Raw genomic sequence first — 72,089 nt, forward strand, 5'->3', positions numbered from 1 at the left:
TACTTGATCTCACAGGATTGTTATGTGAACCAAATGAGATAATGAATATAAGGCATATGGTAAAACATAAAACTCTATATAAATGCCAGCTATTATCAATGTAACACACAGGCTCTAGGCATATTCTCCCAACCCAGATTGGGTTGGGATTAGATTGGTAAATCAAAAATAAATTGCTGAGGCATATTTGGACAAGGTGAGGACAGAGGGATATCATCTGCTTTGGGAAATTCTTATTCTATGAAAAATATACTTCAAGATGGGAAGAGAAGGTATAGAAAAATATAGGTTATATCCTCAATTCCATTACAAACTTATTGCATGACTTTGGATCAATTATAATAACTGTGCTTCTAGTTTCCAGAAGGATTTGAACAGAATATCCTTTTTTGGTTGAGGGTACATGGCAGAGAAATAAATTCATCTTAGCTTTCAAGGGCAAAACCTGGTTGAGTAAGAGAGATTACAATTTTTGGAAGTTGAGTTATAAAAATCTGATTTAAATAGTAAAAATGGATATCACAATCCAGAATACCTATCTTATAGAGATATCTCAAAAATGGATTATGATGGGGGAAAGAAGAAGAAAAATTTTTTAGAAATGGAAGTTTGGTATTAAAATAACATGCCTCATTTTAGGTCAATATCCTTATTTTTCATATGGGAAAACAGGCTCACCAGATCATTTTGATATAGTATGTTCACACACATGAATATATACACATGTCCACATTCATATAAGTATATATACATAAACATTTATAGCTATACACATATACATACCCATGTAATAGATATAGTATGATAGTATATTGTGTATATAGCAATATATACCATATATACATATAATATATAATATAATGGTACATATTGAAAAATAATATAGTACATGTTATATATAATAGTACAGTTGCCTTTTCTATTACTGGCTTCACTTTCAACATATTGCTCCCAATTCACTAGCCAAGATATTCCTTTCTCCTCACTGACACTTCCAAATTCTCTCCCTAGCATTACCACTTAGTAAACTGTCCTACTTTGAGCCTCATTCAATCCATATGTATTAGTTAATCAAAATTTTTGTAGTCATTACCTAAGAAAATCCAGGATATTCACCTTCTTTCTGCAAGAAATTCAAAACTTTGCTCCCTTTGGCAACATATATACTAAAACTGGAACAATACAGAGATTAGTATACCCCTTGTGAAAAGATAATGTGAAAACTCAGGGAACGTTCCACATTTTTAGTCTTTGTAGCAAATTTCTCTAAAAAAGGTCTCATTTCATATATCTAAGATATATGAAGAACTGATTCAAATTTATAAGAATAAGAACCCTATCCTAATTGATAAATGGATAATGAATGGACAGTTTTCAGAGGAAGAAATCCAAGTTATTAATAGCCTTATGAAAAATTGTCATGTCATTAACAATTAAAGAAATGCAAATTGAAACATTTCTGAGGTGCTACTTCACATCCATCATATTGGCAAAGTTGACAAAAAAAAAAGGAGAATGAAAAACACTGGAAGGGCAATAGGAAAACAAGCATATTAATATACTCTTGGTGGTAAACTTGCTCAGGCATTCTGGAAAATAATTTGAAACTATGCTCCCAAAGCCATTAAATTGTCTAACCCAATGATATTACTACTAAGCCTATATTTTAAAGAGTTTTTTTTAAAGGAGGACCTATATGTATAAAAATATTTATAGCTGCTCCTTTTTGTAGTTTCAAAGAATTTGAAAATGAGGAAGCACTCAATTGAGAAATAGTCAAAGAAATTATATTTGTGATGGAATACTGTTGTACTATAGGAAATTATAAAGAGGATGGTGTGAGAAAAACTTGAGAAGACTTATGAATTGATGCAAAGTGAATTGAGCAGATGTAGAGGAACAATGTAAGAATAATAATGTAAAGACAAACAACACTGAAAGACTTGCGAACTGTGATTAACACAATGAAACCAACCATAGTTTCAGAAAAGTCATGATGAAATGTGTCATATGCCTTTAGATAGAGAAGGAATTGCAAATTGAATCATACTTTTTTTTTCCTGGCCATGGCTAGTTCAAATACTATATGTATTTGAAATGACTTTTGTTTTCCTTGCTTTCTCAAAGGCAGAAGTAGGAGGGAAAAAATTCAAGAGTTCAATGCCTTGTTCACAATTTTTCTCTCCTCCCCAACTTTTGCCCTCATTATAAGGTACTTCAACATATTTTGATCCTCTATCAAACACCTTAAAGTCCCAGTTCATCAATTTGCTCATTTCCCATGAATTATTCCTTTACCCCACTTAAAAAATACAAGATGGTCATGTCCTTCATCTCACCATAACATACAAATATCCCATCTCCATGTTCATGAACTCTGAAACTCCCTAATCTGATCACAATCTATGTTTTTTAAAAATTCAAAAATTGTATTTTTCCAATTAAATTTATATTTTAAATATTCATTTTAAAAAAATGTTGACTTTCAAATTATCTTCATCCTTCCTGCCTCTCCCCCTTATTAAGAAGGCAAGCAATTTGATATAGGTTATTCATGTGCAGTGATGCAAATCATAATATATTAGTCATGCTGTGAAAGAAAACAGATAAAAAACCCCCAAGAAACAAAGAAAGTTAAAAAAAAAAAGTATGCTTCATTCTGCAGTCAGATGTTCAGATCTTGTGTTACTGAAAATAACTGTCATTCACATTTGATCACTGTACAATATTATAGTCATGTGTATGTTATTCCCTCATTTTGCTCACTTCACTTTCCCTCAATTCATGTAAATCTTTCCAGGTTTTTCTGAAAGTATCCTGCTTTGTCATTTTTTATGGCACAACAGTATTCCATTGTAATCACATACCATAATTTATTCATTCACTCTCCAATTGATGGACATCCCTTTAATTTCTAATTCATCGCCCTTACCCAATATAAATACTTTTTGAACATATAGGTCCTTTTCCTTTTTTCTTTTTTTAAATTTCTTGAAGATACAGACCTAATAGTGATATTGCTGGATCAAAGAATATGCATAGTTTTACAGATAGCCCCCTTGGGCATAGTTCCAAATTGCTTTCTAAAATGATTGGATCAGTTCACAACTCCACCAACAATGTTTTAATGCCCTCCCCCTCCCCCCCCCCCCCCCCCCCCCCCCCCCCCCGTTTCCTATATCACTTCTAACATATCATTTTTTTTTTCTTTTTTGTCATAAAAGCCAACCTGATAGGTGTGAGGTAATACCTTAGAGTTCTTTTAATTTGAATTTCTTTAGTCAATAGTGATTTAGAGCATTTTTTCATGTGAATTTGATTTCTTCATCTGAAAACTACCTGTTCATATCTTTTGACCATTTATTAATTGGGAAATGACTTAGTTATTTAGTTGTTTAGTCCTGTTTGACTTTCTATGACCCCACATGGGATTTTCTTGGCAAAAATACTTAAGTTGTTTTATCATTTCCTTCTCAGTGGATTAAGGCAAACAAAGTTCCAGGATATCATAGCTAGTGAATGTCTTGAGGCTGGATGTAAACGCTGGTATTCCTGACTCTAAGCCCAGTGCTCTATTCATAGCCACTCAGCTGCCTTTAATTAACTTGTATTCTTATGAATTTACCTCAGTTTTCTATTTATTTGAGAAATGAAGCGTTTATTGAGAAACTTGCTGTAAACTTTTTTCACAGTTACGATTAATTTATCTCCTTCCATTTTGTTCTTCCTCATCTCCCCACCCCACCCACCCCCTGCCAATTATCCTTCTCTCTCCTTTCACCCTGACTCTCTTCAACAGACTCTCTGTTAAACGCTTCTCCCAATCCACCTTCACTTCTCTCAGCCCCTTCCTCTTTTTCTTATCCTTCCATGTAGAATAAGATAGGTTTCTATATCCAATTGGGTGATTATGTTATTCCTTTTTTGGACTAATTCTTATAATAGTAAGGTTCAAGAATTTTCTGCCACCCTCCCTATCCTCCTTTTCACTGCAAAAATTCTTTTGTGTCTTTTCTATGTGAGATAATTTATCCCATTCTACCTCTCCCTTGCCTTTCTCTCACCTTTCTTCTCTCTTCACTCTTTAACTTTATCTTTTTTTAACTATCATCTTATCAAAATCATTCATGAATTTTTGCATATTATTCCATCATAGTCAACTCATTTCTATGCCCTCTATGCAGACTCCTACTAACAGCTGTAATACTGATAAAGTTCTTAGATTACAAGTAATATCTTTTCATGTAGGAATGTAAGTACTATTACCTTATTAAGTCTCTTATGATTTTTCTTTCCTATTTATCTTTTTATGCTTCTCTTCAGTCTCATATTTGATTTTCTATTTAGTGCTGGTCATTTTTATCAGGAATGCTTGAAAGGCCTCAATTTTATTATATATCTATTTTTTCCCCTGAAGGATCATACTCAATCTTGCTGGGTAAATGATTTTTGATTGATCCTTTGCCCTCTGGAATATCATATTCCAAGTCCTCCAATCCTTTAATATAGAAGCTGCTAAATCTTAGGTTATTCTGATTGTGGCTCCACTATACTTGAATTGTTTCTTTCTGGCTGCTTGCAATATTTTCTCCTTCACCTGTAAGCTCTGGAATTTAACTGTAAAATTCCTGGGAATTTTCATTTGGGATCTCTTTCAGGAGTTGATTGTTGGATTCTTTAAATTTCTATTTTATCTTTGGTTCTAGAAAAATAAAATTTCTTTATAATTTATTTTTAAAAATTTTTATTAAAGCTTTTTATTTTCGCAACATATGAATGGATAATTTTTCAACATTGATCCTAGCAAAATTTTGTGTTCCAAATTTCCCCTGGATGGCAATGTTAAACATGTTAAACATGTTAAAAATATCTGTTAAATCCAATATATGTATACATATTTATACAATTATCTTGCTGAACAAGAAAAATTAGATCAAAAAGGAAAAAAATCAAAATGCAAACAAACAATAAAAAGAGTGAAAATGTTATGATTCACATTCAGTTCCCACGGTCTTCTTTCTGTGCAAGATTGTTAGAACTGGCCTGAATCATCTCATTGTTGAAAAGAGCCAAGTCTATCAGTTTTGATCATTATATAATCTTCTTGTTGCCATGTACAATGATCTCCTGGTTCTGCTCTTTTCACTTAGCATCAGTATGTGTACATCTCTCCAGGCCTCTCTGAAATCATCCTCCTAATCATTTCTTACAGAACAATAAAATTCTATAACATTCATATATCATAACTTATTCAGCCATTCTCCAACTGATGGGCATCCATTCAGCTCTAAGTTTCTTGCCACTACAAAAAGGGCTGCCACAAACATTTTTGCACATGTGGGTCACTTTCCTTCCTTTATGATCTCTTGGATCAAAGGGTATAGCCCTTTAGGCTATCAAAATGGTTGGATCAGTTCCACCAACAATGTATTAGTGTTCCCTCTAATATTCATCTTTATCTTTTCTGTCTTCTTAGCCAATTTGAGAGGTGTGTAAGTTGTCTTAATTTGCATTTCTTTGATCAATAGTGATTTAGAGCACCTTTTCATATGACTAGAAATAGTTTCAATTTCTTCATCTGAAAATTGCCTGTTTGTATCCTTTGATCATTTATCAATTGGAGAATGGTTTGAATCCTTATAAATTTGAGTCAATTCTCCATATATTTTAGAAATGAAGCCTTTAATATAAATATTTTTTCCCAGTTTATTGCTTCCCTTCTAATCTTGTCTGCATTGGATTTGTTTGTACAAAAACTTTTTAACGTAATATCATCAAAATTATCTATTTTGGGCTCAATAACGAACTCCAGTTCTTCTTTGGCCATAGATTTCTTCCTTCTCCACAGAACTGAGAGGTAAAATATCCTTTGTTTTTCCAATTTGCTTATAATATCACTCTTTATGTCTAAATCATGAACCCATTTCAACCTTATCTTGGTATAGGGTGTAAAGCTAGTTTCTGTCATACTAATTTCCATTTTCCCAGTAGTTTTTGTCAAATAGTGAGTTCTTATCCCCAAAGCTGGGGTCTTTGGGTTTGTCAAACACTAGATTACTATAGTCATTGACTTTTGTCCTGTGAACCTAATTTATTCCACTAATTGAATACTCTATTTCTTAGCTAGTACCAAATGATTTTGATAACCACTGCTTTATAATATAGTTTTAGATCTGGTACAGCTAGGTCACCTTCATTTTTATTTTTTTATTAATTCCCTTGAAATTCTTGACTTTTTGTTCTTCTAGATGAACTTTGTTATTATCTTTTCTAAATCTATAAAATAATTTCTTGGAAGTTTGATTGGTATAACACTGAATAAGTAGATTAATTTAGGGAGTATTGTCATTTTTATTGTATCTGCTCAGCCTATCCATGAGCACTTGACATTTTTCAATTAATTAGATCTGACTTTATTTGTGTAGAAAGTGTTTTTTAGTTGTGTTCATATAGTTCCTGACTTGGCCTTGGCAGGTAGATTCCCAAATATCATAATTTCGTGAAACATGATGTCTAGGCTCTTTTTTGGATCATGGCTTTCAGATATTCCAATAGTTTTTAAATTATTTATCCTGGATCTATTTTTCCAGGTCAGTTGCTTTCCCAGTAGTATATTTCATATTTTCTTCTATTTTTTTTTTCAATCTTCTAACTTTATTTTATTGTTTCTTGATATGTCCTGGAGTGATAAGCCTCCACTTGCAAGCAATCAAAAAGAAACAACTCTAATTTTTAAAGAATAATTTTATTCAGTGAGCTTTTGTATCTTTTCTAGTTGGCCAATCCTGCTTTTTAAGTTCTCTTCAATGGATTTTTGTGTCTTTTTTTTTTTTTTTTTTTGCCATTTGCATATTTTCTGTTTTTTGAAGGTTATTTTTTTCAGTTATTTTTTTTTTGGGGGGGGGGTCTCCTTTACCAAGTGTTTTGACTCTTTTTTCTTTTTTTTTTTCTTTTTTTCTTTTTAATAGCGTTTTATTTACAAGTTATATGCATGGGTAATTTTACAGGATTGAAAATTGCCAAACCTTTTGTTTCAATTTTTCCCCTCCTTTCCTTACCCCCTCCTCTAGATGGCAGGATGACCAATACATATTAAATATATTAGAGTATAAATTAAATACAAAATAAGTATACATGTCTAAACCATTATTTTGCTGTACAAAAAGAATTGGACTCTGAAATATTGTACAGTTAGTCTGTGAAGGAAATCAAAAATGCAGGCGGGCAAAAATATAGGAATTGGGAATTCGATGTAATGGTTTTTATTGACTCTTTTTTTCATAACTTTCTTATATTGTTCTCATTTCTTTCCCTAATTTTCCCTCAACTTCTCTTATTTGACTTTTTAAATCTTTTTTGACTTCTTTCAGGAATTCTTTGGGTTTTGAGATCAATTCATGTTTTTCTTTGCGGTTTTGGATATAGTAGTTTTGACTTTGTTGTTTTCTTCTGGGTTCGTGTTTTGATTTTCTCTGTCATCATAGTAACTTTCTATGATCAGATTCTTTGTTGTTATTTGCTCATTTCCCCAATCTTCTAGTTTTTTGTGTTGCTGCTTTCAGAGCTAGTTCTGTGGGTCTGTTACTTTTCTGTTCTTCTGGTGTAGTAGGATCTCAGGAGAGGTGTGGTTGTTTGTCTCTTGGCCTGTACTCTGTTCTATGATCAACCACAAGCATTCTTTTTTGCCCTGGAAGTATGACCAGGGACCCTGCTTTCCTACAGTGACATACTCTAATATACTAGTGCTCTTCCTCACCCTGGAATTTTGTCCCAACTTAATATAGGCAATAAAACAGAGTCAGTTTTAAATAAAACCCAGTGCCAGCAAAAGGCTCCTTGTCAACTCCTTCTGATCCTTTTACAATCTACGGGTTGAGAGCCCTCAAGTTGTTGCTGCTGCCACTGACATACTCCCTCTAAAATCTGCAGCTAATACCCTTGTATGCATAATTTTTGCTGTACTCAACCAGCACCCTGATGACTTCAAATTCTCCTAGGCTGCAAAATTGTTTCACCTCATCCTTTTTTAAGTCCTATTGCTCCAGAATTTGTTTTGAGTCATTATTTTGAAGTTGTTTGGAGTCCTTATCTTTACTCCACCATCTTGGCTTTGCTCCTCACAATCAGTTGTTATTCCACCTCTTGTTTCGCCTTCCAAAACTAAACCCTATTCTTAGTCTAGACTAGGACTTCCAATCCCTCAAACCTTCAGTTATCTCTCAGGCCATTACTCCTATATCAGCTACTCTTATCATTCGTTCCTCATCTTGGCCCTTTGGTAGATTAATTCAACTTCACACCCTCCTCTTCTCTAGAATACTTTCTTTCCCTATTATATTACCAATCTTGGAAAAGCCTTGGATTAGTTCTACTACCTACTGCTACTCCCCTAAATATGTTGCTAAATACAGTGGTATTTCGGTACTCATCATTATTTCCAGAAGACATGATGAGTGGCAAAAATGATTAGTACTGAATAAATTTTTCCCATAAGGAAGACCTCTCCAATCTGCTGCCTAAATCCCATCCAATTTTTCACAGAGGTTAAGTGGAGCTTCTAGCTGTGGAGAAACAAGCCAGGCCAGAACAATTCAGCCAAGTTTCTCCCTTCTTGATCCAAGAAAAATCAAGAAACTAATGATTGAATCTATTAGAAATTTATGTTACATTATCTCAACTGGCCCCTCACTGGGTCTAGGAAACTCCCTAATTAATTAGTTACCTAATTAATTACATAGGTAACTCTCACATAGTTCAGATGCCTTCTGCCATTACCTCCTCATGCAATTCCATCTGGAACGAAGAGGTGGCCCTGCTATTTGCCAAAGTTAACATGCATAAGGGATTCCATTCCATTTCATCTCCAGACGCCTGCTTCCTGTATCACCCTCCCCCCATTAAACTCAATTTTTTCTTGTCTACTGACTGCTTCTCTACTTCCCACAAAAGTGCCTCTATCTTTCCCACCCTCAAAAAAACCTTCGTTTGATCTATCCATCTTGAGTATTACCCCCTCCCTTTCTCTTGACTTTTGGGACAAACTTGAGAAGGCCAATTATAATAATCACTTCTATTTCCTTAACTCTCAATCCCTTCTTAATTTTCCATTATCTGTCTTATGACCTCAGCTTTTAGAACTGTCTTCCTTAAATTTACTAATGATTTCTTAATTATTAATTTCAGTCTTCATTCTTCTTGACTTCACCACAGCTGTTGATACTGCCTAATCATTGTCTTAATACTCTCCTCCAAATTTTTATAACACAACTCTTTTTTGGTTCTCTTCCAACTGTTCTTTCCAAGTTTCCTTTTTTCTACATCTACATCCAGGTCACAATGTGTGCTTTGTCATAGATCGTCTTTTCTCTATTTTACTTGGTGATCCCATTAACTCTCATGGATTCAATGATCAATGACTCCTATTGTCCCATTTCTAGCTGTTGTTCTATAGATATTTTAAACTCACTATTTTTAATGCTAAATTCATGTTTCTCAATCGTCTATATTTCGACCTCTAAGTTTATATATCTATATGAAAAAGTTAGGATCATAAACTAGTTCTCAAATATTATTTGCAATGTTTTCAAATGTCTTCTCCCTAAAAAGAAAGCCCACGTCAGAAAAATCTTTGCATTTGTACTTTAAATCCTTCCCGTATGCAGGGTAACGAGACTGGATTACAGGGCAGGGGAGCGTTGCCGTACAACATGGCGCCTCCCACACGCACGGAAGATGCGCCATAAGGACCGCCTGCGTAGTTGCACTTATCTCCCGAAGTCGGCCAGCGGAAGTGGTTCCAGCCAAAGCGGATGTCGGGGGAGACACGCGGAGACAGAGGTTCCAGCTGTTCCGCCACAAGTCTGTCTGAAGTCCCAGTGAGCTCCCTACCGGTAAGTGATTTAGTTCTGGATCCCGCGCTGCCAGAAGCCCGCTATGTGGGAGGAGACAGAAGATGGGAGGACTACGGGCTGCTCGCCTAGAAGGAGGCCCGGTCCGCCCTTTGAGAGGGCTGACCTCCGCTAGGGGCGGAACCGCCCCACCCTCAACTCCCTCCGCGGCTTCCTAAACCTCCCCTCTATGCGTGCCGCCCCACCCCCTTACATCAGCTCCTCTGGGAGACTTCGCCTACCTCGGACGTTCTTAGGACCTCTGCGCCCTGCCCCACTCACCGGGACGGAGGCGGGCTCCACGAACACCTGGAGTTATCCCTACCCGCCTGGCACTCTGGGAGTCCTTTTCCAGAGGTGTGTCCCCTCTATTTCCTTGCATTCCTCACTCATATATTGACCAAGAAACGTCTTCCGAATCTCTTGGTTCCCCCTTTTCTTTCTGTTCTAATCCTACCTTCCCCCGTCTTCCCTAATCCCCCTTCCCCTCCCGCTTGGGGAGAGACGCTGGGTACTCGGACATCTGGAGGCGTCTAGACCTGCCTGAGATCAGGTCTTCTCCCCCTGGGAGGATCTCGGGGAGTCTTGTTCCAGAGATGTGCCCTTCTCTATCTCACTGCACCCTCCTCCCCCCCCCCCCACATGTGCTACTTATTATTTCCATCTATTTCTTCTGAAGCTCGGGTTTTTATTTTTGCTTTTTTACCCCCCTCCCCTTCCCTCCCCTTCAATCCGGGGAGGGAAGCTGAGTGTTCAAATACCTATCCACACTTCAGATGCTCTCAAAAATCCGTGTTCCAGACCTCTCCATTCCTTTATGCCCCTCATTCACACACCATCTATATTTCCTGATTCTCCTGGATCTTAATGACTTCCTCCAGTTCTTGACCTGATTAATGAGTTCTATCTCGGCAGCATTCCAATTTGCCATACTAGCCCAGATTCGATGTTGTTGTTTATTTTAAATCTTCCTCTCTTCTTTGTCCCTGGGAAGGAGAACTGGCTACGTACCCATTTCTCCACGTTGGCATCCCGTACATATTTATGCTATGTTTTCATGGGGTGGAAAAGTGGACATTTTATCCATGATTTCTATTTATTTTTCAAATAGTTTGGAAAATGACAGAAAATTCCAATAGACTGTTAACTCCTTTATGGACTGGGACTTAGTAGATGTTTAATATATTGGGATTTGAACACAGTGAAAAGACAAAGATTTAGGATTAAGGAGTTCAAATCCCAATTCTAGTATTCCAAAGATTATGTGATCTTGGGTTCATCATTCTTTAAGTCTCATTTTCTTCAGCTGTAAAATGACAATTCCATGTCTCTTCTAGTCCTAAATCTGTGATCCTGTTGAGGAGGTTTAGGTTTTGGGGTTCCAAGAACCAAAATATGAAGCCTAGATTTAGGGTTGTCAGGGAACCAAATGATGAGATTAGGGTGTCTGGTGGTCAAGGAGTTAAATAACGTCTAGTGGCAGGTTCGGGATTCAGGGAACCAAATGGAGAAGTTAAGCTTCCCTATATCCCCTTGGGATTCAGTACATGAGTAGGGAGTTTTTGGAACCCCCTTCTGGCGGCATAGAAATTCTTTTTTTTTTTTTTTTTTAATAGCTTTTTATTTACAAGATATATGCATGGGTAATTTTTCAGCATTGACAATTGCAAAACCTTTTGTTCCAACTTTTCCCCTCTCCCCACCCCTTCTCCCAGATGGCAGGTTGACCAATACATGTTAAATGTTAAAATAAAAGTTAAATACAACATATGTATACATGTCCAAACAGTTATTTTGCTGTACAAAAAGAATCGGACTTTGAAATAATGTACGATTAGCCTGTGAAGGAAATAAAAAATGCAGATGGACAAAAATAGAGGGATTGGCAATTCTATGTAGTTGTTCATAGTCTTCTCCTAGAGTTCTTTCACTGGTGTAGCTGGTTCAGTTCATTACTGTTCTATTGGAACTGATTTGGTTCATCTCATTGTTGGAGAGAGCCACCTCCACCAGAATTGATCATCATATAGTATTGTTGTTGAAGTCTATAATGATCTTCTGGTCTGCAGAGATTCTTCATAAAGGAATTTACAAACCCTAAAAAGCTAGATTGATAAAAGAGGTTTATCATTGGCATTGGGAAGTCAGCCTTTGCTAACAGCTGAAATCCTTAGTGGCAAAATCTGACAGAGAAGTAAAGTTTAGAGAAATCTCGACAGAGAGGCATAGAGAAATCCTGACAGAGAGGCATAAAATCTAGTTAGGGAAGTAGGTGAAGGAGATAAAGAGAGGATAGCGCTGAAAGAGAATATTATCCCATTGGGCAGAGGTTTCCTTGGCATAGCGTGGCATGGTATGTTAGGACCTCTGCAAAGAGAGGGTTTTACATTGTCTCTATTATAAGCTTTGGCTACAAGCTGGGGGTTGCTCTTGATGGGGCTGGGTCCAGCTTGAGCTGAATTTGAATAGAATTGAATGAGTCTCTTTAGTTCAATAGGAAGCTCAATCAGTAATGAGAGTTATCAATGGGGGTGGTATCCACCTCTCAGGATCTTTTACAAAGGCCAGGATTCAAGGAGAATCTGTCCTTCAAGGAATTTTAGAGAGTTTTGTAATCCCTTCTTCACAGTGACTAAATTTTCCCAATTTTTTCAGTTAACAAGCATTTATTTTCTGTCTCCCATCCATCCTTATTATAAAGAAAAAAAGGAGAAAAAACCCAACCATTTAAAAAAATAATCAGAGTCAAGCAAAACAAATTCCCACATTGTCCAATTTGGGATGTTTCCCACACATTTCCTTCTTAGGCTTGAACATATAACCTCAAGAGGTGGATAGTCATCCTATGATTTTTCACCAATATTTTGTGACTCTGTTTTCCTCATTCTTTATCATTGCATGCAGGTGTTTATATAAATTTTTTGAAAAAAATATTTATCGATGTCCCCTTCTGATGTTACTGCCCTTTCCCAGAGCCCTTTCGTCTTCCCCACCTCCCTTTGAAAATTTCTTTAGAACAAAGATGTTAGTGATCTTAATCAATAGATACTGATTTTAAAATACCAACCAAATTCGAGGCACAGGGTAAAATAAATATATGCAAATAATAAAAACAAAGTCTGAAAACAACTTCTGCTTGAAATGAGCAGGAGGGGGAAAATGTCAATCTAGCAAAAATTTATTGAATGCCCTCTATCTTAACAGGCATAGTGCTAGAGATAAAGACAAAAATGAAACATTTTTCTTCGAGGAATTTACCATTTAGCCACGAGAAACAACATGTGCATATATAGATCTAGAAAGACCTGCTGAGGTTGTTGTTCTAGTTGAGCCTTAAAGGTAACCAGAGATTCTTAGAGGCAGAAATGAGGAAGGAATGTATTCCAACCTGTTTAAAGGCATAAGAGATGGAAAGATGAAACATCTTGTGTGAAAAATATTAAGAAGGCTAGTGTGGTTGGATTGTAGGTTGTATAAAGAGGATGTGTAAGGGTGATAGGTAGTAAAACGAGAAGGGTAGTTTTGGGCCAGATTATGAAGGACTTTAAGGGGTAAACAGTGGAATTGATACTAAATCCTGTGGGTTATATAGAGCCACAAGGAGTTTGTTGAATTCAGAACTGTATTTTAAGAAAATCAATAACAAAAATTGTGAGGGAAATAGATGAGAGGAGAGACTTAAGATGGAGAGGCAAACTGAGAGGCTGTTACTTTCCAGTGAGAGAGGTGGTAAATGAGCAGCTAGGCTGAGAAATGACCACAAGAATAGTATAAAATACGTTTGTGAACACCTTGCTGAAATCTAGGTGTACTCTATTTGTCACTTCCCTTATTCTAGTAATCCTGTCAGAAAAGGAAATGAAGTGAGTTGGAAGAAGGGACCCTGAAACTTAAAAAAATCCTTGAAGAAGAAAATCTCCTTCAACTCTTCCTCAGTGAGGGACCCTGCCAGGGAAAGCAAACAAGACAGTTTCATTCTGTTATCTAGCAAAAGGAATTCCAATCCTATTGAACTGAAGAAACTCAATGAATTCTATTCAAATTCCAAAAGCTGAAATCCATCCAGTAGATGAACCAACTTGGGACTCCACCCATGAGCCCTCTTTAGCTTGTAGGCAAAGCTTCTATTATAAAAGAGCCAATCTTAAATCCTATCTTTGCAGAGGTTCCAAATATACCATGCTATGCCATGCAAGGCTATGCCATGCTATGCCAAGGAGCCTCTGCCCACTTGATAATACTCTTTTCCAGTGTTATCTTCTCTTTATCCTTAACTGTTTCCCTAACCAGACTTTATGCCTCTCTGTCAGGATTTCTAACCTTCCCAATTCCTGTAATAAATCTCTGTTATCAATCTAAGTTTTTGGGTTGTAATGCCAGAGAAACTGAGCAAGATAGAGATTAGAGAACAATTTAATATTTTATTTAAATGGGAGAGATTTACTGGGACCAAATAGATCCATGGTTTGGTCCCAGAGCTGAATGAGACTATCGTCTGAAAGAATCCAGCAGTAAATGTCAGATACAAGATTCTTTTATAGGGTAACAAAAACAATGACATAATGGAGGGAGGCACCTAGGATGACATAATGGGAAGTAATGGAGAGGCTCCTGATATTCTAATGATGTCTAAGATGGATAAAGACCTTTATACCATCAAACATTAAGAGAGAATCATTATAGCCTAAGGGTCTAGGGCTCTTCAAACTACGGCCCGAGGGCCAGATGCAGCAGCTGAGGACATTTATCCCCCTCACCCAGGGCTATGAAGTTTCTTTATTTAAAGGCCCACAAAACAAAGTTTTTGTTTTTACTATAGTCTGGCCCTCCAACAGTCCGAGGGACAGTGAATTGGCCCCTTATTTAAAAAGTTTGAGGACCCCTGCTAGGCTAGAATATCTATTTCTCTTCTCTGATGGATATAATATTTTTTAAAGCTGTAGTATCTCTGATTCAAAGTGACTTTGTTGATGATGAAAGAGAAGATAGAGAAATTCTCTCCTCTTGTGAGAGGCTTTTTCCACAAGCAGGTACCAGTTTTCAAAGCTTCCAATGAATGTCTTCAAATCTTGAATGAAATTTCTTTTTTTGTAAACTTTTTATTTTCAAAACAAACACATATGGTTTTTGCAAAACTTGCAAAATCCTGTGTTCCAAATTTTTTTCTCCTTCCCTTCTACCAACCTCCTCCTTTAGATGGCAAGTAATTCAATATATGTACATTTCCAGGCCTGGGGCCTTACTTTCATTCTGACTTTGGCTCAGCAATTATGTTCTCCACTTCTTTTAGTGGTTTTAGTATTATTATTATTGTTGTTATTATTAGTGTTTTTTGGCATGTGAATCTAGTTACTTGAGCTCTTTGAAGTCAGATCTAGATTTTCTAGCATTTAGTACAGTGCCTAACACAGGATAGGTACTTAATAAATACTGGTTGATTTATATTATTCAGATCATCTCTCTTATTTTGAGTTTCATCCTTCAGGCATTCATAATTCAAATTTATCCCAGATTGTAGCCCTCCTGACATTTTCCTAATAAATCCATGCTACTTTTTTGTATTCTTCATCCATTCACTATCTGCTTATCTTTCTATCTTCTATATGGGTTTTTTAAATTTAAGTTGATTAATGAGTTCCTTGCTCCTTAAATTTTACTGTTGGCTTTTATTTTTATGCAATCAACATTTGCCATTATACTTTCCATTGAATCTTCCCTCATAACAAAGAATAATTAAACAAACCAGTTGCTGCAGCAAACATAAGATATGCAACATTTCTGTATATGTAGTTAGTTATTCCCATATTTACTGAAAGATGGGAAATGTGTTTATTATTTAGTCTTCTAGATATTTGGTTTGGCCTTTATAGTTATTCACTGTTTTCCTTTATGTGTTGTTGTTAATGTTATATGATGTTCTTAAAGTTTTGCTCATTTCTCTTTTCATTAATCTGTACCAGTTTTCCCTTTTGAGAATTGCTCATGGTTTTTTTCTCTTATGGTTTAGCATATTCATTCACATATTACACTTTGTTCAACCATATCCTAGTTGAAGGGCCCTTACTTCATTTCCATATAATCATTTGTTTTATGGTATTAGAATTTTGTTTTCAAGAGTTTTCCATTACTCTTGGTTCTTAGTTACATAAAAGTGTGGCCCAGCCTTATTTTTAATCTCTAGTTTGGCTTGTTCACTTCAACCTGGTTTCTTTTCTTTTTTTTTTTTAATTTTTATTTAATAATTACTTTATATTAACAGAATCCATGCCAGGGTAATTTTTTTTTTTTTTACAACATTATCCTTTGCACTCGTTTCTGTTCCAATTTTTTTCCCCTCCCTCCCTCCACCCTCTCCCCTAGATGGCAAGCAGTCCTTTATATGTTGGATATGTTGCAGTATATCCTAGATACAATATATGTTTGCAGAACCGAACAGTTCCCTTGTTGCATAGGGAGAATTGGATTCAGAAGGTATAAATAACCCGGGAAGAAAAACAAAAATGCAGATAGTTCACATTCGTTTCACAGTGTTCTTTCTTTGGGTGTAGCTGCTTTTGTCCGTCATTTATCAATTGAAACTCAGTTAGGTCTCTTTGTCAAAGAAATCCACTTCCATCAAAATATGTCCTCATACGATATCATTGTCGAAGTGTATAATGATCTCCTGGTTCTGCTCATTTCACTTAGCATCAGTTCATGTAAATCTCGCCAGTCCTCTCTGTATTCATCCTGCTGGTCATTTCTTACAGAACAATAATATTCCATAACATTCATATACCACAATTTACCCAGCCATTCTCCAATTGATGGGCATCCATTCATTTTCCAGTTTCTAGCCACTACAAATAGGGCTGCTACAAACATTTTGGCACATACAGGTCCCTTTCCCTTCTTTAGTATTTCTTTGGGATATAAGCCCAATAGAAACACTGCTGGATCAAAGGGTATGCACAATTTGATAATTTTTTGGGCATAATTCCAGGTTGCTCTCCAGAATGGTTGGATTCACTTCAACCTAGTTTCATGCTGAAAGATCTGAATTTGTTAAAGTGGGCTACCAATCATACTGTGCTAGAGGTAACTGTTGAGAAGTCAAGGGGAAGGAAAGCCTTACTCTTACTGCCTTTGTTATTTTGAGCCCTAACTGGTATGCTTACGATTTATTAAAAAAAAAAAAAAAATTAGTCACCATAATGCTGTTAACACATAACATTTCCTAAACAATAATAATCATAACATTTACTAATAGAAGGCAAGTGCAGAATGATTATAGCCATTTGTGCATAAACCTGGATTACTTTTCCACCCTTTCTATGGAGTGAACGTACATGATATCATATTGTTAGTTATTGGCAATTCTGTTTTTTTTCTTAAATTATAGCTTTTTATTTTCAAGATATATATACATGGATAATTTTCAACATTCACCCCTACAAAACCCTGTGTTCTAATTTTTTCCCTCTTTTTCTTGCCTTCCCCCCAGTTGGCAAGTGATCCAATATATGTTAAACATGTGCATTTCCTCTATACAAATTTCCACAAATATCCACAAGAAAAATCAGATCCAAAAGGAAAAAAAAATGAGAAAGAAAACAGAATGCAAGCAAACAACAATAGAAAAAGTGAAAATACTATGTTGTAGTCCACATTCATTTCCCACTGTCCTCTCTCTGGGTATAGATGGCTCTCTTCATCACAAGACCATTGGAATTGGTCTGAATCACCCATTGTTGAAAAGAGCTGTGTCCTTTTTGATTTTCTTTTCAGGTTATTTTTACCTTATTTCTAAGTCTGATTTTTCTTGTGCAGCAAAATAACTGTATGGATATGTATACATATATTGTATTTAACATATACTTTAACATGTCTATCTGCCATCTAGGGAAGGGACTGGAAGGAAGGAGGGGAAAAGTTGGAACAGAAGGTTTTGCAAGGATCAATGCTGAAAAATTACCCATGCATATATCTTGTAAATAAAAAGCTATAATAAAATATTAAATTATGAGTCATGACCCAATATGGGGGTTGCAAAATATTTATATATTAATCAACTCTGAAAAATATTGAAGATTTTCTGTGTCCTGTAGCATCAAACATTCTGCCAAGATTTAAATTTTTCATGTAATAAATAAATGCTAAAAATGAATAAATAAATAAGCACATCTATCTCAGTTTGCAAATGTTCTTTATCTTTAATAAATGGTAAAATTATGTGTATACCAAAAACTGTGTTAAAGTAAATTTCTCTATGATTTATTATCAGTAAAGAAAAAAAAAAAGAGCCATGTCCATTAGAATTGATCATCAAATAATCTTGCTATTGCCATGAAAATGATTTTCTGGTTCTGCTCATTTCACTTAACATCAATTCGTGTAAGTCTCTCCAGGCCTCTATGAAATCATCCTGCTGGTCATTTTTTTATAGTACAATAATATTTCATAATAATCATAGACCATAACTTGTTCAGCCATTCTCCCATTGATGGGCATCCATCAGTTTCCAGTTTCTTGCTACTACAAAAAGGGGTGCCACAAACATTTTTGCACATGTGGGTCCCTTTCCCTCCTTTGTGATCTCTTTGGGATACAAGCCCAGTAGAAACATTGCTGGATCAAAGGGTATGCATAGTTTTATAGCCTTTGGGCATAGTTCCAAATTGTTCTCCAGAATGGTTGAAGCAGTTCACAACTCCACCAACAATGTATTAATGTAATTATTAGTCCCAGTTTTCTCACATTTCCTTTAACATTTGTCATTATCTTTTCTTTGACAGTATCTTCTTAGAATTTTTTTATTCTCTTGAATATATCTATGCCAGAGATCATGGGAGCTTAGTCTTACTTTTGTGATGTCAAATTAATAATTTTTGACCTTTTTATCTCTATGAAGGATTCACCAGATTTCCCTTTCTGATCCTCTACCACCTCATATTAAAATAGTCATATTCAAATTTACTTTTTTATAGGAAGGATTTTATAGGAAAAATAATTTAATTTCAAAGACAACAGATAGGTTCCTTCCTATGTTTTCCCTTGTTCCAGCCCATTATATCTTCCCATCTGACCCCAAATGATCCCATTTAATTAGGGATACAAACTTTCATTCACATAGTCTGAGATAGTAATAAATGGTTGATTAATCAGAAATAGAACTAGAATGGGGGCATAGGACTAAGACTAACTAGAAGCTAGGGTGCTAGAAGCACATATACCTTTGCTAGGTAGAAATTACTAAGCTTAGCATTTAGCAAGAGTAATTAGGTAAAATAGGATTAAAGCTTCTTTGTTGAGATTGTCCCTTCTTCTGTGGCCTGCTTTCCAGTTATTTCATTGTTTGTCTTTTCTTTTGCTACAAGGTGATTCTTCCTCACATCTCCCACTCCTAGTAGTGATCCGATTGACTCCTAGCAGTGATCTGCCAATCAATGTTGTTGTGGATGGTTTAAAATTTATGTGGAACTTTATAGTTATCAAATATTTTCATATACATCATGTCATTTAATTTTTATGGATAAGTAGTGACAACACTGGGTTTGGAGTCAGGTGATGTGTTAAAATCTTCGCCCTTCTAGTTATCACTATGTGAATTGAGGCAAGTCACTTAACTTCATTGAGACTAAGTTTTTTCATCTACAAAATGAGATTGAACTAGGTGATCTCCAAAGCATCTTCCATCTTTGAAACTTATGATATAATAACATTTCTTGTTTTAATGTCAGTGGGTAATTGAAATGAGTGAATGGTGAGCAGGGGGAGGAGAGCATACCACTCATGTTAGGATATGAAAGGGAAAAGAAGACCACCAACTTTAACTACTTCACAGTATTGTCTAATACTGACCCTAGTTATCTTCAACTTTGTGTGGAAATGTAAAGGAAATATTTTGCTGTAAATGTTCACGCCCAGCTTAGTAGGAATAATTCCTTTAAATAGGTATCATTTTTGTTCTTTGTTTTTTACATTTGTTTTGCAGTTTGGGGTAGTAACCAAATATTCTCTTGAGTGACAGGAAAAAGGAAGATGCTCAAACACAATATAGTTGCTACAACAGTGGCTACCCTTTTGGGCACAGCAGTGGGAGGCCTGATCATATGGAAAGTTTTCCAACGCTGGAGGGGCAAAATCAGCTGCACCAGAGAGCATCAGGAAGAAATTGACAGCCAAGAATTGGCCCCAATGAGAACAGAGCCACTGTTGTCACTCTTGGTTATTCCTAATGTCTCACGAGTGGAAAGGATGCTTGGAGAGAAGGTGGTGATTGTGTCTGAGACAGAGGAATGGGAAGAAGTTGAGTCCTTACTTAGGAGGGAATTGGAACAATGTCCAGTCCTTGGAATTGACTGTGAGTGGGTAAGTGATAAAGCAATTCCCTTCCCTCCAAAAAAAAAAAAAAAAAAAGCTCCCCAAACCCTTCAACCCCCACCCCAATCTCCTTTCTAAATAATCTTTTTGGAGAGTAGATGAATAAAATTAAAGAGAAACTAATATTGGTCTTAAACGAAAATGGGTTTTTAGTAGAGTGGATCACTACTAGTCATTTACATAGATACTGTAATTTATATAGTAGGAAATCAAGTTATTGAAAAAAGTCAGCTATCCATAATATGACCAAGCTTATGAAGTAAGCAAAAAGCAAAAATAGATTTAATTCATTAAATATTTATGTGCCCACTATGTTCAAATAACTGTATTTCTTGTTGAGCCATTTGGGCTTATTCAGAGATTATTTACTGTTACTTTAAAAACCTAACACATACTTTTGTTTTTGTAAAGCCATAAGTAATAATCTTGGCATCTGAAGTAAATCCAATTCAACTGCTAGTGGTGAGCAGAGAAGGGGTATTTCATTTATTATCACGCTTATATGATTGAGGTATACTTGAGAAAGAGGTAATAAGAATTGAGAAAATTGAAGAACTAGGAGGCTTAGGTATTTCACTAGGCATAGTTTGAAATGGAAAAAACAGTTAACAAATTAGGGCAGCTAGGTGGTATAGTATATAGAGTTTTGGCCCTGGAGTCAGAAAGACTGATCAAATCTGGCCTGAGAGATTTACTATTTTTGTCCCCCCTGGGCAAGTCACTTTAACCTTGTTTGCCTCATTTTCATAATTTGTAAAATGAAGTAGAGAAGGAAATAACAAACCATTTCATATCTTTGCCAAGAAAACCTAAAATGGGGTTACTGAAAGTCAGACATGGTTGAAGGGACTGAATAACAACAAAAAAAACTTACTGGGGAAAAGGGAAAGTGATTTGAAGATCTGTAGAATTGGATAGGATAGAGAACTTCAAGGAGATGAAGTGACTGTTAGTGATGGTAGCAGAAGAAGTGACAGTGAAGTACAGTAAGAGCACCAACTCTTCCTGGCATGTTAGGAGGCATGAAGAGTGTATGAAGGTAATGTCTTCAGGAAAAAGCTAGGTTTTCTGATTCTTGAGAAAATGGAAAGAATAGAAAAAAGAGGGCTCTAGTATCATTGATTTTGGAAGGTCATCTAATCTACTCCCCTCATTTTAGAGTGAGATTAAATTACTTCTCTGAGGTCATATAGGTCACATGGCAGAATCAAGTTTGAATTCAGACTCTCATTCTAGATGCTTTGAAGCAGAGGAGGGTTCTCAGAAGGTACAATGGAAAGGAAAAGCAAAGGAGGATGAGCATTGGGGAGGGTTAGGACTCAGTTTACTGTTTGGTAATGGTGCAGGGGATTAACTCTAGGATGCTAGAAGCAGGTTACCCTGTTTGCCTCCTTAGCATGACTCCAGACAATGGCAAGACTCCCAGGCAAATGATTGATGGGGTTGGGACAACCACATTCAGCCCTGCTGGAGAAGAATCTGTATCTATGGACTGGAACCTCAGATTAAAAATTGCGGTAAAATGGGATAGATATTCCTATTTCACCTAACAGATGACAAAGAGAAGACATCTTACTAGACAAAGGAAGACTTTCAGAGAGCAAGGAAAGGATATGGCATTGATTGAGCTAAGATCTGTGGGTCAGAAAGAAGGTAGAACACCAGAAAGCCATACCAAAAACCTGAATCTTTAGTATCCTGAGCTACTTAAATTTTTAGGATTGTTGTAGCTTCTAAGGAAAGAAATTACCTTAGTCCATCTGGCTGAGATCCTAACAGATGTTTCTCCTACCACATCACAGGATCCTGAAGGTGTGGCAGCTTAGGGAGAAGATCCTTTGTTGGCTATTGTTGATTGCACAACCCTGCTATCTGGGACAGCCCCAGTGGGCCTAGGCTAGTTCTGGTTCTTGGTTTTCCCAACAGACAATGGATTAGAAACAGCAAGTAGAAGGAATGGAGATTGTGTTAGGGGCAATTGTGTTTGAAGCAACTTCATTGGAAGCACTAAACAACTGATATCTTGACAGTCTGACAGTGAAGAAGACAAGAAAAAAAAAAAAACTATGAAAAACAGAGGCAAGAACTCAAAACAGCAGGGCAATCAAGAAGGGTTTGTTATGGGAACAGACAGCCTTCAATTTCAGTAGCTGTTGAGGGCAGCACAGGACAAGATGGATGATATAATCAAGAAAATAGCAGCTGACAGTCATATTAGTGTTCTACAAGGTACATTCTGTTAAATGTAATCTATTTTAGAGACGGGATTATGTAATCTATTTTATAAAGATTCTCATATAAAATTGACAATTTAAAAAAAAAATGCTGCTTCAAGGGATATTAAGAAAATCAACTTGAGAAAAAATGTGTTCCATAATTAGGGGTAAATGAGGTAAAGATCGAAAGGAATTTTTGGTTTTAAAATAATACAGATAAGTTACTATTGTGTATATTTCTCAGTAATTATCACTGATGAAAGGAAGCCTGATTAATGCAGAATGACACATAATTTTTAAAAAGTAACTTCTATTTGGTTTTAGAATGTATTTGAACTTCTTTTAGAATACAGGATAACCCCAAAGTCTTAAATATAGTTTTGAGTTTTAGTAAGTGTAAGTAAGATTTTTGATATATCATGCTTTAAGAATTAATTTCATGTTGAGCAGTAAAGTCTTATTGGAAAACTTCCTTTTGAAACATATTGGAAAGCCTTCCTTCTGTTCTATACCATTTTGAATCCTTTTTCAACTTATATTCTTTATTCAACTACCTTATGTCCAAGAGGATATAGGGTCATCTAAGGCAACTCAGCTTAAGGCTAATAGTTTTTTCTTTCTTTTATACTTGCTAGAGTATAAGAATAGTAATCAGATATTTGAGTATTAAAGGGCTTTTTTTTCCCCTGAAGCAGTTGGGGTTAAGTGACCTGCCCAAAGTCACACAGCTAGGTTGTGTTATGTCTGAGGTTAAATTTGAACTCAGGTCCTCCTGATCTCAGGACTGTTGCTCCACCTAGCTGCCCCTAGGGCTTTATTGATGAAGATACTGTAGAAAAATCTAAATGGTCCTTTTTGTCAACAAAGCAAATACTGCAGTATGCATATACTGCCAATCAATCAGTAAATAATTATTAAACTCCTATTTTGTGCCAGGCACTGTGCTAAGCTCTGAGGATACAGAAAAAAGGCAAAAAACAGTCCCTTACCTTAAGGAGTTTATAATGTAATGGAGGAGATACGATGCAAGAAATTAAGCTAAATACATAATAAATAGGAAATAATTAACAGAAGGGAAGCACTAGCATTAAGGAAGTTTGGGGAAGGTTTCCATTAGAAAGTGGGATTTTAGCTGGAACATAAGTGGAACCGGGAGCTCAGTAGTTAGAACAGAGAAGGGAGAGTATTTCTAGGTATGGGGCACAGTCAGAGAGAATATGTCCCAAGCTGTTAGATGGATATTTCATTCAGGAAACAGACAGGAACAGATAATGTCATTGCCGAAAGATTAAGGTACAAGGAGCTTGGAGAAGTAGGAAGAGACTAGATTATAAAAAATTTTATGGACTTTAAAATTTTAAATTTATTTAGTATTTAATTTTTCCCTAATTATGGGTTAAAAAAAAACCCAATTTTTTAACATTTGTTTTTAAAACTTTGAGTTTCAAATTCTTTCTCTTACTCCCTCTCACCACCTTTCATTGAGACGTCAAGCAGTTCCATATAGGTTATACATGTATAGTTATGTAAAACATTTCCATATTAGTTATATTGTGAAAGAAACCATAGACCAAAAAAAAAAAAAAAACTCTCAAGAAAAATAAAAGTTTAAAAAAGTATTCTTTAGTTTGTATTAAGGCACTATCAGTTCTTCCTCTGGGGATGGATAGTATTTTTTATCATAAATTCTTCATATTAGACTTAGGTCATTGTATTGCTGAGAATAGCCGAGTTGTTCATTCTCATAATATTACTGTTATTTTGTACACAGTACATTTCACTTTTCATCAGCTCTTGATTTCTTCTAAGTCTTTTAAGGTTTTTCTCAGAGGATCCTGCTCATCATACTTTTTTTTTTTAATGACAATTTTTTTTAAATTATAGTTTTTTATTTACAAGATATATGCATGGGTAATTTTTCAGTATTGATATTGCAAAACCTTTTGTTCTAACTTTTCCCTTCTTTTCCCCCTACCCCCCACTTCCCCGAGATGGCAGATTGACCAATACATGTTAAATATTTTAAAGTATAAGTTAAATACAATATATGTATACATGTCCAAACAGTTATTTTACTGTACAAAAAGAATCAGACTTTGAAATAGTGTACAATTAGCCTGTGAAGGAACTAAAAAATGCAGGTGGACAAAAATATAGGGATTTGCGATTCTATGTAGTGGTTCATAGTCATCTTCCAGAGTTCTTTCACTGGGTGTCTGCTCATCATTCTTATAGCACAATAATATTCTATCATACTTACATATCACAGTTTGTCAGCCCTCTATTTCTAGTTCTTTGCTACCAGAAAAGAGCAGTTACAAATATTTTTGTACTTATATATCCTTTTCCTTTTTGTTTTTTAATTTCTTTTTTGGGATATGATATAATAGTGGTATTGCTAGGTCAAAGGGTAGGAATGATTTTATAGCCCTTTGGGCATTGTTCCAAATTACTTCATAGAATGGTTGTGAATCACAGCTCCATCAGCAATGCATTGATGTTTCACTTTTCCCACAATCCCTCCACCATTTTTCATTTTCCTTTTTTTGTCCTATTAATCTAATAAGTATGAGATAGTGTCTGAGAATTGTTTTAATTTGTGTTTCTTCAATCAGTAGTGAATTAGAACATATATGGCTATAGATAGCTTTGATTACTTCATCTGAAAACTATTCATATCTTTTGATTATTTATCAATTGAGGAATGGCTCTTATTTTTATAAATTTGAACTCTTTTTTATATGTTTGAGAAATGAGACCTTAAATCACAGAAATTTGTTTCAATTTTTTTCATCATTTCTACAGCTGATTTTCCTATTTCCTTTTCTGTTTATTCTTTTGTCTCTTTTCTTTCATCTTGTCCTTCCTCAAAAGTGTTTTGTTTTTAACTACTGTTGTCCCAATCTGCCCACTCCCTCCGATTCTGTTTTCCTGTAGAATAAGATAGATTTCTGTACCCAATTGAGTATATATGTTATTCCCTCTTTGAGCCAGTTCTGATGAGAATAAGATTCACTCCCCTTTAGCTCCCCCTTCTTCCCCTCCATGTAAAAAAAACTTTTTCTTGCTTCTTTTATGTAAGATAATTTATTCCATTTTACATTTCCCTTTCTCCCATTATATTCCTTGTTCACCCATTCATTTTAATTTTTAGAATATCATCCCTTCATATTCAGCTCATACCTGTGCCTTCTGGCTGTATATACTCCTCTAAACTGTCCTAATGAGAAAGTTCTTTTAAATTACAAGTATTATCTTCTCATGTATGAGTATAAACAGTTTAATAAGACCCTTCTGATTTCTCTGTTTCCTTTTAAAGTTTGAGTCATATTAAAAGTTAAATTTTCTATTCAGTCTTTTCATCAAGAATGCTTGAAAGGTGAATTTCATTGAATTTCCTCTGAAGAAATATACTCAATTTTACTATTTAGATAATTCTTAGTTGTAATTATAGCTTTTTTTCCCTCTGGAATATCATATTCCAAGTCCTCCAGTCTTCTAAGGTAGAAGCTGCTAAATCTTATGTTATCTTGAATATGACTCCACAATGCTTGAATTGTTTCTGTTAGCTTGCAATAATTTCTTCTTCATCTGGAAGTTCTGAAATTTCTCTCGAATATTCCTAGGAGTTTTCATTTTGGGATCTCTTTCTAGAGGGGATCAGTAGATTTTTTCAATTTCTATTTTGGGATAACAGGGCAGTTTTCCTTAATAATTTCTTGAAAGATGATATCTAGGTTTTTGGTTTTTTTGATCATGACTGTCAGATGGTTCAATAATTTTAAAATTATCTTTCCTGTTTTTCCAATAAAATATTTCACAGTCTACTTTTTTTTTCATCATTTTGATTTTGTTTTATTGTTTCTTGATTTCTCATATAGTCATTAGCTTTCACTTGCCCAGTGCTAATTTTTAAGGAATTATTTTCTTCAGTGAGCTTTTTGTACTTCCTATTTAATTAATACTATTTTTTAAGGAATTCTTTCCTTCAGTGAATTTTTGTGCTTCTTCCATTGTAAGAATTTTTCTTTTTAAAGCATTTTTCTCCTTATTGGTTTTTCATACTTTTTTTTTTTTTTTAAACCATTTGGCCTATTCTGTTTTTTAATATATACTTTTTTTCGGTTTTTTGTTTGTTTGTTTCCTTTACCAAGTTGTTGATTCTTTTTTCATGATTTTCTTGCATCACACTCATTTCCCTTTCCAATTTCTCCTTTATCTCTCTTACTTGATTTTCAAAATCCTGTTTGAATTCTTCTATAGCCTGTGACCAATTCATATTTTTCTTGGAGGCTTTGGATATAGGAACCAACTTTGTTATCTTCTTAGTGTATATTTATATCTTCCTCATCACCATAGTGATTTTCCATGGATAGAATTACTTCTGTTCGCTCATTTTCCCAGCCTATTTCTTGACTTTTAACTCTTTGTTTAAAGTAGGACTTTGCTTCCAAGGTAGAGGACATAGTGTTCCAAGCTTGCAAAGACAAGTGAAATTTATATTGGGATGGGTGAAATTGTACAAGGTGCTAGTGGAAAATTGAGAGAAACCTGTGCTAATTGCAAAGGAGCAAAACTAAAGGTACTCCTTTACTAAATTACTAAAAGCAGAGTACCATAATCAAGGTATACCCTTTGTTCTTGACTGCAGTGGCACAAAAGCAAATAAAAATTCAGTGAAAGTAAAAAAGACTGATAATCAGGCAGATGAATGGACTATTCTGTTGTCATGTTAATCTTTTTGACTAGAGGGTGCAGTGGAAAAGTTCCTAGGAGAGTCAGTAAACTTAAATTCAAATCCTTCCATCTAGCTAAGTTTCCAAGCTTAGACTTATCTTTGACTCATTATCCTATTTTCTTTGTTTTACTGGTTGCTACATCATATTAATTCTGTCTTTACAATACTTTTTATATCTGTCTCCATTTTTCCCACTCTCTTGACCTCCATTCTCAATCAGGTCCTATATTACTACAGTAACTTTCTTTTCTTTTCTTTTTTTTAAAATAAATTTTATAATATCTTTTTTTTTTTTTAATATCACCTATGTTTCTCCTAACTTTCCTCTCCCTCTCAGAGCATTCACATATAACAAAAAAAAATTTTTTTCTTTTAATAGTATTTTGTTTTTCCAAGTATATGCAGATAGTTTTCAACAGTCACTTTTGCAAAACTTTGAATTTCAAATTTAATAAAAAATATTTTTAAGGGGAAAAAAAATTAAGCATTGTTCTGTACACATGGATACCACCTCTGCAAAGGAGTGAGAGGGGGAGGTGTTATATAATTTCTTTGGGACTGTGATTGTTCTTAAAAAGTTTCTGCAGTATTCATTTGAAAAACAACAACTTTTAATTGATATCTTTTGATTTTTTTTTGCAACATTAGGATTTCTCCTAATTAGGATCTTTCTCCCTCCACCTCCCAGAATCATTCCATATGCCTTTTTTTTTCTTAATAAGTTTATTTTTTCAAATAAATGCAAAGATAGTTTTCAGTATTCACTTTTGCAAAACCTTATGTTCCATATTTTTCTTTCTCTCCCCCTCCATCCTTCTTCCTTAGACAGCAAGAAATCCAATATCATATAACATTTTTTTTTTTTTAAGAAATAGAGGAAGAAGAGAAAATAATCAGGAAAACTGATTAGCACATTGAAAAACTCCGAAAATATATTTAGTGTTCCATTCTTTTTGTACTTCTGCAGAGGAGCAAAGTTAGGTATTTTGTTATAATGTCTTCTTTGGGGCCATGCTTCTTCCTTGCAATTTTACAATATTCCTTTTTTATAGTTTTACGGTAATTTTTTCCATTTACATTGTTGTTAAGATATATATTGTTTTCTTGTTGCCTTCACTTTATAATATTTCATATGTCTTTCTCTGTTTCTTGGTATTCATCATATTTATAATTTCTTAGAGTAATAATCCATTACATTTACATACAACAGTGTGTTCATACGTTGCTCGTTCTGTGGGTATTTGCTTTAATCCAGTTCTTCTGCAATAGCTTTCTATTTTGTGTCTCCACCAACAGTCTCTACCTTCTCCATTCCATGCCTCACTTAATTGCCAAAGCAGTGTTTCTATTAGCAGAAAATGCCACTGCCCTGCTCAGGAAACTCCTAGTTGATTAAACACAAAGCACTTGGATTTAAAGCCCTTTACAATTTGGCTCTTTTCCAGACTACATCGGGTACTGTACAAACTTAGCCTCCTTGCAGTTTGTCACACATGACATTTCATCTTCCAATTTGATGCTTAACTTTAAGTTATCCCTTCTTGGAATATATACTTTCTTCCCTTTCACTTTAGAGTCTCTAACTTCTTACAAAGATCAAATCAAGAACCATTGCCCATATCTTCCTCAGATCCTAATGTCTCCTCTCACCATAAACAAAATAGAGCATTTTATACATATTTAATAAGTGTGTGTTGTTACACTTAAGTCAGGTATAAGCTTTTTGAGAACAAGACTCATTTCATTTTTAATCTTTGTATCTCTCCTACATAACCTGTTGTTTGGTATGTAATAGGTGCTGAATAAATGCTTGTTCTAAAATTCTGAATGTACCATTTATGAACTGTGTGATCTTGAGTAATTTTCTTCCCAGTATCAGTTTTCTTTTTTACATAAGGAGCAAGTCACACTAGAACGCATCTTTAAGATCCCTTTCATATTTGGCCTAGAAGATAGTTTAGGATTTTTCTTCATATTATACCTTTTGCTGCCATCATGTGGCTATGTCATTAAAAGTACCAAACTTTGAAAACAAATTGTGTTTTCTTCTGTTGCTTTAGAGAAGACTTAAGTTATTATAGACAGGGTCTCATCATAGGACCAAAGGAAGTTTGTTTCAGCTTTTCAGAGGTTAAAAATAAGGAATTCATAGGATCGTAAAATTTGGTCTCTTTGAAGTTACATAGGCCAATCCTTTCATTTTTCAGATGAGTAAACTGAGGCTCAAAGTGAAAAGTAACTTGTCCCCAGACAGAGCTAGTAAGTGCCAGAAGCAAGATTTGAATTAGGTCTAAGTCCAGTTCCAACATTCTGTTCAGTATATGATGTTGCCATACTTATTTTTTAATGAAGATAAATAAACTAAGATGAGCATTTTTATAATAGGTAAGAAAAAATTTGAACAGTTTAGTAATGTGGGGGGCCTTATTTCCAAATTGCCTTTTAGAATCTAAGCAAAACTGGTTCTTTAGAATAAAAGAATTTTGCTATTGGGAGAAATTGGAAATTGGAATATTTGAACCTTGGATCAGTATCAAATACTATTACTGCCAAGAAAAAAGTTTTTTTTTGTTGTAGCTTAAGACTTGATTGCTAAATTTACAGGTTCTGTAGAGTAGTGTACTGATACTGAGATCTGTGTTAAACTGGCAATATTGTATTCCTTAAAAAAAAAAAAAAAGGGACAGCTAGATGGCACAGTGGATAAAATATCAGCCCTGAGGTCAGGAGGACCTGAGTTCAAATCTGTCTTCAGACATTTAACACTTCCTAGCTGTGGAACCTTAAGCAAGTCACTTAACCCCAGTTGCTTTCACCAAAAAATAAAAACAGAAAGAAACTTAGGGATGGAAAAATGTTCTGGTCACACTTAAAAGAATTTATTAGGAATTATACCACCAATTCTAAAATGGTCAGTGTGAAACTGCCTGTTTTCTAATTAGGAAGCAAGCATAGATACAGTGGGTTTTTAATGGAAATTCTTTAGATCTTGTGGGTTAAAGCAGGGTTCCTGCTTATTTATTGCATAGGATTATAGATTTAGAACCAGAAGAGACCTTAGAAGCCATTGAGTTCAACCTCCTCATTTTAATAAAAAAAAATTTTAAATATTTAATTGTATTCTGAACTTACATTTAAAAATGGAAATTTTTTACTACGCTGATCAGTATTTTTGGTTTTTGGTTTTTGTTTTCTTGTTTGTGTTGTCAAAGGTTTATGTATTGATGACATTTTCATTTTTTTTTTTTTGCAAGAGTAGTTCAATTCAATTGAAACAAAAAGTATTAATATGTATAGCATATAATATAAATATTTAGTTTCTAAATTCAGTGATCCCAGTAGAAAGTTATATATTGTAATTTTATTTTTATTTTCAATTCTTTTATATGCCAATTTGCTTTTATGCTTTTATTTTTTAAAATTTAAATAGAATTATATTTTTCCTCAGTTGCAATACAAGAAAAATTTTAGCATTCATTTTTACAAGATTTTGAGTTCCAAATTTTTCTCTCTTCCTTTCCTTCCGTCTTCTGAAGATGTTGTTTACATATATGCTATCATATAAAACATATTTCCATATTAGTCGCAGTTTTTAAAAAAGAAGTAGGTCAAAAGGAAAAAAATGGAGAAATATTAAAGTAAGTGAAAAAAAAAAACTTTGATTTGCATTCTGAGTTCTTTATCTTGTTCTGGATAGCATTTTCCTTCATGAGTTCTTTGTATTATCTTGGATCATTGTGTTGTTGAGAAGAGCTGAGTCAGTTGTAGTTGAGTTGATCATCACACAGTATTTTATTGCTGATACTGTGTACAATGTTTTCCTGGTTCTCCTCATTTAATTTTCCATCAGTTTGTACAAGTTTTTCCAGATTTTTTTGTAATCTTCATGTTCATCATTTTTATTGTTCAGTCATTCTCCAATTGATGAGCGTCCCTTTAATTTCCAGTTTTTTGCTACCACAAAAAGACTTGTATTAATATTTTTGCAAATGTAGGTCCCTTTTTTATAGTCTCTCAGGGATTCAGTAGTGACATTACTGGGTCACAGGTATGCATAGTTTCTTTTCCCCTTTGGGCATAGTTCTTCTACATTGCTCTCCAGAATAGTTGGATAAATTCAATTCCACCAATAGTGCATTAGTGTCCTAATTTTCTCCACTTTCTCTCTTTTTTCAATATTAATATGATCTGTTATGTTTCTGATAATTCAAATAACATACCTGATTATGGTGCACAATTGTCTTAGCCTTCTTACTAATATATATATTTTCAATATTCATTTGGATATTGCATCAGTATTCATTATGGATATTGCTCTAATTTTCTTTTTCTGTTTTGTTTCTTTCTGGTTTGTGTCACAGCCATATTTATGCCATGGAAGAAATTTGATAGGATCCTTTCTTTTTTTTACTTTTGCAAACTGTTAGTATAATATTGGAATTAATTGTTCTTTTACTTTTTGGTAAAACTCACTTATAAATATATTTGATCCTGATTTTTTTTTTTTTTTGCATTATTTGTTTGCATTTATGCATTATTTGTTTTTTTCTGTAATGGAATTGTTTAAATTAAGTATTTTTATTCTAGTAATCATCTATTTTATTTGTTAGATATAATAGTTTCATAATTTTCTTCCTTTTTTTTTTTTTTTTTTTTTTTGCTAATTCTTCCATTTTATTTTTATCTTGGCAATTTAATTTTCTCTCTTTTATTATTTATTAAGGTGAACTAGTTGGGCTTAGCTATTCCCCTCTCCCTAAAAAATACTAGGTCCTAATTTTACTTATCAACCTCCTTTTTTTAACTTTTAAATTTTATTTGTCCTCTTTGATTTTCAGAATTTCTGTTGTGGTGTTTAGTTTGAGCTTTTTGGCTAGTTGATTTTCTAGTTCTTTTTTCCCCTTTAGTCCATATGGTCAATTAATTGATCTGTTTTTCCTTCTTTTGTGATAAAAGTGTTCAGAGCTATAAATTTTCCCTTAGGACTGCTTTGTCTACATCTCAAAAGTTATGGCTTTATTATATCATTGTTGATATTTTCTCTAATGAAGTATCTATTGTTTCTTTCAGTTGTCCTTTCATCACTAATTTTTCAGTTCATAAGCTTTTATTTTTCTCTTCCTCCAATCTGGGTGTCTCCTTAGAGGAAAAAAAAGAAAGGAAAAAAAAATCCTTGCGATATATATTCTTAGTTAATGCAACACAAATGTTCATATTAGTTGTCTCCAAAAAAAGTATGCTTCATTTTACATATTTTTTAACTTCTTTGTCTTCATTGATCATCTGGAATCATGATTGGTCATTATACTGGGCATGATTCTCAAGTTTTTCAAAATTGTTTTTTGCAATATTATTGTTACCGTGTAAATTATTCTAATTCTATTTTCTTCCCTGTGCCTTAGATCATTCAGATCTTCCCAGTTTTCTCTGAAACTGTTTCATTTATCATTTCTTAAAGTACAATGATATTCCATGCCATTTACATACCACAATTTGTTGGTCATCCCTTTTGTTCCAGTTCTTTGCCTCCACAATAAGAACTGTTATAGTTTTACATTTTTAGGATATTTTACTGTTTCTGAATTTTGTTGAGGCCCAAAATAGTGTCAAAAATTTAGTGACTTTTTGGACATAATTTAAAATTATTTTCCAGAATGACTGGACCAGTTCACAGTTATAGTAGTGCATTATTATGCCCATTTTTCTATGTCCCCTTCAACAATTATGTACCTCATTTAAAAATCAATTTTGCCAGTTTGTAAATTTTATCATATCACATGTGTTAGCATGAAATGATACCTCAAATCTTTAATTTTGAATGCTTTTTTCAATAGCTCTTTAAAAAATATAATTATTATTGCACTATGGTCAGTAATAGAAGTGTTGAAAATTTCTCCTTTTCTGAGTTTATGAAATGTTTATGTTGTAATAATTGTCTTTTTTTGTAAAAGTGCCATACACAAGTGAGATATGTATGTGTGTGTGTGTGTGTGTGTGTATACACATACATATATATACACCCTCCTTTTTCCATTCAATAAATTGATTCAGTTATCACATCCAAAGTTTTAAAAATTCTTTTTAAGTCCTTAACTTTCCTGCTATCTTTTTGTTAGATTTATATCTTTCTGAAAAGGGACACATTTAGGTTCCCAACTATTATAATTTTACCATCTGTTTTCCCCTGAAATTCAATTAACTTTTCCTATAAGTAGGTAGATGCTATGACATCTGGAACACACAAATACACACACACGCACACACACACACGCACACACACACAATTTCATTTCATTATTTATAGGGCCTTTAAGTTTAAAATAGTTATCTCTTTTAATCAAATATGTTTTTACTATTATCTGAGTTCATTATTGCTATACTTGCTTAGATTTTGCTCCAGCCACTTATTTTGAGTTTGTTTGTATCTTTCTTTCAAGTATGTTTCATGTTTCTGTTGAATTCTGTTTTCTAATTCATTCTGCTACCCTATTCTATTTTATGGATAAATCTATCCCATTTACATCCATTGTTGTGACTGGTAATTGTATATTTCCTTCTGCTCTATTCTATTGTAATTTTTTCATTCTTTACTTTGGTTTCACACTTTATAAAGAAAAAGAGGGTGGCAAAAGATATATACTTAACAGTTGTTATCTAGAGATCACTATTGATATATGATCTACTTGTGTCCCATTTTTCCTTTTCTCTTCATCTAGAAATCTACCTTAATCTTTTACAAATGAACAACTGAGGCCCAGAGAGTCTAGATGATTTGCCCAAGATTGAACAGGAAATAAGTAGCAAAGGTAGAACTTCAACTTAGCTTCCCTCACTGTAAACCCAGAACTCTTTCTACTGGATCATGCTGATTCTTTTCAGTGCATAGAATGAATCATGAAAGATTACTTTAGTTATTTAAGTGGATACCATTTTTGTTTTCTAAGGAATCTAGAAATGTTTGGTTTGAGCATGAAGTTGAGAAAACTTAAGGGGAAGTGAGAAAGGGGATATATGATTGGTGTTTTTGAGTAGTAAAAAGACTATTACAGAGGATAATGGGTAGATTTTTTTTTTCTTGCCTCCCAAAGCAAAAATTTGGAATCCAAATATGAATACTTGGAATTTTTGTCTTGAAGTACCTTTGTTTAGGATATCGTCTCAGGTGGCATGCAGAGTTTAGTGGATGAGGCCCATAATTAACTTTTTCCTCCTCAACATAGTTAAATGATTTCAGTAGAAAGAAGAAAGTATGTTGCCTTTTCTGTATACTTAATGCTATTCTGGGATGATAATTGTATTCTGGCTTTCTTTATTGCAGGTGAATATAGAAGGCAAAGCTTGCCCTATTTCACTCCTACAGATGGCTTCCCCAACAGGCCGTTGCATCTTACTTCGTCTTTCCAAGTTGATCTCTGGTAAAGCATCACTCCCCCAAACCTTATTGGATATCTTGGAAGACAGCAAAATCTTAAAAGTTGGGGTTGGGTGTCGGGAAGATGCCAGCAAGTTGCTTCAGGACTATCATCTCACGGTTAGAGGGTGTCTTGACCTTCGAAATCTAGCCATGAAACAGAGGTATGTGTATTTGTGTATGCTGCTATTCCTGTAGTCAGGGGCTTTCAAGTGTGTTAGTAGAAACAATGGTATTTTGAAAATGATTGCTAGAACATCTGGAATTCTTAATAGGAATCCTAGGAAGTCTGGAGAATGCTCGCCAGCATATAAAAATTTGAGAAGAAAGAAATATTTCATCTTCCAGGAAAACCTCAATTACTGTAGAAATAACCCTTGTTAATGAAGTGGTAGAGTGTCGGTTTAGTCCAGGGTGCTAGAAAATCTTGGCCTTGATATGGATAAATTTCCCTTTCCATTGGAATTTTTTTTTTTCCTTTTAGACTTTATATTCCAACTCTCTATTTAATTTAGTTTCTTCCTGGTAGATGGAAATACAAAAGCATTTCTCTCTTGATGGTAGCTAAGACTCAGGCAACCAGCTTCTCCTGTATTGATTGTAACCAAGAATAGGTTGGATTTAATTAAAACTAAATCTGTGCTTTCTTATTTTCATGTAAATGTAGAATGTGAGATCCTGAATTTCAAATCTTATAATTTGGTTTATATGGTTGAAGTTCTTGTTATATGTCAATTTTTAATTGTTGAAGGAAGGATAGCTTTTAATTTTTCTTGATTGGATTCTTCTCAGTTTTTCAAGTTTATTACATTTTAAAAATTCATTTAATAACTGGAAGATTAAATGGTTCTTTTTGTAATAATTTTCTGCTACTATCAATCTTATTTTGGATGCATTATAGGAAGTGGGATAAATGAGCCTGGCCCTATTTTTCCATAACAAACTGCACATTTTTTGATGTAATAATTTTAAAAAATAATAACTTTTTTACTTTCAAAATATATGCAAAGATAGTTTTCAATATTCACTCTTGTAAAATCTCATATTCCAAAATTTTCTCCATCTTTCCCCAACTTTTCTCTCCCCTAGAGAGCAAGAAAGTCAATATATGTTAAACATGTGCAATTCTTCTATACATATTTTCACATTTATTATGCTATACAAGAAAAATCATATCAAAAGGGAAAAAATGAGAAAGAAAAATATCAGCAAATAACAGAAAAAGGTGAAAATACTGTTTTGATCCATAGTCAAACTCTGCAATCCTCTCTCTGGGTGTAGATGGCGCTCTCCATCATAAGTCTATTGGAATTGGCCTGAATCACCTCAGTGTTGAAAAAAAGAGTGGTATAATTTTTTTTTAAATTTGTAACTTTTGACTTTTTTTAATCTCACTTTTCCAAAAACTTTATTCTGAATTAAAAGACACAAAAAAGAATCATGACATAAAGTAAGATTGTGTATAAAATTATTAAATCTTGACTTTATATTACTTCAAAAAATTATGTAACAAAGTCTGCATATTATTTTCAAAACTATGATGTTTGTGTTTTCTTCTGAACTTCCATTTATTCTCTACTATAAATTTTAAAAATGTTTTAGTGCCCCTCTTTGGCCAACCCCCTCCATTAAAAATTAAGGTGAAAAATTTCATGTGTAACAAATTAGATACAACAAATCTACATAGTAGCCATGTCAAAAAATATACATACATACATATATATATATCTTTCTTCACCTTAAGTCATTACTTGACAATGCCTTACAATATTTTCTAGACACATGATTGATCATTGAGCAGAGATCTCAAATTTTTCAAAATTGTTATTCTTGCAGTATTTTTGTCATTATCTAGAATCTCCTGATTCTGTTCATTTTGCCATGCAGTAATTGATACTACTCAGTATTGTTTCTTTTGTCATTTCATGTAGTGCAATAATATTTCGTTATGTTCACATATATCACAATTTATTCAACTATTCTTCAATTAATAGATATCCCCTTAGATTCTAATTCTCTCTTTTTTTCTTTTCCCTGCCCTTTTAAAAAAATATTTCCGTCAGGATCAGGAAGTTTGTTTTACTTTTTTTGTTTTGGCTTTTCCTTCCCAATATCTTATTCCTTCCCAAATGTTTCCTTTCTTATTGCTTGTTTTGGTATTGATTTTGGCATATTTCTATAATAAATTTTTTTACAATACCTCTTTGCATATAGAATTCTTTATTTTTTTAACACTCCTTTGTCCACATCAGGTAAGAGTGAAGTTCCTCTCCTTATCCCCTCCATGTTGTATGCTCTTTTCTCATGCACTCCAATGAAGAGAAATAGCAATTTCAGTCCCCTTTTTTGATCTTTATATACTAGTGTATTTCTTTTACCTACCCTTCTCTTATCCCTCTTAAAAACCTTCCAACCAGAGTCAATCAAATTCTTGTCCTTTTCTGTTTTTTTTTAAATTCCTTCAATATTTTTTGAGACATAAAGGTCCTCAAAATTTCGTTTCATTTCCTACATTAGTGTTAGCACTTCATCATTATATAGTCCCAGTTATTTAAAAAAAAAGAAAGAAAGAAAAAGGTGTCTGATTAAAGGTTTTCAAAGCACAGTTTTAATTTCAAAGGGCTAGAAACAACATACAAGTCCAACAACAAAGGAAAAGTTAAATTGTATTATATTAATGAAATGAAATTTACTAGAATACTATGAAGGCTATCACTACAAGGAATATAAAGAAATTTGAAAATGTGTTTATGAAAGGATACAAAGTAAAAAAAATACTCATAACTGAGAAGATATTATGACCATATAATAGGAAAACATTAATGAGAATGAATAAAAAGAATCCTATTATGAATTTAATGGGAGTAACTGAAAAAAAAATTATACTCCATAGTTTGAAATGAACATATTTAAATATAAATAGATTTAGTTGGTTGCATTCATATTTAATCTTAACTTTTTGGAAAAAATTAGTTCTTTTAAAAGATTAAAAAATGAGAATTTACCTCAAACATCCCATCTCTTAATTATCCCTTATGAATCTGATACTCATCAATTTATCTTAATCTTTTCTAAACCTATTTTTTTCATCCTGTACTGTTCTTGGGGTAATGGATCCCAGAAGCATATTATCTTTCATTCTTAGTTTATTTCATTTTCTAGAGTACTTGAAATTGAGTGGTAGCCAAGTAAATCCTTTAGAGAGTGTTATGCTTTATAGTATTACTAGATTACTTTTAAACTCTAGGTTTTTGATCTTATAACTAAAGGGCTATCTCTAGGTAACTGAGAAATCAACTTAAAGCTACTTAGCTTGGGGCCATTAATGCACTTATCTCTGGGTAGGAGATTGATGATGATTGACTCTTTAGAAATTCCATTCAAAAGATCTTCAGGAAACAAGAAGAAATTAGGTAACTCTTTTATTTTCCTACTGGGTCTTTGTTCCCTGGTTTTATTTATTTCATCTTTTTCAGGAGAGATTTGCTTCAGAATGGGCTTAGCTTGAAATCACTTGCTGAAACCATACTCAACTTTCCTCTCAACAAGTCTCTTCTTCTTCGTTGCAGTAATTGGGATGCTGAAGAGCTTACTGAGGAACAAGTAAGTTATATTCTAGAACAGCTAAAAAGCAAATAATGTATGACTTCTGGGCATGTTTACATTAAATTGTTTTCTATAGCATAATCCAAGTACTGCATTTCTGAGAAAACCAAATGTGGTGATTTTCTTCTTTTAAAATAATATAAAATGAATGGTTCTTTCTCGGGGAGATTTTCTGGAGGCAGCCTTAGTTTCAGTTAAGAGTAACAATCACCCAAAACGCAGCCAGGTGATAAAAGTTCAGATCTTTTATTGTCCCCAATATAGCCCCGTTAGTTTAGAGGCCTATCTCTCTGCTTAGTTCCAAGAGCTCTTGCAGTTTTGTCCTTTGCTTCTGCCTCTGCCTCCAGCCAGTACCAAGATAAAAGTTGTAATGAATCTTTCTTGCCTCCGAAAGAAAGCTTTTGGCTCTCCCAGAGTGCTCTGTGTCTGGCCCAGAGTGCTCTTCTCCAATGTAATTCAGCTGAACTCCTAACTGAGCTTCTGCTTTCTTCTTATATATCAGAGAGAGGGATTATGGGTTTTCTCCCATAGTGCTCTCTGGCCCTAAGAGCTTCAAGGGAGGTGTGAATTCGGATATCTCATACTAAACCCTGAAATCTCCCAAATGTGTGAACTCCAATGAGTAAAGGTGTGAAAACAAGCATTATTGTATCAATTACATTGAGTTAACACTATGATTCTAACATCTCCCTTGAGTTATCACCTTGTTTCAAGTTGAGTTAACACTAGGATTCCAACAACCAAATCATTCTAATAATGTTCAAGATATGGATTTCTTTACTGTACAGATGTCATTTAGAAAAATATAAAAGTCTCCATCCATTTTTCTGTTTTGCTTGTGAAATTTTATTACTTGATGAGGGACTTGACTAACTACTAAATGTTTAGGTCCTAACATGTAAGATAGAGAAATCAACTACAGCTACTTAGGTGTGGGGTCTAACTATAGTCTTGTCAATAAAGTGATGAATTGGAAACCAAGGCATTTGGGTTGTTTCTTAGAAGAATCATAATTTAAGAAAGACTAAACTGCATCAATTGATATAGTGTATTTTTTTTAATTCTGAAATTAAATGTAGTAGGATAAACATTTTTATTTCAAAGTAAACATTTTTGTATCAAGTGACATACCTAAGGCTGAAGATTTATTATTTCAAAGTAAAGGTTTTTATGTCAATTGCCACACTTGGCAGGAAAATGTTTATTAAAAAAAAAAATTGCCTTCATTAATGCACCTGGTATTCTAGTGCCAGCTCCATCATCAGTTTTCTTTCTTACCATGTGCAACTTTTCGAAACCTTAGTTTCTTCAGTTGCTATTTGAAAAAAAAGATACTTGTAAAACATTAAGATAGCAGCATTACACTATGCATTTATCTTGAGGACAGCCTGCCCTTTTAGATACTTAAAAGAGATGAATCTGGAAGGAAGAATATTGTACTTATTTTATTCTACCTACTATAAAATATCACCAGTACAGAATTCTAGGTAAAACTTTACTTTAACTTGATAAAAAATTTGGATTACGAAATATTTTAAAAGAAGAACAATTTGGTATATTTAAATTAGAATTTATATAAACAGAATCATAGATTTAATGTTGGAAGAGACCTTAGAAGCCATTTCATCTGTCTACCCCCTCAGTTTTGCTAATGAGGAGCAACTAAGAGATGATGAGTGATTTGTCCAAAGTTACATATGTAGTAAATAAATAACAAAGCCAGGATTCCTTACCATGTTCTCTGAATTCAAATCCAGAGTTCTTTTTACTGTATTAAAGTATTTTAAGATAAATTAAATATCAAAATATGAAACAAATAAAATAGTACAAAAATAGGCACTAAAATAAATTGTTACTGGAAATAATTAAATCTGTATTATTCACTACTGTTAGAAATAGTTTCATAATTAGAATTAATTGCTTAATAAAAGACCTAGAAATTGAAGGAAGTCCTGAATTGCTTAAATCCTTGGTTTGAAAAAACTATTGATTTCTTTATGAAAATTAAAGGAGAGATTATTATGACCTTTTAAACTCTCTCAAAATCATGGCTATCAGAGCTGAATCAACAAAGCCCCTAATTTGCTGTTTTGTTTAATTGTTTTTCAATTGTGTCCAACTCTTTTCATTTGGAAATTTCTTGGCAAAGATACTGGAGTAATTTGCCATTTCCTTCTCCATTTCATTTTACAGATGAGGAAGCTAAAGCAAACAGGGTTAGTGACTTATCAAGGGTCACATAGCTAATAAGTTTCTGAGGCTAGATTTGAATTTAGGAAGATAAAACTTCCTGACTCCAGGCCCAGCACTCTATCCACTATTTTACTTAGCCATCCTAATTTGCTGTGCTTACCACTTCCCTAGACTTGCCTTCCTAATTGTCTTGAACTATGGCTTTTCTCCTTAGGTTGCTTATGCTGCTAGGGATGCCCAAATTTCGGTTGCTCTTTTTCTTCATCTTCTTGGATGTCCGTTGTCCATGAATTCAACTAAGAATAGGGATGTGGAAACAAGCTGGGAAAAAATCTTGATGAAGTGCAAGGACCTTGTGGATCGCCCTTTCCATGGTAAAGGAAATAGCAGCATCATGGGAGAAGAAAGTATTGGGGAAACAGAGTCCCCAAAGAAGACAAGAAACCAGAAGTCTAGAGCTGGTGGGATGTCTTCAGGCAATCAACAAGGAAGAGATCCGAGGAAACAAAAACAGAAGTCCCTGGGCAAGGGCTATTCTGCACGGTAATTGGACATGGATCTTTTTCTTTGGGTTCCTCAAATTAGAGATTAGATGGCATAGTTTCTTTCTTTCTTTCTTTCTTTTTTTTAATCTGTCCATTAATTATACTTTTATTTATTTTATTTTTTATTTTTTAAAAATAACTTTTTATTGATAGAACTCATGCCAGGGTAATTTTTTACAACATTATCCCTTGCATTCACTTCTGTTCCGATTTTTCCCCTCCCTCTCTCCTCCCCCTCCCCCAGATGGCAAGCAATCCTTTACATGTTGAATAGGTTACAGTATATCCTGGATACAATATACATGTGCAGAACCGAACAGTTTTCTTGTTGCACAGGGAAAATTGAATTCAGAAGGTATAAATAATCTGTGAAGAAAAACAAAAATGCAAGCAGTTTATATTCATCTCCCAGTGTTCTTTCTTTGGGTGTAGCTGCTTCTGGATGGCATAGTTTCTAAGGAAGAGAATGGTGTTTTTCATAGAATCTAGACAATAACCTAAGGATAAGAAAGGATTAAGAGCTATAAGCTCAACATTCATTTGTATTTTTCCTATTGGTATTTTCAAGATTGGATTTCCCATTTACATTTTCTCACATTACATTGTCCCTAACAACATTATTTGACAATAGTGTAATTATAACCTCTTGCTAAACTCAGAATATCCATATTGTGTAGACAGCTGGCCTTCAAATAAGGAATAACTGAGTTCAGATCTTGTCTCTGATGAATCCTGGCTTTGTGAGGGACCATGGGCAAATCACTTCTCAATGTGTTCGGCAACTTAATACAATATGTTAGGCAAAACAATTGCCTTTCTCTGTTGAAAGAGGAATTTTCCTCACCAGGATTTCCTAATGCCAATGAAATCACAGGTCTACTTAAAAAAAAAAAAAGCAAACTAGCATTTATAGAGCACTTTCAGGTTTGCAAAATGCTTTATAATCCTCATTTTACAGATTAATAAATGAAGACTGAGAGAGATTAATTTGACTCATCCAGGATCACAACCAGTCAGGCCTTCCTTACTCCAAGTTTAGTGTCTTGTTATCTATACCACTGATTCTTCACAAAAATTAAACTAAATAGCACCATAATATTGTGGCACTTTGCTATATTGCAAATTGGATAGTATAATAATGGAACTAAATGTTCCCAAATTGTTATTTCACTTAACCCATTTTTGGGGAGAATTAGTTAAGGATAGACATCACAACATCATCATAATTCTTTAATAAATAGGTTTATTATGAAAATATATTTTACCTATATTATTAAATTATATTAATTAAAAATTACAGAATCAACATTTATAGCATGTCAGCATTTTCTAAGTGCTTTCCATATGTTCTCATTTGATGAGATAGAAGCACGCCTGTATTTGCAGCTGTTCATGAGACTGGCACTCAAGTGACTTTAATTTGCTTCCTTCTGCCACTACAAAATAGTGAGTGTAATATTTATCTCTCATTTGTCTCCTGTGGTTTTCAGGAGAAAGGCACTTATATGACTTACATTTGTTCTGGGTTTATCTAACTACAGGCAAATGTTATTTCCCAGCCAATAAGACTTTTCCTATATAATTTGTATAACTAATGCAATGAAATAGTTAATAGGAAATTTGGAGTGGAAATTTGGTCCCCCCCCAGGTATAATGCCTCTAGGAATTGAATGATTAATTCAAAGCAAGCATTTCAAATCAACCAAAAGTAAATCCACATGATTCTCATTATTTTAGTTTGAGCTCTTTTAATTTGAATTTGCTATGTTTTGATCTCCTGAATTAAAAAGAAATGAGATTTTACCATGTATAGCTATGCTCTTATTATAGAGGGCTTAATTACTTTATCAGTAAAACTAGGTTGATGCTTATAATTTTTTTTCATCTGTCACCCAACAACCCAGTGCAGCAAAAGTAACTATTTTGTTACATGTTTTCTCTATAAATTTTCTCTAACCAAAATTGAAGACTCAAAGCCAGGAATCATAGCTAGAACATAGAATGACACTCAGAATCCTCAAAGATCTTTACCAGCTAGAGGAGCAATATTGTCAAACTCGAATAGAAACACATCTCTGTGAATAGCATATTGATTTAGAGAACCTCAAATTAACATTATCTATCTTGTGTATTTTCATTTATTTTATTAAACATTTCCCAATTATATTTTAATCTGGTTTGGAATATATTCAGGAATTGTGGGTCACTGAGTTTGACATCTCTGGGAAATTCAATATGAAAGTCTTATACTGACATTCAAAAAATTGGTTTCACAAGCACAGGATGGAAAAGGCATAGTTAACTATCAGTCTCTCTGAAAAAGATCTAGGGGATGATGGACTGCAGAATTGATGTGAACCATTAGTAGATGTGACTGAGAAAAAAAACACACAAGAGACATACTGTTCAGGAATAGAGTTAATCTGTATTTGTTTAATTCTAGGTGCCATATTGTTAGAAGAAGATTGATAAGTTCAGAGGAGGCTGTCAGGATAGGGAAGAGCCACGAGTTCATGTCACATGAGGGTTATCTGAAAAAACTGAGTATGTGTAGCCTACATGAGAAGGGAGTGGGGGTGGGGTGAGGGAAGAGATGTGAGAGCCAATCTAAAATATTTTAAGAGCTAATAGAAGAAGAATCAGACTTGTTTTGTTTTGGACCCAGAGAGCAGATTAAGGAATAATGAGTGAGAGGTATGTTTAGTCTTGAGGTTAGGAAAAAAAATTTTTTTAAAAATTTTCAATAGTATTTTATTTTTCCAAATACATATAAAAATAGCTTTTAACATTAATTTTTGTAAAACTTTTTGTACCAAATTTTCCTCCCTCCTTCCCTCCTTATTCTTCAAGACAGCAAATGATTTGACATAGTTAAATATGTGCAATTCTTTTAACCATATTTCCATATGCTGTGTAAGAAAAATCAAACTAAAAGGGAACAAACCATGAGAAAGAAAAAAACAAAAACAAAAAGTGGTGAAAATATTATGTTTTGATCCATATTCAGTCTCCATAGTTCTCTCTCTAGTTGCACATGGCACTTTCCATTTCATATGTGTTGGAATTGTCTTGAGTAACGACATTGTTAAGAAGAACCAAGGCCATCACAGTTGATCACCACATAATTTTGTGTACTGCATACAGTATTCTTTTGGTTTTGTTTACTTCACTCAGCATCAGTTCATGTAAGTCTTTCCAGGCTTTTCTGAAATCAGCCTGCTCATCATTTCTCATAGGACATTAATATTCTATTATATTCATATACTGTACCTTATTCAGACATTCCCCAATTGATGGGCATCCATTCAGTTTCCAGTTAGGAAAAACTTCTTAGCATTGTCCAAAAGTAGAACTGGCGGCTTCAAATGGTGATTGATTCTCTCTCCCGGGAAGTCTTCAAGCCTCTGAGGATAGATGACCACTTATCAGTTCTCTTATAGCAGGAATTTCATTCAGGTATGAACTAGATTGGTTGAATGCTATCATTTCTTCTCTCAAATTCTGTGATTTTATGATTGGGTGTAGAAATAACTCATATTATTCTAAGGAATCTATGCAAAAATGGCTAAAACTTTTATCTAGCATGTGGTTTTCAGTAGGTGCCTTTTTGTTCTTTTTCTTGCAGAAAATCTCCCCTCTATGACAACTGCTTCTTACATGCTCCTGATGGACAACCCCTTTGCACGTGTGACAGAAGGAAAGCCCAGTGGTATCTAGACAAAGGCATTGGAGGTAGGAGTTTCAGGTGTTGAGTTGGCATTATAATCCAGAGGTAAGGTGGCAAGTGAAAGTGATCTTGAGATGGATTGTTGAAGAATGAGGAAGGAAAAATAAGACAATAAACAGAGGAGTTCTGAAATAATTCCTAACGTAGGCCTATCTAACCTCTGTCCATCTTGTTTAGCTGTATTCTTTTTTTGTCCTGGTTGCTTCTTTTATGTAAATCCGTCCTTGGAGTTAGTATATCATATCATATCTCAAGTGATTTATCTGGGAAAACTGACTGAAGCATCTGAAAAGGAGTATCAGAACTTTGCTTTGTGGCAGACCTGACTTCTGTAGAGTAAGATCCAGACAACTTCAGTAAGAAAGTATCCCAGGCCCAAAACTTCAGAGTCAGATCCAGGCTCCTGGCTACTTTCAAGGACATGATCTTTTTTTCAAGGATAGTGTTCTCTTCACTAGGCAATGGATTAATGAACAAACATTGATTAAGCACTATATGCTAAGGTTTGTGTTACCTGATAAGCACACAAAAAGAAAGGAGAGATAACCCCTGTTCTCAAGGGGTTCATATCTAATTGGGGCAGACCACATCGAGGAGGGTTCAACTACAGGGCAGATGGTGAGGGCTGGAAATCTATAGGGTACATTAGCAAGTCAGACAGCACTGCCAAGGAGCCTGAAGGGTATTGTGGCAATTTAGATAGTAAGATAAGTAATCCAATTTTAAAGCTTCTTTCTTTCTTTTTGAAGAGCTGGTGAGTGAAGATCCTTTTGTGGTCAAGCTGCAATTTGAGCCATCAGGACGACCTGAATCCCCAAAAGATTATTATCTGATGGTTAAGGAGAACCTCTGTGTTGTATGTGGCAAGAGAGAATCCTATATACGGTGAGTTTGGGGCTTCCTGGGCCATCCGCCTCTAGTCAAATGAAGTTATGTGTATACATTAGCAAGGCAGAATTGTGGCCCTTTCCTCTAGACTGTCAGCTGATGATCTTGTCCTTAGCAGCTTCCAGCTCTCTCATGGGATTGCAAAACCCTCTATAGGAAACTCCCTGCTTCTGGGGAACTAGGCCCTGCTTCACTTTTCTTGTGTCTACAACAGGGAAAGAAGTCCTTACTGTTACAATTAGATTAGAAGTATTTTTTAAGGCTCCCTTCATTCAGGAAGGAAATAATAGATAGCTTGACTCTAAATTGCCTGGTTCCTCACACCTTTTTTATTTGTTTCTCCTTGAAGTGATCCTAAAAACAATTTGACTCTTGAATTTGTTTTTAGAAAACTTTTCCAGATTACTGTAGTGTATTCTGGGTGATATGTCTTTTGGGGTTAGAGTTTTTATATATCCTTTGGCATCGAAGTTGAGTCTGGATAGCAAAAGATGTTTCTCTTCTTAGCTTTATGGTATGACACTCCATAAATCACTTTCATCTTATTTGAAAGCTGGGACTGAAATTTGTGGCTACTACCAAACTTCTGAAAAAATGGTTGATCTTAGAAAATAACAGTGAATCTTAGTGAATAAATAAAATATAACCCCTATATGTAAAATCTTCCCCTGATAAAAGAAACTGGCTTTTTTCAAGACCTCCAGGATATAATTGCTTCATAGATTTATAGTTAAGAAAGATATTGGAGTTCATATTCCTCCTTTGATTAGAGCATGAATTTCCCTTATGGAATTGTGTGATGACCGCTTTTAGCACCCAGAGTATATTAAAATCAGCAGGAGTCAGAATAAGGGAAAATGCTTGATCTTTATTCTTTGCCTGGGGGCGGGGGAAGGGGGAGAATGGCGAGAATGGCAATACAAAGTGAGAGCTATTAATATGCAAATCGGGCCAGCAGTGCCTCTGCTTCTCTCACTCCATCCACCAAAACGTCTATGCAATCTCCTTGCAGAGAGAGTGGGCGGGGCCATTATTTCTCCAAGCATATGTTAATAGAGTATTGTACAATTGGTAATTAGCCTCAAGTGCTTTGACCTCAGTGTTTGCTCAGCTTCAGCCCATTATATCTCCTGCTTTCTTTTGTTTTAGAACACAGGTGGTCATGCCATCCCTGACCTCTCAGGGAGGTGAGAGCCCCCAAGGGGAGGTGATCTCACCCTCCTTGACTTCTCAGGAAGGGAGCTGAAAGTACTAAAAAAGAGATGATCACACCCTCCCTGACATCTTAGGAAGGGAGATGAAAAGCACCAAAGGGAAGTGGGGGTGGCTAGCGGATTTCTGGGCTGAAGGGTCTTATTAGAAACAGGTATGCACAAACCCATCAGCATGGGCAGTATTACATAAGCACACAGCAATAATGCACAGGCTATTAGTGATGACTCTCCCCACAGTCAGTGCAGGCTCAATGTGGTGTAACAAACATGAATTGTACATGCAAGTAGTGGTATAACAAACAATATAAATCAACATGGTGGTGTAAAAGATTTCCAGAAGTCCTAGAAGGGGAGTATGTAAACAACAGTCACGCATATGCTTCTTCAGCAGCCAAGAGATAGTTCAAAACCAATCTATTGTCCATTGCTTCACGTATCAGGGAATTCAGTGATCCCCCCAAGTTTTTGAAGTCCTGCAACAGTCTTTTTATGTGTTAGGGGATCGAATGATTCCAGCAGATTTTGAAGTCCTGCAACAGTCTTATCATTTCTCAGAAAATCCAATGATTCCTGAGGGTTTTGAAGTCCAGCAATTTTCGATGTCCATGAGTCAAACACCATAACTGCCATGCTCTTTCAGTGGTGGGCACAATCAGCAACGGAATCACCCGATGTTTCTTGGATCTTCTCCTTCGTTTCAAGGGTCTGCTCTATCTCTCTGCAATGGACAAAGTGAATATGGCTCGTTGGCACCCGTCTGATTCCTTATCCACCTGTAGAGATAACTGCTCCCCCAAGCAGTTAGCCTATTTGGTCCCTTCCATTCACCACTTTCTGGGTCTCTCCACATCACCTGGTGATTATGTAAAGATAGTGGAGTTACTCACATTGGACACTGCCCTTACAGTGAGTTATAAAACCTGTCTGCCGGAGCCAGTGCATTTTTGTCAAAAATCAAGAAGTTAATAGTATAAAGGGCTAGATTTAGAAGTTCTCTAGGGTTACCTGTGGCTCCCCCTTTCTTTTGTTTTTGGAGGAGCTTCTTAATGTCTCTGTTTCTCCTCTCTACTATTGCCTGTCCTTGAGGATTAAAATCTGATACTGTGCACAAAAGTGTGCAAAATGTTTAGAAGTATATGCAGGTCCATTATCTGTTTTTATTGATTGTGGCACACCTATAATTGCAAATACTTGAATAAGGAACTCAGCAACCACTTGGGCTATCTCTTTTGCTGCTGGTACTGCAAAAGTGAATCCTGAAAAGGTGTCTACCACAACATGGATAAAAGACAGGTGACTAAAAGATTTATAATGGGTCACATCCATTTGCCAAATTTTATTAGGTCTCAAACCATGAGAGTTCTTCCCTAGAGGCAGTGTAAGAGCGTGGAAAGGAAGGGAAGCTGTACAGGCTTTTACTATGCTCTTAGCTTCCTCTCTTGTTATTCCAAATTGTAAACGTAAAGCTTGAGCAGCCTGATGATATTTAGAATGAGATTCCTGGGCTTCTTGAAGTAAAAGAGTATTGACTAACATAGTTAGAAGGCTATCTGCCTTTGAATTACCATGAAAAATAGGATCTGGAAGTCCACTATGAGAGTGGACATACAAAATATAAATCTTACCTGTTTCTCACTTGCTCTTGAAGTTTCTTAAAGAACTGATATATATTAAAAGCTACAAATTTTATTTGGGCTGTGGCAATTCTTTGTACCACACCTACTGAATAGGCTGAATCAGATATTATATTTATATCTCTTGGATAATAAGTAAGAACTAGAATGATTGCATATAATTCATTCTGCTGAGTGGACTGAAAAGGAGTTTTGACTACTTTCTTTATAGTTCAGTCATGAGAGTATACAGCTCAAATATTATGTTTGGATGCATCTGTAAAAATAGTTGGTCTTTAAGAGGAACTTTAGAAACCTTTTCTTCAAGAATCCATCACCAATTATGTAATAGTCTGGTTATCCTTAATGGAGACCCGTGTGTAAAATTTGGAGCCATGGCTAATAAAATTTGCCACTCTGGGATGGTCTCACAGCACACATTAATTTGTGTATTAGTATAAAAAGTGTATATCTTGTCAAGTCTTGTCCCAGATAATTGTACTACTCACTTAATGGCCTTTAATAAAATTCTAGCCACAAGCACTGGGTAAGAAGTAAGGCTTTGTTCTGGTTGTTCTGGGAGGTTCACCCTTTCTTTCACACTGTCTCCTTGATGAAGGACTGCTGTGGGTGCCTCTTGTCTAGCAAAAACTGTTATTTCCAAAGGTTTTTGAGTGACTCTTTCAACCACATTGGATAAAGCCAGTTCAACTTTTTTCAAAGCCTTTTGAACTTCTTTTGTAAGCTGATGTGGTAAATTTAAAGCACTGTCTCCCCTTAAAATGTCATATAACGGTTGCAATTGATAAGTAATAAAGCCTAACACTGGACGCATGGGTATCACCTATCAATTTCTGAAAATCATTTACAGTGTTTAGCTTTTCTGTTTTTAAGGATAGTTTTTGTACTGTAAGCACCTTAGGATATACTTCATATCCTAAATATTGAAAAGGATCATGTCTTTGAATTTTTTCTGGAGCTATGTACAATTTGTAATTCCTTAGTGTTTCCATAGTCTTTTGTAGACATGCTTCTAACATTTCTTCCTCAGGTGCACATCCCAGTATATCATCCATATAATATAATAACATTACTTTTGGAAATGCTTTTCTTACTGGAGTAAGAGCATCAGCAACATACATTTGACATATAGTAGGGCTGTTTTTCATTCTCTGTGGCAAAACTGTACATTCATATCTTTTATAAGGTTCAGCTAAGTTAACGCTGGGCACTGAAAAGGCAAATCTTTTCATATCCTCCTTATTCAGAGGGATAGAATAGAAACAATCCTTAATGTCTATAATCCAAAGAGGCCATTTTCTTTTTTTTTTCTTTTTTCTTTTTTTTTTTAATTTTTAAATAATTTTTTATTGATAGAACGCATGCCAGGGTAATTTTTTACAGCATTATCCCTTGCATTCACTTCTGTTCCGATTTTTCCCCTCCCTCCCTCCACCCCTTCCCCGAGATGGCAAGAGTCCTTTACATGTTGAATGGGTTGCAGTATATCCTAGATACAATATATCTGTGCAGAACCAAACAGTTTTCTTGTTGCAAAGGGAGAATTGGATTCAGAAGGTATAAATAACCCGGGAAGAAAAACATAAATGCAAGCAGTTTATATTCATTTCCAGTGTTCTTTCTCTGGGTGTAGCTGCTTCTGTCCATCTTTGATCAATTAAGGCTCTCTTTATCAAAGAGGTCCACTTCCATCAGAATACATCCTCAAACAGTATTGTTGTTGAGGTATATAATGATCTCCTGGTTCTGCTCATTTCACTCAGCATCAGTTCATGTAAGTCTCGCCAGTCCTCTCTGTATTCATCCTGCTGGTCGTTCCTTACAGAACAATAATATTCCATAACGTTCATATACCACAATTTACTCAACCATTCTCCAATTGATGGACATCCTTTCATTTTCCAGCTTCTAGCCACTACAAACAGGGCTGCTACAAACATTTTGGCACATACAGGTCCCTTTCCTTTCTTTAGTATCTCTTTGGGGTATAAGCCCAGTAGAAACACTGCTGGATCAAAGGGTATGCACAGCTTGATAACTTTTTGAGCATAATTCCAAATTGCTCTCCAGAATGGCTGGATGTGTTCACAATTCCACCAACAATGTATCAGTGTCCCAAAGAGGCCATTTTCTAGACAATTGAGTAGGAGTCCAGGCTGAAGAGTTCCCATTGTTTCCATCTATTCATTTACCTTTCTTAAATCAGTCAACATTCTCCATTTCCCAGATTTCTTTTTTACAACAAATACTGGGGAATTCCAAGGACTTAGAGAAGGTTGTAAGTGTCCTTGGTCAAGTTGCTCCTGCATTATATCTAATAAGGCCTGAATTTTATTGCTACCTAAGGGCCACTGTTCTATCCACACTGGTGTATCAGTTTTCCATTGGATAGGAACAGGTGAAAATGTTGGCAGGCCTTCAACAGCAGCACTGCTTAAAAACCAAAGTACTCATTTTTAACCCTAATTGTTGTAAAACATCTCTTCCCCACAGATTGATGGGGATTTTTTCAACTATAAAAAGAGTAAAAACTCCTGTTTTGCCTTCAAAAGTCCATCTCATAGGGGCAGCACTAACTTCAGCTGCTATTGATCCCCCTACACCAGACATGTAGGTATCTGCTTTAATCTTTGGCCAGTGACTGGGCCAGCTAGCACCTCTAATGACTATGATCTGCACCAGTGTCTACCAATCCTTCTAATGGTAGGCCATTTATATAAATCATGAGCATAGATCGGTCAGCTGTCACAGCTGCTGTCCAGTATATTCCTGGATTTTGTGGGTTGGAGTCAGAATCTGGATGACTATCACTAGGTTGTTTATTAGGATTCTGTATGAGTAAACCTGATGCTACTACTTCTCCTGGATGATACGTCACACATTGTCTACCTGTATTAGTGACTGTATATTCCCCAGTTTCCCACATCAGTGTGTGGATGGACACTGTTTTATATGTACTCTCAGGAGGTGAAATGGTCAAGCCTACTGTGCCTGGAGGCAAGGGATCCATAGGCTGGAGAGGAACAGATTTCACCTCTCCAGGGGGTATCTCAGTTGTCCCAGCTGCCTACAGCTCTATTCTCCCCAATTGTAATTCCTTTCTGCCATCAGGTTGCTTCCTGGCTGATTGATTGTATAATCCCTTTCTCCCATCAGATGGCTTCCTGGCTGATTGGTCATGTCTGGGTACTGGACTTCTAGGCACTCTCTGGGTGCACCATTGGCTGCCATCATGCCCCAAGTGTTTTTTGCCTTGGGCCCTGGGGCTGGGCCCCTCATCCCGTTTCCCTGAATCTGTCTACATTCTGAGACCCAATGGAAGCTTCTGTTGCATTTTGGACATGGGGTATTGGGTCTTGTTCTCCCACCCTGTTTTCTCATTCTGTCTCTATGCCAACATTGAGCTTTCAGATGCCCTACTTTACCATATTGAAAGCATTGACGAGTCTCTCTGGAAGTCCCTTGACAAAAGGGACCCTGTCTTCCCATGTTGGGATCTTGGCAAGTCTGCATCATAGCCTGGCTATAAAAGCATCTGTGCCCACTGTGGCATAGCGTCTTATGATCTCCTCTAAAGGAGCATCCTTGCGTAGTCCTAGTATAATTCTTCTGCAAACCTCATTAGCATTTTCCTTAGCAAGTTGCCTCATCAAAATGTCTGTTGCTGCATTTTCCCCATTAGTTCTTGTGATAGCTGTCTGCAAACATCCCACAAAATCAGCAAAGGGTTCATTTGGCCCTTGTGTTATTTTTGTGAAGGCCTCACTCTTGTCATTTTTATTGGGGAGAAAGGCCCATGCTTTGATAGCAGCAGCAGCAATTTGCTCATATGCTGCTATGGAGTAATTAATCTGTACTGCGATATGTGCATAAGAACCTACACCTGTTAGTTGGTCATAGGTAATTGGAGTATGAACTGCACTTTGACTATTTCGTTGGGCTTGTATCCTACAGAGCTCACTATATTCAGAAAGCCACAACAAGTTTTGTCCAGGTTCAAAGCATGTCCTTGCTATAGATTTCCAGTCATTAGGAGTTAAGATTTCATAAACCAAATTCTGTAATAACATCTTAACATAAGCTGATGTAGCCCCATAAAGAGTGCAAGCCTTTTTCAGGTCTTTGAGGATTTCTATATCAAAAGGAGTGTATCTTCTACTTTCTTGACCTGAAGAGTTAAACTGTTGAATCACAGGAAAAATGTGTGGTCGTAACTTATTTACATGTTTCCCTTCCTCAGCGGCTTTGAATAGTGCCTTTTGCTATCTACTCATAAGTGAGGTTGTGTGCTGGGGGGGGAGGTGCTGGTGGTGTCACTGCCCCTCCCACTACTCCTCATCCCTCCATCCCCGGAACATAGAGTTGATGGAGGAGAGTCAATTATCTGCTCTGTAGGCTGTATTGAAGCTGCCTTGTGGGTTGGAAAGTCACCACATCCTTGAGCCTCACTTAAATCTCCATGCCCTATAGGGATATGGTCATTAATCTGTTCATTGTCTTCCTCTTTTTCCTCAGGCTTCCTCGTCTGGCTATTCCCAGAACGTTTCTTTTTTCTATAATTTGTAGGATTCTTTAAGGCCAACTATGTTATGTTGTATATGTAGAATGCTTTGATGGAAATTGAACGAGAACCTCTCTCATTGTGATATTCACAAAGTTGCTGTTCTATTAATCTCCATTTGTCTGGAGAGATTTGCTCTTCCTCTAAGAACCAAGGGGAGGTGCATTTTAATGTACCCAGAAGTCTAGCAATCTGTTCCCAAGTTATAATTAAGCCTTGTCCCTCAATCAACTTAAGCATGTTTTCTATAGCGCCCCTTCGGGACAGGGTGGGAATGGGGGTGGAGGAGAATCTTTTCCTAACATCTGCCCCATTTCAGCCAGAAAAGGTTACTAGTTTAGCCTTTAACAAAGTTAAGTTCCCTGTATTGTTAAAATACTCACCTAATTTCCTGATCACCGGAGACTTCATCAGGGAAGTAGGTCCTTGGTTCCTCGATGGGTGCCAAATGTGATGACCGCATTTAGCACCCAGACTATATTAAAATCAGCTAGAGTCAGAATAAGGGAAAATGCTTGATCTTTATTCTTTGTGGAGGTAAAGGGAAATGGCATTACACAGTGAGAGCAATCGCGACAGGAATCCGGCCAGCAGTGCCTCTACCTCTCTCACTCCACTCACCAAATCGTCTATGCAATTTCCTATACAACACATCAGACTTGCATAGAGAGTAGGCGGGGCCATTCTCTCTCTCCAAGCATATCCTAATAGAGTATTGTCCAATTGGCAATTAGCCTCAAGTGCTCCGACCTCAGTGCATTTGCTCAGCTTCAGCCCATTACAGTATTGCCATCATGTTGTCTTTACCTCTGCTGATGGGACATGTACTGGTTTATAAAGTAGCTTGTTCAGTTTTGGAACAATGTTAATCATGAGCCCAAATCTTCTCCCACATAACTTCTGCCCTTTATTCAAATTCTAACCTTTGAAGTTAAGTAGTCAGGTGATGCCTTTTCCAGGAATAGATTGTTTACTGCATGGTGCTCTGAAAAAATGATTTTTAAAAAGAAAATTCAGGATGAGAGTATTAATCTTATATCTTACTATATACATACCATATAGCATCTCTCCTTCTTCCCTAAATGTCAAAGATCATTTTAAAACATTTTCATTCCCCAAGAGTTTTCTCTAATTCATCCAGTGTTTATTAAATGCATACAAGACTCAATGTTAGGCAGTGGGGATAAAAAGATCCTTAAAACCAACTAGCCCTTACTTTCAAGAAGCTTTTCAAGAGGCCTACCTAGCTCTCCTGTGATTAATGAATGAAGTCAGAAAGGATGTTATCTGTAATTTAGGATCATTCTCCTGGTAAGGTAGTTATAATTATATCTGAAATTTTACAGTACATTAAAGTTTTCAAAACATTTAACATAATTATCTTATTTTTTCCCTCACAGTTCTGTGCTGTGAAGTGAATACTACAAGCATCCTTCCTCATGGAAGCCTTACCTATGGTTGTCCAACTAGTAAATGTCAATCAGGATTTGATCATCCTGGACTTAAGTTTATTTCTCTCTTTCTATGATCCCATACTGATTTTAAGTGTGTTGAGTAGAAATTTATTGCCTGCATTAGATAAATTGCCCAAGGCTTCTTTGTGAGTTATTTGGAGCTCAGAATAGTATCCATTCCTCTACATTGTCTTTGATACCAGCTACAAATGAGGAAATCTAGGATCCTGGCAATATAGTGTTCCACATACCAATGGTGGATGTGCTTGGGGATTGGGGTCTCATTTTAGGAAGAATGTAGTTCCCCATGAGTACCGGAGACACTTCCCCATTCAGATGAAGGACCACAACTCCCATGATGTATTACTCCTGTGTACCTCCTGCCATGCCATTTCGAATTACTATGATAACAACTTCAAACAACAGCTAGCTGGGGAGTGTGGGGCCCCAATTGGTTCTGAAGAGGGGTTACGCTTGCTGGAAGATCCAGTCCGCCGTCAAGTGCGTTCTGGGGCCAGGGCCCTGCTCAATGCTGAAAACCTGCCTGCTTATCGAAAAGAAGAACTCCTACAGGGAATCAAGGAGTTTTTTAACACAGAGACTGTCACAGACCTGATGCTTCAGGAAGCTGCAAGTTTGGAAACCAGGTACCATTTAAAGTTTCAGTCAGATATGTGATCATATTGTTGACTTAGATAAGATGTCAAATAAATAAGGATTTACTTAGTCTTTTTTATTTGTAGATCTTAGAAACATTTCAGTTTGATATGGTAGGTCATGAAAAACTCAAAAAATTAAATTGAAATTTTCCTAGATTAGTTCCTGACTTTCCCTACTGAATATCATTATTCAGTAGCACATATTTAAAATTTAAATTTAAAATTTTCTTAATTTAAATAATATTGAAAGCATTATATTTCTAAACTTCCAGAGCTCTCATGATGCTACTGCTTATTTTTTAATGTATCTTTTTTTTCTGCTTATTATTATTTCCTTAAATAATAACATCTTAAATTTATGCAATACTTTTTCTATCAGTATTTCAGTATTTTTTCATCTATTGTCTCATTTAAAAAATTCTCACAGCCTACAAGGTATTGTTACCATTTTATGGATAAATTAAACCGAGTTATTGAAAAGGAAGGAGCAGCCTCTTATCTATTCTTAAGAGGGATGTGATGGGGTACTTGGTTATGGGATGTTGTCAGCAGTGGTTAATGTATCAGTTTTCTCCCCTCCCCACCTTTTTTTTTTTTTTTTTAAACAACATGTGGCTCTTTGAATAGGGGAGAAAGGAAGGATGTATTTGGAAATGAAGATGAAAAAAGATGTCAACAAAAATGTTAAAATCATTGAATGCTTTCCTTTTTCCACAGAAGTAAATAAAATGAAGGATAGGCTTCTTTTACTAAGTTTATGATGTATTCCATCATTTATTTTTTTCTTCTATGGATTCATCCCCCAAATTCATCTTACAGGCTTGGATGGTTGAGATATTTGCAATTCAGAAAAACAACTATTTGAGAAAAAACTAAAGAGAAATAGTGAGAAGCTTTGAAAAAGCCAGAACAAAATATCAACAAAAATCTTGAGGACTCATGAATTAAAAGAGTGTCTTGCTTGAGGAATAGCAAGGAGACTAGTATCACTGGATCAAAAGGACCATGTGTGGAGTAGAATGGAGAGGGGGTTTGCATAATACCTCTGGAGGCATTTTATTTTAGGTGAGGTTGAGAATGCTTCTTTGGGGATATTCTTTTGAAGGAAATGGAATCTTTCTTTATGTTATACCTCGTTCGTTAATTTTTAAGACATCCTTGTAAAATAGGAAGGTAGCAGAGATTATTCTCTCCATTAAACAGTACCTGCCATGATTGAAATACTTCTTATATATATGTTTGTGAACCTGTATTTAAGGAAGGCTCTATAGAAATGGATCATAATTTTGTATAGGCTACTCTCTTGTCCAAACTGGATTCTCAGTAGAATATGTGTGGTCAGATTAATCGCTCATAGAGTACTGTCCAGAATGGATAGACTAGTGGGCTGGTGGATTGGCATCTTCCTAGTCTGAAAATGCACTGCAAAGTAAAGATAAATTTTTTTTATCAACACCATATTTTGTTTTTAAAAGTTTTATTGATTTCTTTTGGTTTTCTATCACTTTGATTTCCAAATATGTCTCATTTCCTTCCCCTTCTCAGAGAGTTGTTCCTTGTAACAAAGAATAAAAAAAGAAAGGAAAATAAAAGCAGTTTTAGTAAAATTAATTGCATAGGTTTCTATTCCCTCTTTCTTTGTTTGATTTCTGATTGACATGGTACCCTATCATTGTGTCTTGTGTCTTGACAGGATTGCCAATGAGAGCTATGTTCCCCATGGGCTGAAGGTGGTACAGTATCATGCGAAAGGTGGGCTGCGCTCTCTCATGCATCTGGAGAGTCGCTGGCGACAACACTTCTTGGACTCCATGAAACCCAAGCATCTGCCACAGCAATGGTCGGTCAACCATAATCATCAAAATCTGCTCCGAAAACATGGGGATAATCTGCTGATGGAGCTGACAAGTTAGCTTCTCTCTTGACGAGAAACGGAGGGAATAGGAAGAGACCATGGGGCTGTATAAAGGAGTTGGGGAGGAAGGTGCCTTTCTTTTTTCTTCTCCTAACCCCCCATTTTGGGGCAGCACTAATATCAGAGCTTCCTATGGTAAAACTCAGAAAAACTAATCAGCGCCTCTCATGAGCCCCCTGCTGTGATGGGGCAGGGGTTCTTAAGGGTGGTGTAAGGTTTTTTTCAGTACCTTGTTGGGTAAGGTCAGTTTGTCTTTCCCTTGCTCTTATTTTAATGGACAAGGGAAGCTTTTATTTGGATTTTTCTTCCCCTCTTATTACTTCTTGGAGACAAGAAATAGAGAATGAGAACTCCTGCCCAGAGTTTTTAATCTATTTATTCCCATTCTGATTCCTGTGGTCCTGTACAAAAGGGATTATCAGGTATAAATGGTTGATTACAGTTAAAAAGGAAGAAAACTCTTTCCCTGAGGGACCCAGATTCATTGTCTCTAATTCAGTCTTGAAATCAAGCAACCCATTTGGAATGGGTCTTCTGCAACCCCTCAGTGTGCTATAGATTAAAATAGTAACTTCTTGTTAATTTATTCCACCCTGATGCTGGAAGGGGGTTATTTTTTGGCCAGAAGTTTTTTACTTGGGAGAACAGAAAGGAGGAGTAGGAGTCTTGGGTATGGCTCCTTGCAGACATCATGAAATAACTTAAATAATTTACCCTGCTTTTCTTATTCTGCTGTTTCTTGCATGTATGACCCAGCCAGGTTTATAATGCAGCCCTTTTCTGGTAGAGAAACTTCTCCTTTCAGGATCAAGGCATGAAATTCTTACATTACCCCTCCTCTTCCTTTACTTCCCACCCCTACCCCCTGTCTGCAACATTAATATCTTTTTAACCCTAACTTATCACTAAAGTTGTTTGGTCAGGTTGCATATGTTTGGAACTTTAAGTGTTCAAAATGCAACTTATTAATAATTATCTATTTTTCTAACTTATCAAGAAAGCTTGTTATGTGCTTCATGGCTCATAGCAGACTTAGAAAGCAAAGTGTAAGCAACATCCAATAAAAAATATGATTTTGTAATTGTCTCCATGTTGATGTTGGTTGCTCCTAACATTGACAAATAAAACCTTTTCTAAATTTAAGGCTAATAGATCACAAATTTATTAATTTTTAAAAAGTTTATAAATAAATGTGGGGAAAAGAGGGAGTTTGGAAATCCTGTCCCATAGACATTCGCCACCAACTGCACTTGTACACACATGTATAACCACTGCTTTAATAGCATTATATCTTTCCTTCAGTGCTCACATTTACGTGGACATTTGCATCACAAACAAATGCATGTTCATTTTCCCTCAATTCTGCTTACTTCTGAACACATTCTTTAGCCATAAGAAGCCAAGCAGGCACATCTAGGGCCTGAATGCGAAAGCCTTGGAAAGCATTCTTAATTGAATAAGTTACTCAGGTCCTTGTTACTATGGGCATACTATACTGTCTTGGATCAGTGTATTGAAAAGAAAGGAATTGGGGCAGAAGTGATAACTGAAGGTATGGGGGAGGAAGGAGTAGATGGAATGAATTCGTGTTACTTTCCTCTGGTAGGAATTGCTCTTAGCTTTAGGGAGAGACAAAAGTTGAGTCTGTATCCTGTACAACCTCTTTTTTTCAGGATTGTGGTAATTGCAAAGATTTGCAGCCCTAGTCACCTTAGCAACTTGTTATTTAGACTTATATTCCTTCATGAACAAACCAAGCCCTTTGTGAAAAAGACTGGGGACTTCTTATCTAACCCATACATTTTTCATACTGACAGAAAAACCCTTAATGGCAATTGCCTCCATGATCATAATTTTTGTGGATTCAGTGCTTTTTCTCCTCTCCTCTTTATTCTTTTGTCCCTCTTCTTTCCCTCCATCTCTTCTCATTTTCACTGGCTTTTGACATTTTGATTTTTATATAAAGTGCCTATTTACTTTTAAATAAAGGATAAAGCTAGATTCTCTTAGAGAAGCAAAGACTAGTTTCCCATACTGGGGTCAGAAAAGTATTAACATCAACAGATTAATAACTATTCAGAAATGTTGCATTCATGAAAATTACTTATCTTTATTCATGTCACAAACATAGGTAACTTTTCATTCATCTTCCCATAAACATATTATTTTCTTGGTTTTGATTTTGGTTTGTCATTTATTTTCTTCTTATGATTTATTTCCCATTGTCTCCTATCTTATAGATTAATGAGAAGCTCCAGATTTTTAATTATTTGTGTCATGCCTACATATGGCTCATTTGTTCTAGTAAAATTTTAAAATTAAATGAGGATTTATTATATAGAGCATTTTGTTAACCTGAAAACATTATACAAATGGGCACTATTAATATTATTACTTGTAGTAATAGCAATTGTAATGGGTAGTTGTGGTGGTATTGGTAAATACGAAAACTAGGGTTGAATTTGGGTTGATAGCTGTTATATTGATTTATAGCATCATTAAATGTAATGATGTTATATTACTTACATTTATATTCAGTAAATTATCATTATTACTGAAAGCCTGAACTATTACTAAAAGTTCAGGCTTTCAGAGTTGGAAGTCATCTTAGTCCAACCTATACCTGAATAAGATAACCTTTTATCTTATCCTTGATAAAGTTATCCAGATTCCATTTGAAGACATCCAATGATAGAGGTTCACTGTCTTACAAAGCAGTTCATTACACTTTCAGATAAATCTAATTTTTTTGGACGCTTCTTCTGCTTATTTCTAAATGAAATCTACCTCTCTGTAGTTAAGCTTCAAATTTGTCATGTGTAAAATGGAAAACCTGCGACTCAGATTGTGACATGGCCATGAATCACTATTCCAGCAGATGTAGGCTAGGACTTTAATCCAGCCATCCTGACTCCAAAGAACAATGCTTTTCCCATTATACTATGTCAATGTAATTTGATGTAGAAGATAATAATATTTGTAGTATTCACTTTATTGGGTTCAGACACTGAAAATCTCTATTAAATTTTTTTTTCTGGCATGATAGAGATCATGACTTAATCTCTGTCACTTAAACCAATATCTTAGAATTTGTTTATCCTATTATCCAGTGACTTAGCAGGCACCTGAGGGTATGGAGCAAGATAATTTTGCTGAATTTCAGAGAAAAGAAAATTTAGATTGCAGCAACATAGGTATTTAAGGGACAGTCAGAAGAAACTGACCCTCTGTAGAAGCAGGGAAGGGGATTGGTAGTGGTGGTGAAGGCAGCTGTCAAAAATAAATAAATAAATAAAAGAATTGGGGGAAATTAAAAAGACTGGAGAGTTATCTTAACTCTTGTGAATTTTGGCCTTTTTCCGAGGCTGGATTTAATTGGAACTCTCTGTTCACTATGGATAATCTCCCAAGTGGATAGTACTTTTAATATTAATTGAGACTTCATAATAATATAAACTTTAATATAGCGCTTATTATGTGCCAAAAAATTTCTCATTTGATCCTCACAACAACCCTAGGAGATAAGTGCTATTATTATCTCCATTTTACAGATAAGGAAACTGAGTCAAAGAGAGATTGACTTGCTCAGTGTCACAAATAGTAAGTGTTTGAGGCCAGATTTGAACTCATATTTTCCTTCCTCCAGGTTCACAGTTCTATCATCTAGTTTCTCCAATCCATCAACATTTAAACTGAGGAATCAATCAATCAATAAACATTTATTAAGCACTTACTGTGTGCCAGTTTGTAGGTTGATAAATCGGATTGTTTTGTTAAATATATTGCTTTCTGCTTTCAATCACTCAACAGGTACTTATAATATACCTGCTCTGTGCCTGGGACTTTAGTAGGCCTTGGGGATACAAAGATAAAAAAAGAAAAAGCAATTCCTACTTTTGGGGAGATTACATTCTTATATTTAGCATGTACATTTACACAAAACAAATACAAAATACAGGTATTCATGGAAAGGTAATGGAGGGAAAGAGGAATCGGGGAGATCAGGAAAGACTTTATGTAACCAGAAAGTTGGATTTTTTTTTTCCTGAGGCAATTGGGATAAAGTGACTTGCCCAGGATCACACAGCTAAGAAGCATTAAGTGTCTGAGACCAGATTTGAACTCTGGTCTTCTTGACTTCAGGGTTGGCGCTCGATCCGCTATGCCACCTAGCTGCCCTAGAAAGTTGGATCTTAAAGAAAAAAAGATTCTATAAGATAGTGAAAAGGAGGGAATATATTCCAGCTATGAGGAATGAACAGGGCGGCGGTATGTAAAACAGAATGTATGTGAGGAACAAAAAGTCCAGTTTGGCTGGATTCTGGAGTATAGAAAGGGGAGTAATGTGTTATGAGATGTTGAAGGAAAAAAGTATTGATATTTATTCTTTGCATTTTGGCACCAATCTGCCTGAAAGTATTTTAATTTACTGTTCTAATATTCGAGCATATCCAGCCTAAAAAGAGATGACCAAAATGGCCTATGTCAGCTACTCCACCCCTCAGTCCTCATGCCCTCAGACAAGACTCCAACCCAAGAAGATTTGAGGTAACCTTTATTGGAACCTTGAATGAGGAAAAAGCTTGACAGGCTAAAATATAGTTTGGGAATTAACATTCCAAAACAAGAGTCATTGCACAGCTTCTTCATTGACTTACAGGATGGAAAGGAAAGATCACCTTCCTCCATCATTATCATTATCACAATTTCTTTTGACTAACCAAAGAAGGCACTTCTGATGACAAGGTTCATTCGCAAGAATTAAGATTAATTATCTTTCTTAATCCATTTACCTAAAAAAGACCTATTGTTCTTCATCTAATCCATCTTCAAACAAGGAATTCTGGAAAGGACTTTTTGACCAGATAAAATACTATTTATATTTTCAGTTTTGCTAAAAAGGAAAGCTTTTTGTTGGTTTGTTTTTTGATATGCTTCTACAAAGACTAGAAAGATAGGTTGGGGCCAAGTTGTGATGAGCTTTCAAAGCTGTTTTGGGAAAACAGAAGGGGCTCCCTCGACTAAGAGGGAGGAGTTTTTCTTCTGTATCTACTATTGTGCCCTTTTGGCAGTAGCGTCACTCTCGATCTGTATAGCTTCCTAGACTTGAAAATGGAAGTCATTGAAATATTGGGGGTTACCTGTCTAGCAGATTTCTGAGGAAGTACAAGCCTCAAGGTTGCTGTATAAGGCTAGATTCCTGTATTATTCTCTGGAGTAAAAATGGGATGTATCAGAATGTTAAGGGAGTTGTATGTCTTTACAATTCCCAAATTTGCTTTCTTTTTCAGAATAGTCCAAAGCACAGGATAGTCCTCTAATCCTGGATGACTATATGGGACTCTGGGAAAAGAAAGGATTCATCAGAGAAAAAGAATTTTATTACTTGTCTATCGGGAAGAGAGGAGGTAATAAACATTTATAGAGCATTATGTGCCAGGTTTTTACAAACATTACCTTGTTTGATCCTTACAACAGTGCTACACAGTAGGTACCATTATTATCTCCATTTTATAGTTGAGGAAACTGGGGCAAACTGAGGTTAAGTGACTTCCACGCAGCTAGGAAGTGTTTAAAGTCAGATTTGAACTTTGGTCTTCTTGGTTCCATATTCAGTGCCCTTATCTGCTATACCAACTGCCTTCTATGACCTGTGTTAATTATTTATGCATTTTATTAATTTCTCTGGGTTGAAATAAAAGCTACTCTATACCAATAAAAAAAAAAAAAAGAACCATATAGAGGAGTTTGTATTTTTTTCTTGTCAAAATAGCAATACAGAATTGAGAATGGTCAGCAGGACAGGAGGTGGTAATTTGCTTGATCTTGGGATGAAGGACTCTAATTCCCATGTGCATAGATCTTTTTATGCCCTTGGATGACCAGAGTTAAGGCATAATCAACAGTGTCAAATAAATTAGAATGAGGTTTGGAAAAAAATATCAGATTTGGTAATTAAGTAAGCATTGGTAATTGTGGAAAGAACAGTTTCAGTTGAGCTATGAGATTAGGATTGAGGGAAATGAGCATTTGTAAGTCCTAATTTGTGTTAAACTGAGACAGACAGAATTGCAGGAAGACAGTAACTTGTAATGGTCTGAGACTGGTTTTGAACTCATGTCTTTCTGTCCCTAGATCTGGTATTCTATCCAAGTTATGAGCTACCTAACTGATTCTCAGAAGACAGAAGGAAGTATATAAGAGGAGACAAAATTTTTGAGTCTGGCTGCAATAAGAGGGAAGATACAGAACAACAGTTTGAGGATATGGATGGTAGAGTCTGGGGAGACTTGAGCATTTGAAAGTGGCACAGTGGGAGAAAGAAATCTGCATGATCAAGTGGAAGGGCTGTCTGATTGGAGGAAAAGATGAGAGAGTTGAGTTTGCTTTGGGAAGAGAAGATCACACTGAATGACCTCAATTTTCTCCATAAAATGGCGGCAAGTTCCTCAGCTAATGAAAGGAGGTGCTTAAGCTTTCTGCACACATCTATTTGTCTTCCTTAGAGTTCTTTATTTGCTGCTGTTTCTTTGGTATTCCTGTTGTCATTCTGGTAACATAAGCTTCAAAGTTGCCCAGCAGAAGTCTGGGTCAGCATTATTAAAGAAAATTTGTGATGCAGCAGCTTTCTGCATTTGATACTTATTACATGTACTTCCTTTTTCCTTAAGAAAAAAAAAAAAGAAAAAAGAAAAAAAAAGTGGTGTTCAACCCAGAATGCCAAGGCAGGACTGGAAGTCTTATAGCTCATGCTGATCCATTAAATCCTGGATAAGAATCAGAAATCTGAGCTTAGTTGGCCAAAAGGATGGAGAGACTAAATTGTGTTTTTCTTTATGGGTCTACTAAGCTTCATTTGGTTATAGTCTCTTTGGGTCAGCATTTCCTAATTTTGCATGTCAGTGGACTGATATTTCCTACCTTATTTCCCCCTCCCCCCCAATTTTTTAACGTGCCTACTCTTGTAGGAGTACGCTGTACACTGTTTTTGTTAGGACTCTCTGTCTGCCCCACTCTGCCTGATTGAGAGAATAAAATGCAACAAGACAATGAACAGGAGGAGGAGAAGGAAGACCATAGTCATCTTTTTTAGGTGTCCATATGATAATGTTAAGGTGTGGGAATAGGGGGAGAGAACTCCTCTGCTTAGAGATGTAGGCCCAATTTGAAAGAATTCGGGAACCCCAAAATCTTGGTGGGGAAGGATTTTTATTGTTCACTAAGAAGGAGCTCCCTTAGCGGGCAGAACTCCTCATTAGAAGTTTGGCAAGAGATAGATTGACAAGTCATGATTATATGGGATACATCTTGGCCTGGGGCTGGGAGCTGTCTGGGCTAATCAATAAAGGATCATCAGACAGAGATCTCCAACTGAATAAAATCATTTTGAACACTTTTTCCCAGAGTCTGGGAATTCCCTGAAGGGGATCCTGGCTTACCTCCAAAAGATCAATGGAGGGTGAGTTGACTGAGATCTCCAATTGAATGAAGCCACTTAACTTTGTCTGGGAAGCTTTTTCCCAGGGGAGGGGCTGAGACCCCAATTTCCTTTCTTTTACAGATTAAAGGGGACACAGTTTCACCCCTGTCATTTTCAGTAGTGAGGAATATACCCTTTAAAGATTTCTCTCTTTCAGAAAACAATTCTAGTCTTAGTTCAGTTATTCTTGGGCTAGTTAAAAAGTAGGGGAAGGGAGGAGTCCCCCACCCTTCCTTTTTTACATTATAAAGCTGAACAATAGAAGTTTAGGATGGAAAGAATGCAGCTATGATCCCATTTGAGAATAGGAAAAGTGCAGAAAAGATAGACTGGACTTACCATGTTGACAAATATGCTTATGTACACTGAATGTTATTATCCATTCCCCAAACCTTTTTTCCCCCTCCATTGTGTTTTTGAGAGTAACTCAGTGGTAAGCTGCTACTACTGTGTGAGTCCCTATTCCTTATAATTTAATTTTCCTGAAATGTATTAAAAATTGGATTTGGTATCCAGTTATTTAAGAGTAGAAAAGTTTGGTGACTCAGATGTAAACATCCATGCTTTTTGAAAAATAAATTCCCAAGTCACACTATGTTTTTGAACCATGTAATGATATTTAAAAATTTTTAGTACAAACTTGCCAAACATTAACAAGCAGGAATATTTCATATATAATCAAGAGTAGAGGAGTGTATCTCAAACTAGAAATCTCTGTAATTTTTTAAAGCAGGTACACAATTTAACATAACAATAACACAACTGTTTTGCTCATGTTTATCCTCTTATTTATATTTTTAAATTTTTCATTTTTTTTACATAACTACATATGATAATAACAACTTGCATTTATGTAGTGTTTTAAGGTTTGCAAAATACTTTGCATATCTTAGTTGATTTGCACAATAGTCTCTAAGGTATTGGAGATACTAGAATACTAATAATACTAGAGGTACTATTCCCATTTCACATGTGAGGAAACTGAAACTGAAAGAAGCTAAGTGATTTGCTCAGGGCTATGTAGCTCCAGAGATTAAGGTGGGATTCCAACTTATGTCTTCCTGACCTTAAATACATTGCATTTCCTTACTGTGCCAAGGTGTCTATTGTTATGCAAGATGAATCCAAAATGAATAGACTATCCAGTGCCATTGATAGCATTTAAGCCATAACAAATCATCTGGGATCATAGTTTTATGAATTCTCAAACCAAATTTGGAGAGTCCTCTAATAATCTGAAGTTGCACACCTTTCAAAAGTTACCTTTTTCTATTCTTCCATGGTCAGAAGCACTTGTAGATTAGTGTTAGAAGCACATAACTGAATAGGGTCTTAGTTAGGCAGTGCAGGAGATAGAGTGCAAGAAGTCAAGAAATCAAGAAGACTCATCTTGAGTTCAGATCTGTCTGTAGACTCTTATTACCTGTGTGACCCTGAACAAGTCAGTCAATCCTGTTTGTCTCAGTTTCCTCATCTGTAAAATAAACTGGAGAAAGAAATGGCAAACTACTTCAGTATCTTCACCAAGAAAACCCCAAATGGATCCACTAAGTTGGACACAACTGAATAACAAAAATGTCTTGTTTCTTTACATCATAATTTAATGACTGTTTTAAATAATTATAGCTATAAAATACAGTGAAGCAATGGTATAATTGTTTATATTCTTAACTTGTTAACAAGGTCTTTATGAACAACAGTAATGATTTGATGTAATGTATACCACTGTATTAATGAAGGAAAATGGAGGTGGAGCCAAGATGGCGGAGAGGACACTGTTCCCTTCTATCCTCACTTAACTGATTACCTAATTCAGCCTCAGAAATAGTGCTTGACTGGTAGAATCCACAAATATTGGGAGTACAACAAATTACCAGCCAGAAATAACTTGGAAGATCATTTGGAAGATCGTTAGAAAAGGTCTGTCTGCCTGCCAGTGCAGGCAGGGAGGTACAATACGGAGGCTAGCCCACGCTGAGTGGACGGAGGGCAGGGGGCAGTCTCCACAGGTGGAGAATTTGCAGGGAGGACTCTACCACAGGTTGTCTTCTCTGCTTTGGTTGCAAAGCAGTAGATCAACAGAAAAGTTACACAAACACCAAAGGTAGTGAGTACCCCAAAATGCCAGAGTTTAACAGGACCTGGCCACACCCACCCAGCACTGGGAGTGAGTTAGCACAACCACAGCGCAGCTCTGCAACCCCAGTTCACAGCTCAGGGATCTGCCCAGGGCAGTCACATTTCCTGCACAGCGGGGTTCTGCCCAGGGCAGTCACACTTACACAGCATGGCCGCTCTTCCCAGCCCATTTGCAGGACAGCTACTGTCTATCTGTCCCTGTTCTGTAGAGGAAGGTGAGAACCTCCTTGCCCTGAAGGCAGACCTTAAGGACTTTTTAAAAAAATGAGTAAAAAAAGCCAAGTGAGCTTTAACTATAGATAGCTTCTATACAAAAAAGAGAGCAAATTTCCAACCCTGAGGAGACTAATAGCAGACAATCTCCAGACAAAACCCTAAAGGGGGATATAACCTGGTTCCCATCACACAAGGCTCTCCTAGAAGAAATTAGAAGAGATCTTAAAAGAGAGCTAGAAGAAAAATGGGGAAAGAAAAGAGAAGCTCTGCAAGAGAGTATGGAAAAGGCATATAACTCATTAAAAGAAAGATTTGATAAAGTGGAAAAAGAAAACAACTTTCTGAAATGTGAAATGGAAAAGGTAAAGATCTCCCAGGGAAACAGAATTTATGAATTGGAAAAGATAAAGAACTCCCAGGAAAGTAGGATTTGTGAATTGGAAAAGATAAAGAACTCCCAGGAAAGTAGGATTTCTGAATTGGAAAAAGAAAATAACTCAGTAAAAAAAAAAAAAAAAATAGTGAAATGGAAAAAAATTCCATAGAGCAAAACAACTCATTTAAAAACTTAATTGGATATATACAAAAAAGTAAAAAAGTTAATGAAGAAAGTAACTTATTAAAAATCAGAACTCAACAAATAGAAATGAACGAATCAGTCAAGCAAACCCCAAAAAATGAAAAAATAGAAAAAATGTTAAATATCTACTAGGAAAAACAACAGATATGGAAAATAGATTTAGGAGAGATAATCTGAGGATTACTGGACTTCTTGAAAATTATGATGAAAAAAAAGAGCTTAGACACTATTTTACAGGAAATCATCAAAGAGAACTGCCCAGATGTCATAGAAGCAGAAGGTAAAATAGGACTGAAAGAATTCATCAAACACCTTCTGAAAGAGACCCCAAAATAAAAACTCCAAGGAATATTGTGGCTAAATTTCAGAACTATCAGACTAAGGAAAGAATATTACAAGTAGCCAGAAAAAACAAAAGTCAAAGACCGAAGAGCCATGATAAGGATCACTCAGGATCTAGCAGCTTCCACATTAAAGGATTGAAGGGCCTGAAATCTGATATTCCATAAGGCAAAAGAACTTGGAATGCAGCCAAGAATAAACTGCCCAGCTAAGCTGAGCATTTTCTTCCAGGGAAGGTGGACATTCAGTGAAACAGGTGAATTCCATTTCTTCCTAATGAAAAAAACAGCAAAACAAAAAAATTTGACCTCCAAATATAGTACTCAAGAGAAGCATAAAAGATAAAAAGAACTATATTTCTATTATGGGCATACATAAAGAGCACATGTATAATTTCATTCTACTGTTAAAATATTTTTTAAAAAGGGAAGTAGAAGTGGAAAGGGGATTGTATCAGAAAAAGGGAAAAGATACAAAAAGAGGGAAATTACATCCCACAAAGAGGCAAAGGAAACCTATCATATCTGAGGGAATTAAGGGAGGAGAGGAACATTGTGTGAATCTTACTCTAATCAGATTTGGCTCAAAGAGAAAATAATTGTCATATTTGGTTTACAGAGAAACTTCTCTCACCTCATTAAAAAGTGGGAGAGGAAAAGGGAAAAGGAAAAGAGTAGGCTAAATGGAAGGGAATACAGAAAAAATAAGGGAAAGGTATAAAAAAGGGGGAGGGACTTAAAGGGAGGTAGAGGGATTCCTAAGAGGGAGAGCTGTGTGACGCAAGTGGTGTCCATAAGTTTAATACTGGGGAGGGGGATAAGGGGGGAAAGGAAAAGAAAAGTATAATCTGGGGATAATAAGATGTCAGAAAATACAAAATTAGTAGTTTTAACTGTAAATGTGACTGGGATGAACTCTTCCATAAAGCGGAAGTGGATAGCAGACTGAATCAAAAGCCAGAATCCTACAATATGTTGTTTACAGGAAACACATTTAAAGCAAGGAGATACATACAGAGTAAAGGTAAAAGGCTGGAGCAAAATCTATTATGCTTCTGGTGAAGTAAAAAAAAAAAAAAGCAAGGGTAGCCATCTTTATCTCAGATCAAATAAAAGCAAAAATTGATCTAATTAAAAAGAGATAAGGAAGGAAACTATATCTTGCTAAAGGGTAGCATAGACAATGAAGCAATATCAGTACTAAACATCTATGCACCAAGTGGTATAGCATCTAAATTCCTAAAGGAGAAGTTAAGAGAGTTGCAAGAAGAAATAGATAGCAAAACTATAATAGTGGGAAATCTCAACCTTGAACTCTCAGAATTAGATAAATCAAACCACAAAACAAATAAGAAAGAAATTAAAGAGGTAAATAGAATATTAGAAAAATTAGGTATGCTAGGTCTTTGGAGAAAACTGAATGGAGACAGAAAGGAGTGTACTTTCTTCTCAGCAGTTCATGGAAACTCTACAAAAATTGACCATATTTTGGGACATAAAGACCTCAAAATTACATGCAGGAATGCAGAAATAGTAAATTCATTCTTTTTCAGATCACAATACAATAAAATCTACATTCAACAAAAAGCTAGGGATAAATAGACCAAAAAGTAATTGGAAATGAAATTATCTCATCCTAAAGAATGAATGGGTGAAACAGCAAATCATAAATACAATAATTTCACCCAAGAAAATGACGACGAGACAACATATCAAAATTTGTGGGATGCAGCCAAGTAGTAATAAGGGGAAATTTTATATCTCTAGAGGCTTACTTAAATAAAATAGAGAAAGAAAAGATCAATGAATTGAACTTGCAGCTTAAAAAGCTAGAAAAAGACCAAATTAAAAACCCTCAATCAAATACTAAACTTGAAATTCTAAAATTGAAATGAGAAATTAATAAAATTGAAAATAAAAAATTATTGAATTAATAAATAAAAGTAGGAGTTGGTTTTGTGAAAAAAACAATAAAGTAGATAAACCTTTGGTAAATTTGATTAGAAAAAGGAAAGAGGAAAATCAAATTGTTAGTCTTAAAAATGAAAAGGAAGAATTTTCCACCATGAAGAGGAAATTAGAGCAATAATTAGGAGTTACTTTGCCCAACTTTATGCCAATAAATTCGACAACTTAAATGAAATGGAAGAATACTTTCAAAAATAAAGCTTGCCCAAACTAATAGAAGAAGAAGTAAATATCCTAAACAGTCCCATCTCAGAAAAAGAAATAGAACAAGCTATTAACCAACTCCCTAAAAAAAAATCCCCAAGACCAGATGGATTTACATATGAATTCTACCAAACATTTAAAGAACAATTAACTCCAATGTTATGTAAATTATTAGAAAAAATAGGGAATGAAGGACTCCTACCAAATTCCTTTTATGACATAGACATGGTACTGATACCTAAACCAAGTCGTATGAAAAGAGAGAAAGAAAATTATAGACCATTCTCCCTAATGAATATTGATGCAAAAATCTTAAATAAAATATTAGCAAAAAGATTACAGAAAATCATCCCCAGCATAATATGCTACGACTAAGTAAGATTTATACCAGGAATGTAGGGCTGGTTCAATATTAGAAAAACTATTAGCATAATTGAGTATATCAATAACTAAATTAACAAAGACCATATGATTATCTCAATAGATGCAGAAAAAGCATTTGATAAAATCTATCATCCATTCATATTAAAAACACTTGAGAGTATAGGAATAAATGGGCTTTTCCTTAAAATAGTAGCATCTAAAACCATCAGTAAGCACCATATGTAATGGGGATAAACTGGAACCATTCCCAGTAAGATCAGGAGTGAAACAAGGTTGGTCACTATCACCATTACTATTCAATATTGTATTAGAAATGCTAGCTTTGGCAATAAGAGTTGAGAAAAAGATTAAAAGAATTAGAGTAGGTAATGAGGAAACCAAATTATCACTTTTTGCTGATTGATGGTATACTTAGAGAAGCCCAGAGATTCTACTAAAAAGCTATTGGAAATAATTCACACCTTTAGCAAAGTTGCAGGATACAAAACTCATATAAATCATCAGCATTCTTATATATCACTAACAAAATCCAACAGTTAGAGATACAAAGAGAAATTCCATTTAAAATAACTGCCACTAGTATAAAATATTTGGGAATCTATCTGCCAAGGGAAAGTTAGGAACTATATGAGCAAAACTACAAAACACTTTCCACAAAAATAAAGTCAGATCTAACCAATTAGAAAAATAATAAGTGGTGTTGGATAGGCCGAGTGAATATAATAACGATGACAACACTATCTAAACTAATCTATTTATTTAGTGCTATGCCAATCAGACTCCCCAAAAACTATTTTACTGACCTAAAAATAAATAACAAAATTCATCTGGAAGAACAAAAGATCAAGACTTTCAAGGGAACTAATGAAAAAAAATCAAATGAAGGTGGCCTAGCTGTACCAGATCTAAAACTATATTATAAAGCAGTGGTCACCAAAACCATTTGGTATTGGCTAAGAAATAGACTAGTTGATCAGTGGAATAGGTTAGGTTCACAGGACAAAATAGTCAATAACTATAGCAACCTAGTGTTTGAAAAACCTAAAGATCCCGGCTTTTGAGATAAGAATTCATTGAGATAAGATAACCCACACTTAACACCATACACCAAGATAAAGTCAATATGGGTTCATGATCTAGGTAAAAAGAATGAAATTGTAAATAAATTAGAAGAACATAGAATAGTTTACGTCTCAGACCTGTGGAAGAGGAAGGAATTGTGACCAAAGATGAACTAGAGATCATTATTCATCACAAAATAGAAAATTTTGATTATATCAAATTGAAAAGCTTTTATACAAACAAAAGTAATGCAGACAAAATTAGGAGGGAAGCAATAAACTGGGAAAATATTTTTACAGTCAAAGGTTCTAATTAAGGCCTCATTTCCAAAATATGTAGAGAATTGACTCTGATTTATAAGAAATCAAGCCATTCTCCAATTGATAAATGGTCAGAGATATGAACAGACAATTTTCGGATGAAGAAATAGAAATAGAAACTATTTCTAGCCACATGAAAAGATGCTCCAAATCATTATTAATCAAAGAAATGCAAATTAAGACACACCTGTCAGATTGGCTAGAATGACAAGAAAAGATAATGCTGAATGTTGGAGGGGATGTGGGAAAACTGGGACACTGATGAATTGTTGATGGAATTGTGAATGCGTCCAACCATTATGGAGAGCAATTTGGAACTATACTCAAAAAGTTATCAAACTGTACATACCCTTTGATCCAGCAGTGTTTCTACTGGATGTATACC

The 72,089-nt window shown here is 35.3% G+C and overlaps 1 protein-coding gene and 1 non-coding gene across 3 annotated transcripts; both read left to right on the top strand.

Moving 5' to 3' along the window:
• Nucleotides 1-1,142: 1,142 nt before the first annotated feature.
• LOC127552618 (U6 spliceosomal RNA) lies at nt 1,143-1,246 on the top strand. Its single transcript, XR_007951479.1, has one exon. It is a non-coding gene; the product is annotated as a U6 spliceosomal RNA (small nuclear RNA).
• An 8,399-nt stretch (nt 1,247-9,645) lies between these two features.
• On the top strand, nt 9,646-58,153 carry EXD2 (exonuclease 3'-5' domain containing 2). Of its 2 annotated transcripts, XM_051977897.1 has the most exons (9): nt 9,796-9,890; nt 19,897-20,237; nt 34,522-34,778; nt 38,091-38,217; nt 40,628-40,956; nt 44,584-44,690; nt 45,435-45,570; nt 54,727-55,083; nt 56,789-58,153. In XM_051977897.1, the coding sequence occupies exons 2-9, from the start codon at nt 19,908-19,910 to the stop codon at nt 57,006-57,008; spliced, it is 1,863 nt and encodes a 620-aa protein (XP_051833857.1). In that variant the 5' UTR covers nt 9,796-9,890; nt 19,897-19,907; the 3' UTR covers nt 57,009-58,153. The 2 variants fall into 2 exon arrangements, with proteins under 2 accessions (XP_051833858.1, XP_051833857.1); XM_051977898.1 differs by lacking the exon at nt 19,897-20,237 and having other exon boundaries at nt 9,646-9,890.
• The last annotated feature ends 13,936 nt before the right edge of the window (nt 58,154-72,089 follow it).

This window comes from Antechinus flavipes, chromosome 2 (genome assembly GCF_016432865.1).
Source record: "Antechinus flavipes isolate AdamAnt ecotype Samford, QLD, Australia chromosome 2, AdamAnt_v2, whole genome shotgun sequence".
Classification (NCBI taxonomy): domain Eukaryota; kingdom Metazoa; phylum Chordata; class Mammalia; order Dasyuromorphia; family Dasyuridae; genus Antechinus; species Antechinus flavipes.

Coding starts and splice junctions, on each gene's coding strand:
- EXD2 (XM_051977897.1), top strand. CDS start 19,908: ATGCTCAAACACAATATAGTTGCTACAACAGTGGCTACCCTTTTGGGC. Junction 20,238..34,521: donor TTGGAATTGACTGTGAGTGG/GTAAGTGATAAA, acceptor TCTTTATTGCAG/GTGAATATAGAAGGCAAAGC. Junction 44,691..45,434: donor TCTAGACAAAGGCATTGGAG/GTAGGAGTTTCA, acceptor TTCTTTTTGAAG/AGCTGGTGAGTGAAGATCCT.